Genomic DNA, 60,948 nt, shown 5'->3' with positions numbered 1-60,948 from the left:
GGTCGGGGAATCGTACAAGAAAATGGAAAGAGAGAATTTTAAAGAAGAGGAGGGGAGAAAATACAAAAAGTGTCAGCTGTGGTTCAATGATGGACTGCAGGAATGAGCGGAAAACGAGACATACACACCAGCTTTTATTTGACTTTCCTTTCTGATATCTGGTCAATTGCAGAATCTTCGTTGTGTCCGCGCGAATTCGAGGACCATCTTCGGCTCCACTGGAATAGACATAAGAGAACGATAAAATGTACGGAGCATCGACGGGCCCCCAGACGGGCATCAACACGCCACGCTCCTCACAGTCACTGCGGCCACTTATTCTGACTCATGGGTCACTCGAGTTTTCCTTCCTCGTGCCTACATCCCTCCATTTCTATGCTTCACAATTAAAAGATACGTTTACGGCATCCCTCCCACAACCGACGGATGAGCTTGCTCAGGACGATGAGCCCTCCTCGGTGGCCGAGCTTGTAGCACGGTATATCGGCCACGTTGCTTGCGAGGTCGAAGAGGGCGAGGACGATGCACAGGGAACCTGTCTGGAAGTCCTGAAGCTAGCTCTTAACGAGTTCGAAAGAGCCTTCATGCGCGGAAATGATGTCCATGCCGTTGCAGCCGCTCTCCCGGGTATTACTGCCAAGAAAGTCTTGGTTGTTGAGGCCTATTATGCCGGAAGGGCCGCTGCTGGACGGCCCACCAAGCCTTATGAATCTGCGCTATTCCGAGCCGCCTCCGAAGAAAAAGCCAGTATTTACTCAGTCTTCGGTGGTCAGGGCAACATTGAAGAGTACTTCGATGAGCTGAGAGAAATCTACACGACTTACTCGTCTTTTGTGGAGGATTTGATCTCATCGTCCGCTGACCTGTTGCAACAACTTTCGCGCGAACCGGAGGCCAGCAAGCTCTATCCCAAAGGACTGGACGTCATCCAGTGGCTCCAGGATCGCGACTCCCAGCCCGACACCGACTACCTTGTGGCAGCTCCTGTGAGTTTGCCATTAATTGGATTAGTCCAATTGGCCCATTTTGTGGTTACCTGCAAGGTTCTAGGTCGCCAGCCTGGTGAGATTCTAGAGCGGTTCAGCGGCACTACAGGTCACTCTCAAGGTGTGGTCACCGCCGCAGCGATTGCCTCGGCAACGACATGGGAGAGTTTCGAGAAAGCGGCCAAAGATGCCTTGACGATGCTCTTCTGGATTGGTCTTCGCAGTCAGCAGGCTTACCCTCGGACTTCTATTGCCCCGTCGGTGCTGCAGGATTCGATTGAGAACGGGGAAGGAGCCCCAACCCCTATGTTGTCCATTCGAGATCTGCCGAGATCTGCTGTCCAGGAACACATTGATACCACCAATCAACATCTTCCTGCCGATCGTCATATCTCTATCTCCTTGGTTAACAGCGCTCGTAATTTTGTGGTCACTGGACCCCCTCTGTCCCTCTACGGTCTCAACCTTCGCCTACGCAAAGTCAAGGCGCCCACTGGCCTGGATCAAAACCGGGTTCCGTTTACGCAGCGCAAGGTTCGCTTCGTCAACAGATTCTTGCCAATAACAGCGCCATTCCACAGCCAGTACCTCTACGCAGCGTACGACCGTATCCTCGAGGACTTGGAAGACATTGAAATCTCAGCTCAGTCGCTTGCGATCCCTGTTTACGACACTAAGACGGGCGATGATCTCCGGCAAAGTGGCGACGCCAATATTGTTCCATCTCTGGTTCGCATGATCACCCACGATGCAGTCAACTGGGAGAAGGCAACTGTCTTCCAAGCGGCCACTCACATCGTCGATTTCGGTCCTGGCGGTATCTCAGGTCTTGGTGTTCTTACGAACCGCAATAAGGATGGTACTGGAGTCCGAGTGATCCTCGCTGGGGCTATGGATGGCACCAACGTCGAGGTCGGATATAAACCTGAGCTGTTTGACCGCGACGAGCACTCTGTGAAATATGCCATTGATTGGGTCAAAGAGCACGGCCCCCGTCTTGTGAAGAACGCAACGGGCCAGACATTCGTCGATACCAAGATGAGCCGTCTTCTGGGCATCCCTCCCATCATGGTAGCCGGTATGACACCGACTACAGTACCCTGGGACTTCGTTGCCGCAACAATGAATGCGGGATACCACGTTGAACTTGCTGGTGGTGGTTACTATAACGGAAAGAGCATGACAGAGGCCGTCTCCAAGATCGAAAAGTCCATTCCTCCTGGACGTGGTATTACTGTCAACTTGATCTACGTCAACCCTCGAGCTATGGCTTGGCAAATTCCCCTCATCGGAAAATTGAGGGCCGACGGTGTACCCATTGAAGGCCTCACAATCGGCGCTGGTGTTCCTTCCATTGAAGTTGCCAATGAATATATTGAAACCCTGGGAATCAAGCATATAGCCTTCAAGCCAGGCTCAGTGGATGCTATTCAGCAGGTCATCAATATCGCTAAAGCCAACCCGAAGTTTCCTGTCATCCTTCAGTGGACCGGTGGTCGCGGCGGTGGTCATCACTCCTTTGAAGACTTTCACCAGCCCATTCTACAAATGTATAGCCGCATCAGACGGTGTGAGAACATTGTCCTTGTCGCTGGCAGTGGCTTCGGTGGTGCTGAGGACACTTACCCTTATCTCTCTGGAGCATGGTCTTCGAGCTTCGGATATCCCCCGATGCCATTCGACGGGTGCCTGTTTGGTAGTCGTCTGATGATTGCCAAAGAAGCGCACACATCTAAAAATGCTAAGAAGGCAATTGCTGACGCCCCTGGTCTTGATGACAAAGATTGGGAGAAGACTTACAAGGGTCCTGCTGGCGGTGTGGTCACCGTTCTTTCCGAGATGGGCGAACCCATTCATAAGTTGGCGACAAGGGGTGTTCTATTCTGGCACGAGATGGATCAGAAAATCTTCAAACTTGACAAGGCGAAGCGCGTGCCAGAACTCAAGAAGCAGCGTGATTATATAATCAAGAAACTCAACGACGACTTTCAAAAAGTATGGTTCGGTCGTAATGCCGCTGGTGACGCGGTCGATCTTGAAGACATGACGTACGCCGAGGTGGTTCATCGCATGGTAGAACTCATGTATGTCAAGCATGAATCGCGCTGGATTGATGCCTCTTTGAAGAAGTTGACTGGCGATTTCGTCCGTCGCGTCGAGGAACGATTCACAACCGAGGAAGGGCAGGCTTCTCTGCTGCAGAACTATTCCGAGCTCGATACTCCTTATCCGGCGATTGACAACATTTTAGCAGCCTATCCTGAAGCGGCTACTCAATTAATCAATGCGCAGGATGTTCATCATTTCCTTTTACTTTGTCAGCGGCGCGGACAGAAGCCTGTTCCATTTGTGCCGGCACTGGACGAGAACTTTGAGTATTGGTTCAAGAAGGACTCTCTTTGGCAGAGTGAGGATTTAGAGGCCGTGGTTGGGCAAGATGTCGGAAGGACCTGTATTTTGCAAGGTCCAATGGCAGCCAAATTTTCCAACACCATAGACGAGCCTGTCCAACAAATCCTGGATGGTATCCATCAGGGTCACATTAAGGGTCTTCTCCAGGATGTCTATGGCGGTGACGAGTCCAAGATCCCTGTCATTGAGTACTTCGGAGGCCGGCTTCATGAAGCCGTCAGTGAGCTAGACATCGACGGGCTCACAATATCTGAAGATACGAACAAAATCAGCTATCGCCTATCATCCTCTCCTTCAGGCGATCTTCCTGATCTTGGCCTGTGGTTGCGCCTCCTTGCTGGCAAATCATACTCTTGGAGGCACGCTCTCTTCTTGGCAGACGTCTTTGTTCAAGGTCACCGTTTCCAGACAAACCCGATGAGGCGGATCGTCGCACCCACTCCGGGGATGTACGTGGAGGTCTCGTATCCAGAGGAACCATCCAAGACCACCATCTGTGTGAGAGAGCCTTATCAATCCGGCAAACTCGTGAAGACTGTGGAGGTGAAGGTCAACGACCAAGGTCAAATCAGTCTCACACTCTTCGAAGGCAGAACTGCAGAGGGTGGTGTTGTGCCTTTGAGCTTCTTGTTCACGTACCATCCCGAGGCCGGCTATGCACCCATCAGGGAAGTCATGGATGGTCGCAACGATCGCATTAAGGAGTTCTATTATCGGGTCTGGTTTGGTAACAAGGATGTCCCTTTCGACACCCCTACCACGGCAACATTTAGTGGTGGTCGAGAGACTATCACTGCCCAAGCTGTCGCTGACTTTGTGCACGCTGTTGGCAATACTGGGGAGGCCTTCGTTGATAGGCCCGGAAAGGAAGTCTTCGCTCCCATGGACTTTGCCATTGTCGTTGGCTGGCAGGCCATCACCAAGCCCATCTTCCCTCGGACGATCGACGGGGATCTTTTGAAACTGGTCCATCTTTCGAACGGATTCAAAATGGTCCCTGGTGCTCAACCCTTGAAGGTTGGAGACGTGTTGGACACAACAGCCCAAATCAATGCTGTGATCAACCAAGATTCCGGGAAAATGGTTGAAGTATGCGGTACAATTCACAGAGACGGTCAACCTATCATGCATGTCACCAGTCAATTCCTATACCGAGGATCGTACCTGGATTTTGAGAACACCTTCCAGCGCAAGGACGAGGTTCCCATGCAAGTTCACCTTGCTTCAAGCAGGGACGTTGCAATTCTACGGTCAAAAGAGTGGTTCCGTCTAGACGAACCCGACGTCGAATTGTTAGGTCAAACTCTCACTTTCCGTCTCCAGAGCTTGATCCGGTTCAAGAACAAATCCGTATTCAGCCACGTCCAGACAGTCGGCCAGGTGCTGCTTGAACTTCCCACAAAGGAAGTCATTCAGGTTGCAACAGTGGACTACGAGACCGGAACTTCTCATGGTAATCCAGTCATTGACTATCTTCAACGCAATGGTACGTCCATAGAACAACCGGTCTATTTCGAAAACCCTATTCCGTTGAGCGGAAAGACACCCCTTGTTCTGCGAGCACCGGCATCCAATGAAACATATGCTCGAGTTTCAGGCGATTACAATCCAATTCACGTCTCTCGTGTTTTCTCTAGCTATGCCAATCTTCCGGGGACCATCACACATGGCATGTATACCAGCGCCGCTGTTCGCAGTTTCGTCGAGACCTGGGCCGCTGAAAACAATATCGGCCGTGTTCGAGGCTTCCATGTGTCCCTCGTCGGTATGGTCCTCCCCAATGATATGATCACCGTGAAGTTACAGCATGTCGGTATGGTGGCCGGCCGTAAAATCATTAAGGTTGAGGCCAGCAACAAGGAAACAGAAGACAAGGTTCTCCTGGGCGAAGCCGAAGTCGAGCAACCAGTAACCTCCTACGTCTTCACCGGACAGGGCTCTCAGGAGCAGGGAATGGGTATGGAGCTGTACAGCAGCAGCCCTGTCGCCAGGGAAGTGTGGGATCGGGCAGATCGTCATTTTATCGAGAACTACGGCTTGTCCATCATTGATATCGTCAAAAACAATCCCAAGGAGCTCACTGTCTACTTTGGTGGTCCCCGTGGAAAAGCCATTCGCCAGAACTACATGTCGATGACTTTCGAGACAGTGAACGCGGATGGCACGATTAAGTCTGAGAAGATCTTCAAAGAAATCAATGAGGACACGACATCATACACATATCGGTCGCCGTCTGGATTGCTCTCCGCAACTCAGTTCACGCAGCCGGCACTGACGCTGATGGAAAAGGCAAGTTTCGAGGATATGCGCTCCAAGGGTCTCGTCCAGAGAGATAGCAGCTTCGCTGGGCATTCCCTGGGTGAATACTCCGCTCTCGCCGCTCTTGCGGATGTCATGCCTATTGAGAGTCTGGTTTCCGTCGTGTTCTATCGTGGTTTGACTATGCAGGTTGCTGTCGAAAGAGATGAACAAGGACGTTCGAACTACTCTATGTGCGCCGTCAACCCAAGTCGCATCTCAAAGACATTCAATGAACAAGCCTTGCAGTACGTCGTTGAGAACATTGCTGAGCAAACAGGTTGGCTATTGGAAATTGTCAACTACAATGTCGCAAATATGCAGTATGTTGCTGCTGGAGATGTAAGTGTTCTCCCTTTCTTCCTCCTCAATATCTCAACATGCTAACTTCGACAGCTCCGCGCTCTTGATTGCCTTACAAATCTGCTCAACTATCTCAAGGCTCAAAACATCGACATTCCAGCATTAATGCAGAGCATGTCCTTGGATGACTTGAAGGCTCACCTTGTCAAGATCATTCATGAATGTGTCAAACAAACCGAATCGAAATCCAGGCCTATTACCTTGGAGCGAGGCTTCGCCACTATTCCGCTGAAAGGAATCGACGTGCCTTTCCACAGCACCTTCCTTCGCTCCGGTGTCAAGCCTTTCCGGTCCTTCCTGCTGAAGAAGATCAACAAAACTACCATTGATCCGAGCAAGTTGATTGGCAAATATATTCCAAATGTCACTGCTCGCCCATTCGAGATCACAAAGGAGTATTTCGAGGATGTGTACCGACTCACAAACTCTCCTCGGATTGCCCATATCCTGGCAAATTGGGACAAGTATGAAGAGGGAGGAGAGAACACCTCACGCACCACAGGCACCACCACCACCGCCTGAAAAGTTGAAAGGAGATGCTATTAAAGAGTCCTGGCCTTTTCATACTATGCTTCCTTAGCGTTAGGTTCTGCTTCTTGGTGCCCTCGTCTACGCATCTCGTATGATAGCCCAACATAATAGATTTCTGTATTTAGGTTTAATGACATTATATTTTGTTCTTCATACCACGGTCTGTAAAGCTTGGTTTTATCGCATTGCTCCTCATTGGCCACAGTGTGAGCTGCGTTCGCAGGAGCAAACTGAAAACCTGAGAGTCATCGCTATACGGAGTAGTTTGGCCGAGTATGGCAACGCTCTGCAATGTTATATCGCCATATCGACACATTAAGTACCAACTCAACACTAAGCGTTATCAGATCTTATGCAAGCGGTGGCGAATTTGCTCACTCTATGTCAACACATGTAGGTAAGAAAGGAAAAACTAAGAATAGCCTTGCAAGCGCTCGACACTCATGTTGAAGACTGCATAAGTGTGCATTGGGCGTGACTGGGCCATAAAGGTCCTGGAGAATAAATGCGTCTCAGCGTCGTCAGAGTCTCATTTATCTTTGGCCATCCTTCAGTACACCTGGTCGCAATAGCCGATCCTCTTTTCCGTACACCCCGACATCCTTGACTATTGCAATGAACTTGCGGTGATTCTCCTTCGACTCGCCTATGCGAGGCCGAAAAATTTTCAGAAGATCACTGCTTAGTATACCAGTTTGAGGTATGGCGGCATGGATTTCTGCTGGAGTTGGGAAGCTTAGAGTCCCGGAAGGTACTGGTGTAGAAATGCGATTTTGCCCTGCATGCACAAGTTAGTTCTATAGACGGACACGTAGCAGTGAAAATATGAACATCGAGTGAGATCTTACCTCTCAGTGACTCGGGACTGCTAGCACGACTTGCGGCGAGACCCTTGTTGCCTATAGGAGTTGGACTGCCTGCCCTGGATCCTTGAGGGGTTCCGCCTTGTGATGTTGCTGCAGGTGGGTTAAGCTTCAACTTCTTGATCTTTCCGCTTTCACTCATCTCCCCTCCAGAGCCGGCTCCCCCATCAGCATCGCTAACCGATCCCGCGCCACTTGCGACGTTCCGGATGCGTTTCTTACCAACCTGTACAGATGAAAAATGAGTGCAATGAACAGACAGTTACGGCTGGAGTGACTCACTTGTCCTGGAGGCGCAGTTGGCGACAGGGCACGAGAAGTTGGCTGGGGCGTAGGTTGAGAAGAAGGATGCTTGCTCTTTGCCTTTTTGCGAGAGGTATCTGTGCCACTTGCATCTGATACATTTGGAGAGCCAAGCCGTTTCCGCGACGCTGCACCTGGGGCCTTCTTCAAGGGTTCAGTGTGCTTCGGACGGCCAGATGGGGTAACATTTCCCCTTGTCGAGGGAGCTGAATCCTTCTTGTTTTTGTCCTCTTCAGCTTTTCGCTCCTCTTCCCGTAATCGTTCAGCTTCGCTATCATCAGAGCTCTAAGTTGAACGTAACTTCGTTAGCATAATTGTATAATCAGATAAAATCCGAACGAACACACCTCTTCATCAGAGTAGGGGTTGACATCAGAGCCACTGCTATAGTCGTAATTCTTCTCTCGTTTTTTGAGCGCTTTGCGGACCTTCTTGCCCAGTATACGGCGAGCTTCCCGTTCTCTCTTTTCCCTGAGCTCCTCTTCTTCGTAGTCTTTTTCATCCTTCAAATCAAAGACGTTTGCCTTCAGCTGATCCTGTTTAATCCGCTTCTCCGCTGCCTTGGTCTCCTCGTCTTCGTTGAAGAGATCATCGTGCTCTTCATCATCCGCAAACCGATCTTCTTCGAAATCCATTTCATCGGCTTCCAGGCCGTCAGTACCTGCTGGGGTGCCTTGTTTACCAGCGTAAACCTTCCGTTGTTTTGCGAATTGTTCCAATTCCTTACGCTGTGCTTGTTCTTGTTGCTTTTCCATAAACCACCTCGGATCTTTGATTTTCTTTGCCATAAATCTTTCCGCTTCTTCAATGGTTAGAGCTCTGAATTGGCTCTTGGCACCGAATTTATACCATTTCTCTACTGGTATCATCCTCATCCTGCCATTCTCGGGTATGAATACAGCGTGTGTTTCGGAAAGAGCGGCTTCGTAGTTTCCCACCCAGGTATTCTTGTTGTCAAAGTCCTCGAGATGCCAAGGTAAAGCCTCTTCGTATTTAATCCGTGCTCTGGCCACCTCTTCAGGTGTCATGTCTGTTTTCGACACTTGCTGCGTCTTTTGTTTCGGACCATTGGCCCGCTTGGGTGCTGACCCCATGGAAGGGGCTATTTGCGCCAAATTTTCGGCACGCTCTTTTTCTCTCGCGGCCTTTCTAGCTTCAAGCTCCTCCCTCTCGGCATCGCCTAACTGGTGATTAGATTGAGGCGTCAACTTCTGGGTTTGGTCTTTGTCCTGATTCATCTCTTGCGTCTTTGCTCTAGGGTCTCGACGTTGAAGTCTGACAGGTCGAGTAAATTGAGACTCATCACGAGGATCGATAGTCTTCTTGGATGCGAAGCGAGCGATGTGATGTTTCAAGCCTTCTCGCAACGATCGCTTTGTGATTACTATGGGATAATCCACATAAGTCTCGGACAATAAAGGACCGCTGAAACCATTCACTGAGAAATCATTTTGGGAGGGGCCGGGGACAGCTTTCTCGACTTGGGTCGCGGGCGTGATATTGGAAATTACTGGACGAGCTGTCGTTGGTTTTGTAGGTATACCAACAGAGGGAACAGAAGTGGCTGCCGGTCTTGCTGTAACCCTCTTTTTTGGCCTGACTAAAGGGTCTGCAACTTTAGGACGACGAAATCGCATTGGTGGAGCTTTGTGAGCGCTTGTGTGAGTTTGTGAGTTTGCATCACTGGAAGGTAAAGGCATAGTGATCTATAATTCCACTGCAGCCTGCTGAGATGATATTTAGGTTATGAGAGAGGTCAGTAGTGCTATTAATGAATAAGCAGGAACAACTGGGATTCTGTTTGTACGTAGGTAATAAGTGTGAGGCTAATAAGCTACCTTTCACCAGAGGCAACAGGAGGCGATGTGATGTATGGTCATTATGATTACATAATCATATCTTATCGGGTTACCATTCACATGACCGGCTCTGTAGATAGGGAAGGACTAAAGAAGACCAGGGCTGACTACCTTAGCAGGGAGTACTAAATAGATTTGTACATATCCAGAAATTACATGACTAAAGGGAGAAAATACTCCATACTTATGGTTGTAAGACCTGGTATAGCTCACACCAGGTACCTATCGGTATCTCCTCGAAAGTCGGCAACCATAAGAGAACTCCATGATATGCAGACTTTGTGGCCTGTAAATTGGGAGTACTCCGTACAGAATAATACATGGACCTAATCATTACAGAATAGACAGTGGTTCATTGGTGCATATAAAGTACTATAACTCATAATAACTAAATTAGAAACAGAACCTACCTATTTACCCTGTTCGTACTGTTGTAAACTTGTAATGATCTTTATGTAGATCAGCTCCGTGGCGAAGAGGCTAAATCACTCTGGTCTGCCCCTAGTTTCTCAGGGTACCTCTCTACTTCTTACATATTTGAATAATGCCATAATCTATCAATCTCAAACCATTGCTTTTACAATATCCTTGAAGATTAAGAACTGTGGTCAACACTATAACAGAGATGATTCCGTCTAAATCCAGATGTTCATCACGCCTCGATTGTATCTTACCTCCCAAAGCCCAGATCAGGAAATAGCTTCTTCCTTACAATTCAAGTCCCTGAGATTTCATTCAATTACTGGGTGGCAAGCAGACACAGTACAGACCAAAAGAGCTACTGATATGTTGTTGGTGCATCAAGCTGGCAGTGTCCGTGTAGGAGAAGCAATCAGGTTCGTCTTCTTGTATCACTTTATACGTCTCCTCGGTCCCACCAGGGGTAGTTCCTATATACTCTACTCATGATACTAATCTGTTGTTCTCAAACAGATACACAGTGACTTACACACCAGTAGCTGACAATGTCCATCCTCTACCAGATGCGCTACATGTCAAGGTCAGAAACACATCTGCCATCGCACTGCGGGCTGCGTACCTGCATGGGCCATATACTCTTTATGCCTCCTGTTATCCTTCCACATTCGACCCTCATGCCCATTCCCAGGATGAGGAAAACGAGGGGAACCCTCAGTTCGAACCCTACCTTAAGGCAGGAGGGAGCTGGAAAGCAATGATCCCTATACCGAAACGCCTGCATCGAATTCCAGAGACTCCCGCATCACCCGACAGCACTCGAAAAGTGACATGGATTATCGAGATAATATCGCAGGTCATTTTCTCCACCACAGCTATTGTCAATTATGAGCTACTCATCGGCCGTGATGAGGAGTCAGTTGATCTCCCCTACAGTGGTGGGTTATCGGTCAGCAGGCTTCACCGTGCAGCTCACCTGCAGGATCATATAACGCCCACAACGAAAGGCAGGCAAGTGGTTGCTACTAAGGGTGTTTTTTCGAAATCGGTTTGTCTGCGTATAGATGACACCGCCAGTCTCTGGAATAAGCCTCCTTTTCCATCTGAACACGATGCCGTTGACGGCACTGGATCACTGTCGAATGAACCACCAACGAACGGGGAATCAGTGGAAAGAGCCAACAGACTCGACACCACTCGGCAAAACTGTGCGCGTCGAAAAAAAGTTCACCTTGTCGTACTTACACATGGTCTACACAGCAACCTTGGAGCAGACATGCTTTACTTGAAAGAAAGCATTGACGCTGCAACTAAGAAGACACAGAAAGGGGCATCTTGCAAGTTGAGACAACATGTGGATCCACAGGCACCGCATGGCGTCTCTTCTCTAGATCGGTAAGCTTTGAAATTGCTTGCATTGAGACAACTATTTGTTATCCGCTATCCGTTTGACCCTTCTGACTCAATGTTTGCTGAAGTTCCATTCGCGATGATGATTCGGTTGATCAAGACGATATCGATGACGAACAAGTCATAGTTAGGGGTTTTGCCGGTAATGCAGTGCGTACTGAACGCGGAATACAGTATCTCGGCAAGCGACTTGCGAAATACGTCTTGTTCATGACACACCCAGATCAACCCTACAGACCACTCAAACAATCTAGAACGAAAACGTTCACTGAATCACTCGGTGCATGGAAGAGTGCGAAGGAAAATGTTTTTAACGACCCTTCTGAGCCTCGAACTCGTGCAGATGAGGAAGAAGACGAGCATCGTTCCTACCAGATTACGAGTATTAGCTTTATCGGGCATTCTCTTGGAGGTTTGGTTCAGACGTATGCCATTGCATATATTCAGAAACACTCGCCTGAATTCTTTAATCTGATTCGCCCTGTCAACTTCATCACTCTGGCGACACCTTTCCTTGGGCTCAGCAATGAGAACCCTATGTATGTCCGCTTTGCTCTCGATCTCGGCCTTGTCGGCCGGACAGGCCAGGATCTAGGGTTAAGCTGGACTGCTCCCAAAGTGCGAAGCGGGTGGGAGGCGGTAATCGGCGGCAGGGGTACTTCTACAAAGCCACGGGAACATGTCGATCATGGACCTAAGCCTTTGCTAAGAGTACTTCCCTGTGGTCCAGCTCATGAGGCGCTCTGTAAGTTTGACCGTCGCACTATCTATTCAAACGTGGTTAATGATGGAATCGTGCCCTTGCGAACTTCGTGCCTATTATTTCTTGATTGGAAAGGATTGGAGCGCGTTGAGAAGGCAAGAAGGCAGAACGGCCTTGTTAGCACAATGGCGGAATGGGGATGGGCAGAGTTGACTGGTGCTAATTCGGTCTCACTTCGGTCACCTCATTCTCCTATCGATAGCAATGCGTCGCCCGCCAGGATTGACCAACGCGATAGCGGCAGGATCATTTCTCTGTCAGAGGAGATCAAACGACAAAGACAAGCTGAAACAGTCCAGAATGCTTCCATTGTTGATTCTCCGGTCTTATCTACTGGAGAAAGCGCAAGCCATCCGCCGCAAGTAGAGCTAGGCGGCTCAAGAGAGAATCAGGGACCGAAGATATCTTCGATTCAGCCCTCGCTCAACCCGCTGAGCGCGTTTTTCTCGATTTTTCGGCCAAAAAGAGCAACAACTGTATCACCTAGGCATAAGCATACAAAAGTCTACAAGCGTAGTCAGACTCTGAGTACCACGTCTGACTTCGCTCATGCGTCGACCTCTACACCGTTTCCCCTTGAAGAATCTCTTTCGCGACACTCTTCTTACGAGGAATCTGGGCTTAACGCTCCCCCGAGAACCACCTTTTTCGAATCAGCCGGAGATCTTCTCATGCCACCTCTACCACCGATTCAGTTTATTGTTGATCCTGCTTCCAGGCCAAAGACAATATTTCACGACCGTATATATTACCCCGAGGACATACCTCCTCCTTTGTCTGCCAAGCGCAAGACCTCGCCATTGAGCTCTTTTGAGAGTAAGGCTTCTGATGGTCCGCGGGATTCAGCAGGCTGCGCTGAAAGTCGCTCTACCGATGACGGAAATGCGATGCCCGGTGGTCTGAAAGTTGAGGAGAAAATCGCCAGGGCTTATCACCGTGGAATGTCGTGGCGCAAAGTCCTTGTTCGCCTTGAACCAGATGCTCACAATAACATCATCGTGAGGCGAATGTTCACAAATGCGTACGGCTGGCCCGTAGTTAAGCATCTCGTCGATGGTCACTTTCGACAGGTTTCCCTGAACGAGAGTCAAAAAAGCCCGGGAGAAAACGTCCAGGAAGCACATATACCTGTAGGGACAACTTGCGATACGGATGGTGGGACTCAGGCCCAGGCTGGTTTGTTGGATGAAGAAACGACTTTAACCGGCAGGTCATACGTCGCCGGTCAATTTCTCAGCGATGCATAACCAAGCTACTTAACTGAGAGCATCACCAGTACGCGGTGAGCCCTTCGACCAAGGCCAGAACTCATGAAGGGGTGAATAACACCGTTGGTGGGCACCCAAGCCGTCAATAGCCAGGGTGCGTGAGTCAGACTATCCTTTGATCACGTAGACCAAAATGCCGGTAATAACGAGTCGGATGTAGTCATCTGGACTACAAGGCACATACATGCCGGAGAGTACCTTAGGTATGCTGAGTTTTTATATATTGCCAAGCCGATGTGTCATCGCGTCTGTGATGTACATTGTAACATGATGATGGGACTCTTTCTCCCTCACCAGACTACTCAGTATTGTCAACCCATTTCCTCGTTTGGTGTTGAGAAAGGCTTGCGGCAGCTGGAAGCTGGCAGTTTCGCGGGCGTGCTTGATTGAATGCGCTCGACTCACGATTCAATTCAATACTCGAGATGGCCTTGTATATGTCCCCAAAACTCCTCAATGAGCTCCTTCTGTCCTGCTTGATTTGGCGATCCTCGGACTGCGAGATACTTTCGCCCATCAACGCTGGCTTCCCAGTTGCCAGGGTTCCCGTCCACAATTATACCGCCAGCTTCTGTCAGAATGACCCAGCCAGCGCAAACATCCCAGGCCCAGCAACCGCCTTCCCAATACAAATCGAGATTCCCACATGCGACGGCGCAAAGATTTAATGCAGCTGAGCCCATGCTACGCATTGAGCGTACCATTGCACCACCATCGTCCTTGGTTTTACCGAGCTTTTCAAATGTCCGTACCTTCGTCGCCCAATTCTTGCCTGCTCTCTCCGAACCCCACTCAACGCCGATGAGAGCATTCTCTAAGCCATTCAATGGCTCAAGACTCCTAGCGTCGAGCGGAAGTTTAGTGTTGCGATTTAAATACGCCCCTTCTCCACGAATGGCAGAGTAGAGGGTATTGTTGAACGGATTGTAAACAACACCAACGACTGGTTTCATGTCGATCGTAAAGCCGAGAGAGATGCATGCATATGGAAATCCGTGCACAAAATTGACTGTACCGTCGATGGGATCGACGACGAAGGTGGGGGCAGCAGTTAATGGATTTGCAGGGTCATATGTCTCCTCGCCATGAAATCTATAGTGGTGGACTGTTAGCTCTTCTCATCGCTAATTGAGTAAGAGAGTGGGCTGAAATAAATATCCAGATCCGTAATCATCGGTTTGGCCTGTTGGCGAACATTATCTGATAGAAGGGGTCGTATATGACTTAACTGATACTGCGGATATCTCCCTGCTAACGCTGTAGATATCATTTTCTCAACCGCACGATCATATTCAGTGACGAGATCTGCGGCTATGGAAGAGGTCAATACCTTAAGCCCAGCTGGGCACAGACTGCACACTCACTGTTCTTCTTTGACCCTGTACTTCCCGTGTTTGGCAAGGCATTGGTAATGATTTCTCCAGCCTTGGAAGCTAGTTCTACCAGAAAATCATGAATATCCTTGAGGTCAATTGTTTCTGCGCCCATGTTTCTATTCGTTCCTCCTTTGTAATCTTCGAAGAGATGACTTGTTTGGCTCTGCCCCCTCGGAAGGAATATAACTGAGTGTTCTTTGATGATTTCGAGCCCCGCCATTAAAGTTGGTCTGCCAGAATGGTCGACTTTAGCGCGATGAGCCATCCATACATAGCGGAGTTATTGACAGTACTATTCCGGCCCACTTCTACCTACTTACCTAGACTACCGAGTGACTAGCCCCCAAGCGCTTCTATTTGCTAAGGGAACATGAAGTACTCCATACTGTTTCATCAGTTTGATGATCCTGGAAGTTACTGGCATACATTCACTACGCTACCCAGAGTTGTTTTCTTGTACTTGCTTTTATGAGGAAAGGGGATAAGATTCGTTGGATGTAGGATTCATGTAAGTCTTGAATTCCGGAAGAATTAAGGGTGATTGCAAAGCTGTCGAGCATTTATGGTAGATTTTGAAAATTTAAACTATATTTAAGGGAAACAGAGTGAGGCAATCTGTATACTGGCTACGTACCTGATAACCAGAGGAGGGGTAAGTTATAAGTTGATAACCCCACACCAGTGCACTACGTTGGAGAAAAGTCCCCGCACCAAAAATTTTCCCGTAGATGGATCTAATCACTTCACTTACCTGTAATAACAGCCAACGAAAGAGGAAAAAGAGAGGAAAGGGGGAAACATAAAGTCTTATCTTCAATTTATAGACTCTATTTGTCTGTTATTCCTTTTCCCGGTCCCTGAAATTCCCCCTCAATATGCCAACAGTCTTAGAAGAGGTGAGTCTGCGAGGTCCCTAACTGTTAGCTGGAGATATGGGAACAAAGAAATCTGAGATGGAGGAGAAGGAGGAGAAACTCTGTAGCAAGGAAAGCAAGAGAAATTGGGGACCCCTTTAATGGAAGGATCAGGGAAGCTAATCAATCTTTATCTCACCATGCATACAGCTTGTTGAGTTCCTTCACCATGGAAATACTCAGATAAGACAAATTGGTAGAAAAGTCCCTCTCGATCAGGCAGCCTGAACACTCAAACATCAGTTGAATGGACTAACGCCTGTGTCCAATTTAGCATGCGAAAATCTCGTTGGCTTCTCGACCGCTCAGCCGGACCTCTTCAAACGTCATCAGCTTCTTCCAGTGCGCGATCTCAAGCTTCTGGTTCGAGATTATACTGTTAGTAATAAGCTTCTAACATATCGAATTCGGGAACGGTCTTGCTGAAACTAACTAGCAAATCGCGAAAAATGCGCTTACAATTCTCATCAATATCTCTTCTGACAAGGAAGTATTGGCAAATCTTGCGGAAGATGATGCGTTTATAGAGACTCTCATGGTGAAGATAACGGTGAGTATACCAACTCTTCTATTCTGCGACGGTTAGGAGATCGGGGTCTATGCTGACAACTGGGTCAACCTGAAAGGACGTCAAGGAACCAACCGCCGATGACATTGCTATGCTCTTCGCCAATCTCGCCAAGTCGGATAAATTGAGCCGGCTCATTACGTTGAAACGGAGGACTGCCGAATCCGTTTCCACGTCTACTATGGCGATCAATCAACTGATGGATTGTTTTGTGAAAGGTGCTGAGGGTGCTTTAAATAAGAAGGCCAATTTTGATTATCTCTCCTACTTTTTCGCCGATCTCTCCAAATCCGAGGCAGGGCGCGCATATTTTACCACCCGACAGGATTATGATGGTGTTGTCCCTGTCACTAAATTGACTGTCTTCACTGAGCATGAAAGCACAGTTCGGAGAAAGGGGGTGGCGTCAACAATTAAAAATGTCGCTTTCGAAATTCCATTTCATTCGACCCTACTCTCCGCAGACGAAGCCAATCTACTCCCTTATGTGTTGCTGCCGATCACAGGGCCGGAGGAATTCAGCGAGGAAGAGTCAACGGCAATGTTGCCAGACCTGCAGTTGCTACCCCCGGATAAGCAGAGGGATAGTGATAACAGCATCATTGTAACGCACCTGGAGACATTGTTACTGCTGACAACGACACGAGAAGGTCGGGACAAGATGAGGGCTATCAAAGTGTATCCGATCATTCGGGAATGCCACCTCCATGTTGATGATGAAGATGTGCGCGAAGCCTGTGACAGGCTAGTCCAGGTGCTGATGCGTGATGAGGAAGGAGAGGAAGATGCCAGCCAAGTACAAATTGAAGGCACAAATTCTATCTCTTATTCAGATATCCATGAACGGCAAGAGTCTGCACAGAATGACGATGAGAAGGTTGTTGAATTGTTCTGATATAAATGGCATTTCCTGCTGTTGGATTCATTAGGGACATAGCTGCTTGTATTATGAATACAATATTAGCTTAACTACTCTTGCAATCAGCTTTTCCCCTTAAATTTAATGCGGGCTATTTTCTAGCAAGAGAACAGGATTACACCCTAGCTATCAACTAAACATATTTACCTAAAGATATTGCCTTTCCTTTGCACTAATAGTTCACCTCTATGATTGAATGCTTGCTAAGATGTCTTAATCATTAAACTTACAAAGCTGGCAAAGTCAGGAACCTCCATTATTTGGGAAATTAAGAAATCATTGCCTTTGTCACCATAATAGCATCCTGCGCCCCGACTGCATCCTACAATTAGGGACAATTCACTGATCCTAGCCAGAAGAGAAGTAGGCTCTGGTCGCCCTAGTCACCTGGTTTTGGCTTATGTAAAGATGTACAGGTGCACCTGTACTGCAATGGCTGTGCCTAGAATCATTGACTGCCGCTCATTGCTGGAAGTGCGGCTGCGATGCCCAGTGGCCTACTGAAGACTGCATAAGAATGGCTAGTATCCCCGTAGATAGTACAAAGTACGGAGTAGTGATGGGAGCATATCCAGAATTGGTATAAGTACTCCGTGATACAGACTAGTACATGTTCCCATATGCTTCTACTCTCAAGACCAGCCTGGATGTACACGAATACCCAACACCGATGTAGTGAAGACTGCAACCCATGGTCATTTGAATATTGTCTTTGATGGAGATATATCGAGGGCACTCGTCGCCCTCAATGCACCCCCTATTCTTGATCTCGTTGAACACACCTTGTCAGGTCAAGACGGGTATGGGGAAATCACTTTATGAGAACCTGGTGTCCAACCATTAAACCAGTATATTTACCCGACCCGTCGATCCTTTCAGCACTTCCATCCAGCCGTCTTCCTCAACGATGACTATCTTCCCATCTATACAAACTCGCCTCCACTTCTGCTCAGTCTCATGAAAATCGATTCTGAAGCCTTCAACTTCCGTGTAGAGGACGCTGCTTTCGTGTACATGCCGCCCTCCATCATACGCGAGAGACATTAGTTGCATGGCTTTTTCTGTGGAGACTGCGCCGAAATAAATTATTCTCAACCTGCCATCCAATGCAACTGACTCCGGCGAGATAAGAAAGTCTTTCTCGAGCCTTGGAACGAGTGTAGCGAGTACATACATGTGTTCTCCGCAATCTAGAGTCTCCAAGGAGATTTCATTGGTCGCTATGTTAGACCGGAACAATGTGATATTACCTCTATACCTGTGCGTGTCGACGCCGCTAGAAGGGAAAAGGAGCTCCTTGGCTGCCATCTGGAACCTCTCGGCTCCGAACCTTCTATATTCCGAAGTGTCACTGTCAGCAACTAAGGCAGCGTGAAAACCCCAGCTTGCGACAACCACACCGTGAATTGGATTCACTGAGGCCTGGGTCATCGAGCTATCAAGCATAGGAATCAGAGTGTGGCCCTCATCCGTGACGTATTGCGCGCCAGGAGAAAAATTAGCGACTAAGGTGGGTATAGGTTTCGGTGACCCTTTCAGCAGGACAGTCAAGCCTGCTGTCGGGCGAGAGAGCAGCCCTAATGAGCTTGCCATGGCATTACCCGTCCCCATCGGTATCAGAGCGACGATTGGAGAAACAAGTGAAGCACCGACAGCACTGTGGAATGTATCGACAATATCATTCAGGCCACCGTCCCCAGAAAGAAGAATAATTGTTTGGGGAAAACCAAGTTCTGCACGACCAATAAGCCTTGATTGACAGAGTTCGAGTATAGATCGCGCTGATTGTGTCTCATGGACCTCATACTCCGTCAATCCAATATGTGCCAAGAATGGTTGTACAATGTTTTTGAAGAAATTCTTTGCCTTCCCTGTCCCTGAGGGAGCCGAGATAATGACATGCAGATCAATCGCCTGGTTCACCGAAGGCTTGAGATGTTGGGGAAGTTCCGCACAGAAGTATCGTGATAGTAGTGTAGATGGTGGAGAAACCAATTGTATACTCGCCAGAGAAGATCCACAATCTCCCCGCGGAACAGACGTCGCCTGTTTTGGACCATTTCGTAGATAGAGCATGTTGTAGTTCTTTCCATCCTGGCTAGCATGTGGTAGGATGCAGATCACATCATCTATGGCAATTCTAAGCTCCCTCTGCCCCTGAAGTTCACTGCATTGAATGTCGTCATTGGAAAAATTACAAGAGAATTGCGAGGTATCAGCCCAAATAACATCTGGCAATGGTTCCATTTCTCTATTTCAGGGCCTGAATCAGTAGTTTTCCTAGAGGCGACATGATCCAACTTACGTTGTTCAGGAAGGAGGCTTATGATGTGGCTTTGAATAATGGTGGGAAAGACTACTTCTACGAGCCGGCAACAGCATGGCAGGGCGGGGTAAACAATGAATAATAGTAGTATTACACATTTATTACCTCTTATCCACCCAGCAACTTGTTTTATTATTAAAGTAAGCCTTACCTACCTGAAATGACGTTTACCCTGGCCCACAGATACGGTACTAGGTAGACATACCCAAGGGACCCACTATCTGGACTACAGAGTAAGCTTATCATTACCTACCTTAGATCAAGGGTAAAGTAGTGATACAGCGACAACCCCCTTGCCTGACCAGGCAGGTAACAGACTAATAGCCAAGTGTAATACCCATACTAGGATACTAGGATACTACTAAGCCTTGAGCCTTGCTCTAGGATATGTGCAGCGAAACCCCATTTCTGGCAAATCGCATACATGACCGTTACCTATCTAATTTGGTAAAGGGTTTTGCTGGAACCGAGGGGTGTCCCGGTGTCATCAAGTCTGTATCACCAACCGCTTGCTACCTATGTCCTGTTAGTATATTCAAGATAGTCTTGTGGCCTAAACTGCGATCAACTTTAGCAAATGCAAGTGCTCATGAACATGATAACATACATCTCTATTCCTCTACCTAACCACATACACCACACTCCTGCTTTGTGGTCAAGCGAATCGATCTTGTCATTATTTTACATATCTCGTCACATACAGCTGGGCAAACCTATGATTGATAACTGGACACATGCTTATCGCTCAAATTTACGGCAATGAAAGTCTTGGGAAGTTTGACCCTATAGAATTCTCATCAGTCGTTGGCCCTATAAAACGTGGAGGGATGAAGGTGGGTTGTGAAACGCACGTGTCGAATTTCGCTTTGAGGGTTTCAATGACCTCTTTCCAATCCTGATGGGCAGTTAGGCTTCTTCTCGGAGCGCAACCAATCGCATGCCGTGAGTCAAGTTGCACATCCAGCGGATCAAAAGCGTGGCAGCCAGGACTGATAGAGATACGGATTGAATAGGAACTTGTGGATGATTCACGATCCTTAGCCTCGTACAGCTCGAAACAGATTTGTGATAGGTAATCCAATTCAGGTATAGCGCTTCTGGCTATCTTTGTCTGAATTCCGCCCTCGATGATGCAGTTCAGGAGGGTATAGATATGGGACTCCTTAGTGAAGTAGAAAAAGGATTTCGCATCTGGAGACGCCTGGACTTCTTCGAGGTCTCTGACAATCTCCTGAAGTAGGGGTAAGGACGTCAACAAGCCTATCTCCAGTTTCTCAGAGTCGGTAATTCCGTACTCCTGAGGAGTCACGTAGTCAAATAGAACTTTGGCCAATTTGTATAACTCTCGGAGTTTTGACAATCGTCCATCCATTTTAGCTTTCGTAGGACTAGAGCCTGGGTACAGCTTGAAATAGTGATCATACGAGTCATCAAGGGCCCTTAGATGCGGTAATGAGTCGAATGCATATGCTCGCTTCTTGAATCGGAGATGTGATAAGGTCGGATTTTCCACGTTTTCCTCCATTTCTTCGCTTGTTAGACTGTCATGTCCGGGTATTATGTCCCCAACAAGATCGTGATGGTTAGTATTATTAGAATTGGAACTGTGCCGTTCATGCTCGTTGATCCCCTCATCTGGGGGCATGAACACCCACTCAAGAAAGTGTCTGTTGTGGAGTGCATCGAATTTCATGCTGTCGTACAATTCGGAAAGTTTGCTCGGGTCAACCTTCTCCGTGTCGCAAAATTCTGCAAAAAGCTTTTCCCATCGTTCTTTGAAGAGCATGGGATCTTCACCAGTACACCACCGTCCCTGGATAGAGGAAAGGGTTGGGCTATCCGTGTCCGGAATGACATTCTGAGAGGTAGAATCGTCACTAAGGGGAGATGTCGATGAAGGACAATGCGGAGAGTTGTTAATCTTCCCAAAATTGTGTCTCATGACATTTCGGTGAAATTTCATCAACTCAACAACAGTAGCGAGAACAACCGATGGCTCAGGGATGTTATCCTTGGGCCAAGTAAACTGTGAAGGTGCAGACCCTTCGCGCAAAAGGAGTTTCAGCTTCTTTTTCACCTTATCCATAACATCTTTTGCGGCGTTGGAGTCATCCAGAAGGTCCTTTCGCACTTGAATAAAATCATCCGGGAGCTCCTTCTGGTCGAGAAAAGAACATGCCCAAATTTGAGCTACATTAACTCATAAGCTTGGCGCCGGACAAAACCGTGCTTTGGAAAAGACTTACAGCTAGTACTCACTCTTCGCTCTGAGCTTGTAAAGATCCGAACATTATTCAGCGCCTCTTTGTTCATCAATTTCAGATCGTCACGCATATTGAGACCTAGATCCTGTGATTGGTATCTTGCGGCGTGGGTTGGCTCTCCACCCCACTTGATCACAAGTTGCAGCTTGTCTAGAATGAGATCGTTCTCGGCAGCGGCAAATCTTGAGAATGTTGTACCGGATATTGAGTCACTGCGAGTAGACGTTCGAGCAAATTTTTCATTATTCCCGCCAGCATCATTGGCGATTTGGGTACAATTAGTCCGCGCTCCGTCACTGTTCGAGTTCTCTGAACTATGAGTGCTCAATTCCTCCTGCGTTCGCTTGCGAAACATAGGTTTAATTTGAACCTTCGTTCCAGGCCAGCCACCTTTCTTCTCCAGGGATGTTCGAAGCAGTTTGAGCTTTTCCATATCTTCCAGTTTCTGATCCATTGCAAGCCTGACAGCCTCCGAGACGCTAGCCAAGGCTGCCTGTCCTTTGATCACCACTTCTTCTTGATGGCCTTTCAACAAATCAATAAATGGCTGGCTGTGGAAAGTGAACTTGAACTTTTGCTTTGGCGTACGATCCGCATGCCTTATGACTGCAACCATGCCCTTAAGCTTCCAGGAATGTTTAGATGCTGGAGGTGGAGGCGGCGGGACCGTTTCGTCGGGATGGCCGGTCAACTCTGGGGTCTTCGGGTCGAGATCACTTATATCTGAATCGATCTGGCGCGCATCTGGGCTCGTACGGCTTCTTTTGTAGTCCATACTCTCTGCTCCAGACGATGCTGGAGGTAACGCCGCAAGGTCCTGGAAACTATTTTCGAGGCTCTTATGACTGCCGTAGAGTTTGGACGCGGATGGGGATTTCAACAAGGTTTTCAATGTTTGCCTGTGAGATACAGAATGTCTCCCATGATGGGTTGTATCCGGCGAAACCATTTCTAGGGGCCTTTGTATTCCCTCGCGTTTGCGCTTTTCATTCAGAAACATGTCGCTCAGAATACTGGCACATTTGTCGTAATAGTCATTGTTGTCCTTGACGAAACTCCATCCATTAACATCGATCACGTAGCTCCTATCACCGACTCGAAGCATATCGAAGCCGCAGATCCTTTGGCCAAACCCATTCGAGATTTTTGACGCAATTGCTGCCTCGTCCTGGCTCAATTTAGTTATGTACCTGAGTTCTTTCCCGTGCGTGTTCCGGCGAACGACTCCATCAACAACAGGCGACTTGCGTGTCTCTGCATGGCAAAAATCTGGCCCGACTGTATAAGCCTTGACATCTTCAGAATTGTCAACCCTCAGAAACTGTTCGTAAATGTAGCTTGTGTCTTCTTCTGTCACTGATCTAGGTACCACAAGCTGAGGATCGTATTCGGAGCTTTTGTTCCCGACTTTCCGGAAAAGCCTCCTGCCTCCTCCGCCATACTGTTGATCGTTAGGAAAGTATATATGGATGTTGTGGTTTTCACCGTTCACTGGCTTTTCGACAAAGGGTTTTCTGATAGATTTTCCATCCACAATCAGAGCCTCGCCGTCCTCAGACATTGTTACCACCTGAGTTTTCTGAGAGCCTCCTCCAGTCCCATCTTCAGGGCCCTCGAGCTTGACCCCCGTTAACCTGTAAACATGCTGAGCAAGCTCCGGAGATTCCAACCTTGGTCCGCCGTCGCGATTGACCTCTAATCTCTTTGGCGTGGGGACATTCATATGATCCAGAATTCGCAGACACAGTCGTCGGTCCCATAACACTTTCTGCATGGGTAGATCATTCACGCAAAAAGGCTTTCGAAGCCTCGCGTAAGCGATGGCCTTCTCCAGAGGGAAGCCGTCGGAAAAGAATGCAATCAAGAAGTCGCATACAGGCCAATTCTCTACAGCCTCATCGAGAATCACCTTGTCTCCGAAAACAATCACTTCAAAACCACCTTTGGCTTGCAGGCGGGTTAAAATATTCTGACTAGGTTTGCTGCGCGCTTTCACATCCAGAGCGCAGACGCCAATCCTGCCAATGCTTGAGTGGCCGGTTTCAGCTTCACTGACCGAGCTGGTAGCTGTGCTGCCACTAAGTCTCCTAGGCGTTCGGCTGGAGGAACGAGCTGAACGAGCAACTCGCACCCCGCCAGCATGATCTGTCATTACGTCGGAGTTCTGGATTTTGTTCTGGTGTAATTGCCCATTACTCGGACTTGCCCTCAAAGATGGTGAAGCCGGGTCATAAAGAAGGGTGAAAGATGATTTGTCACCAGTCTGATCAAACACCGTGTTTGATAAAGGCGTGGCAATCAGTGCGTTTCGCTCGTCACTGCCTGTAGCACAACCAACATCAGAAGAGCAATTATCCTGGCTTGCGGAAGGTGGGAAATCTTGAATAGAATTGCTCTGTGTCATCTTTGAAGGTTGCTCGGGGAACTTGAATTCAAAAACTGAGGCTGTGCATGAAAGTCCTCACCCCAGATTTCCGTTACTGTTTTCTAATGTGTTCTCCTTTTTGTTGTCTATGTATTCAAGCCAGGTTTTCCAAGGAGAAAATGATGTGTAGTGCCTATGAGTTCATCGTCGGTACAATTGGGACTAGAGGGGTCCCTGAGATCTTGGTTCCAGATGAAAAGTCAAACTTGGTGAAGACCCCATTTCGGAAGGGGACTCCGTTTTTTCTCTCACAAATTTGGATACATGTTTGGCAGACTTCAATTATTTATGAATATAGGACCACCATTGTCGATCTTCTGCTAATTTGTCAAGATCACTCCTGTCGTCATTACTCGGTGTTTTTCTTTTGCTTGGAAAAGAAAAAATAAAAATAAAAGAACCGGGAACATGCTTGACAGTAAGCAAAAGACTGAAAATTCCAAGAATATCTATTGATATACCATTGTATACGTATTCGTATTTTGTTATGTATATTAACATAGAATAACAGAGAGAGGCGTTCCAAACAAAGAGGACAACCCTACCTAAATGTTAAATAATTTTGGAAAACCAACTTTCATCCTCAGAGCTAAGAGCTTTACGGAGTGCGGAGATTAAGTAGGATTTTGCCAAGGCGGTATTCTAGGCGGACCTGCCCGTAAAGACAGAAATTTTCGGGACACCACAAAAGTTCGCAAGTAGAAGAGAGCAATATCGAGAGCTCCTACAATCTGAAACTGGCAATACTACTAAGACCTGACCTGAATTGACATGATGCCTTCAATTGACGAGGATGAATTCAGTGTGCCACTTCCGAAAAGGCAAAAGCGAGTCCCTGAGCATCAGAGCATCTCAAATTCGCGAAAGGCGCTTGAGTCCAGAATATTTTCACCATATCGGGTAAGCCAGAACTGAATCGATCATGATTTCCTTCCTCTAAATGCTCTCCTGACTGATCAGTCTTTAGACGCTTGGGCTCGTCTCCCCCACAGCTGTTCCTTTCACGTATGTGCGCTTGGGAAAAAGTACTTTTCAGATCACGACCTGTGTGGGCCGCGCTTTGCACACCTATGATCTACGCCGAGGGCTGAGTTTGATTTTCATCAGCCGGCCTCAGACGCCAGAAGCCATAACTGCCACCTTTGCATGGCGTGAGAAGGTCTTCGCAGCGTGGGGAAATCTCAGACCTGGGACATGTGGAGGTATGTGGGTTTTCAAACGCGGCAAAAAGGTCGCCGCATTAGAGGCGCCTTCAGGCCGAGCTGGGCCTATTATCAAAATACTTGTTTTTGGCGCTTGGATTGTGGGTTGCACTGGCACCAGCATTGAAGTCTGGAAAAATACGACCTACGAACATTACACGACACTGGTTCCTCGCGGAATTGAAGCGGTATCCGGAGGCCACATTTATGGCGGTCAAATGTGCAGTATGCCAACGTACATCAATAAGGTTTTCGTTGGAAGGTTTGACGGCTGTGTGGAGATTTGGAATGTGAGGACCGGAGAGCTACTCCATACGATTCCTACGGCATGGCCAAGTGTTGGAGCTGTGACTGCTCTGCAGCCGACTCCTGTGCTATCCCTCATTGCTATTGCTCATGCGGATGGCTCTCTATTCATCCGTAACGTCGATACCGAGCAGATTATCTTGTCATTGCGCTCAGGTTCCTCGCACATCACATCACTCGCCTTCCGGACCGATAGTCTAGGCGCTGGCGCAGATGGTCAATCTCCGGGTGTCTTAGCGACAGCTTCTGTGGATAGTGGCGACATCACTTTGTGGGATTTGAACAACGCAGGGCGTATCACAGGCGTCCTTCGGAACGCCCACAGAACACTTCAACATGAAATAGCGTCTGGCATAAATTGTGTGGATTTCTTAGATGGCCAACCTTTGTTGGTATCGACTGGGAAAGATAACTCTCTCAGGACCTGGATATTTGATGAGACGCCATTTTCACCTATTCCGAGACAGCTTCATTTCAGAAGTGGTCATTCTGCTCCTGTCACTGCGTTGAGTTTCTTGCCCTCGTCATCGGATGGCTCAGAAGCCAATGGTAAATGGCTACTGAGTGCGAGCAAGGACTGCAGCTTATGGGGACTTAGTGTACGAAAAGACAGCCAAAACACTGAAATTTCGCAGGGCGCAGTTGAGAAGAAAGCCAAGAAAATGTCTGCTCCAGGTCCTGTGAGCTTAGACTTGCAACGTCGCACACAGGATTTCAGAGCTTCAGAGATAACTTGCATTGCATGCTCACTAAATCGCGATGGTGGCATGGGTGTCACCACATCTGGTCCGACTTGGGCTAATCCGAGAGTAGCAGATGCGGCTGCTTCGAATAAGACTGGATGGGAGAGTATAGTTACTGGTCACCGTGGGGACAAGTTCGCGCGTACTTGGTTTTGGGGTAGGAAAAGAGCTGGACGCTGGACTTTTGAAACAAGCGATGGATCTGTCGTGAAGGTGAATGGGTTGTCGACAATATGTCATGGAGTATCGCTAACACTTTATTCCAGAGCGTCGCTATCACGCAATGTGGGACTTTCGCTCTCATTGGGTCCAGTATGGGAAGAATTGATGTGTTCAATCTGCAGTCCGGCCAGCATCGACAAAGTCTCCCGGCTCGCGGTTTGAAAGGTAAGCGAACTGGCGAGCTTGGCCTAGTCGATGGTTCTCAAGAAAAGAGAATCGGGCATACAAAGGCAGTCACTGGCTTAGTAGTCGATTCCTTGAACCGAACTGCCATAAGCTGTGGGTTGGATGGGAAAGTCAAGGTACGATATTCGACTCCTTTTCATAAGTCACAGTTACTAAGTTGCTTAATTTAGTTCTGGGATTTTCACTCCGGATTACTCCTAGATGAGCTTGATTGGCATCCAATGACAGCAATCACTGGTCTGCGTTACAACAGCAGCAGCGAGTTGGTCGCGTTCAGTTGTGATGATCTCTCGATTCGTGTGGTTGACATTGAAACAAGAAAACTCATACGCGAATTCTGGGGTTGCGTGGGTCAGATCAATGACTTCATTTTCTCCAATGATAGCCGGTGGATAGTGGCTGCTTCTATGGACTCACGTATCCGCGTTTGGGATTTGTCAACAGGACATCTCATTGATATCTTCCGAGTGCCTAGCACCTGTACCTCGCTAGCCATGTCATCAACTGGGGAGTTTCTAGCCACGGCCCATGCGGATAGTGTCGGTATTCGTCTCTGGACAAATCGGAGTCTGTTTATTCCAATTTCGACACAGAATCTGGACGAATCTGGTTTCGCTGATACTCATATCCATATCACATCCGCAGAGGAAAGCGCTGGAGCTCTGGAGGCTGCATTTTCCGAAGAGCATCATCAGGATGAGGCGGAGGGGCCAGTGCTATGTGACGAACAACTGAGTAGGGGGATGGTAACACTCAGTGCCATCCCCAGGAGTAGATGGCAGACTCTACTCCACTTAGATTTGATCAGGGTATCATCCCACGCTTCTTCCACCATCTGCTTTATCATTACTAATTGTTGTTAGGAACGCAACAAGCCAAAAGATCCTCCCAAGGCACCCGAGAAAGCCCCATTTTTCCTGCCATCTGTTTCCGAGAAAACGAGCGTTGAAAGTAGCGACAGAAGTATGTTGTTACGGGTTGAACACGCGCTCGCCGAACGCTCAAGGATAGCCAGACATCAACGATCTCAGACTGTGGACGACTCGGGCTCTTTATTCACAGTCCTTCTGCATTCCGGTCGTCAGTCTAACGATTTTGCATCCTTCACAGATTATTTGAAAACTCTATCTCCAGCAAAGACTGATCTGGAGATTCGATCTCTGGATCTGCGTGTACAAGACGGTCATTCTGAGTTGTCCTTATTCGTCATGGCACTGACTACGCGACTCCGTCTCAGGAAAGATTTCGAACTCGTGAATGCTTGGATGGCGGTATTTCTGAAAATACATGCTGATATTGTGCGGAAGTGCTCCGAGTCGGCGGAGAATGACCACAGAGAACTGAGAAAATCACTTGTTCAGTGGAGTCAAGAACAGCAGCGGGAAGCCAAACGCTTAGCTGACCTAGTTGGATACTGTCGAGGTGTGGTGGGATTTATAAGATCATCACGTTAGGATATGTTGAGCCTGAGGACGACTCAACCCTGTTACGTGTAAGATCATACTTCCTCGTACTCTGGCTATACTAGTCAGTGGGCTTATTACTTGAGCTCTGGTTTGGTAGCGATCGAGGATTTTATAAGTATCCGCGAGCTCACGGGTCAAGGAAACCAATAGTGTTCGTATCACAAAAGTCTCCCGTCTCCTGACATGCATATATATCTAGTGGAATTGTAGGCAATATATGTCATCTCGCTAGCTGTTTGTATCTCTTCAGAAATTCACCAGCAGCATCTTCAGTAAGGTACTCGTTCGCCATCTCGAATCTCGATCTCATCAACACATGAAGTGGGGGAAGGCTCATAAGAGCGTCCTGCATTTTGAGCATGAGATCGTTGGCCGAAGTTGTGAACCCAATCAGTTGTCTCATAATTCTCAAAGAATAGAGCACAGCCTGGACCTGCGCCGTAAGGTGTATGTCTGCCCAGTCTGTCTGATCACCCATATAACCAAAATTGAGGAATCTGCTAAATGGCTTAGCCTTGGGAAGTGGAGAGCCACTGTCCCCCCAACCATATATCTCACACAGTGCAAATATTCTCCATAAGTTTGTGGTTGTGACATTTTCGCCCAGGGCGTCTCGAACTAGACTGAGACGTGCATAGAAAGCCGTCATTTGATCTGCGATCCAGCCTGCATCACGGATTGCTAGAGTATCCCTTGCAATTCTTCCCCCTCGTCGTACAAACTCATCGATGAAGCGAGATCTCCGAGACGGCGGACGCGAAGCATTAAAGATCGAATAGCCTAGAACTCTATATGAGAAGCCGTTCTCCCAAGCGCACCGCCTGGTATGATCTTCGTTTAGAATTGCAAGATAAAACCGAGGGAACTCGTCCCATGAATTGATTTCTTGGGTTTCATATTGCCAGACCAACTCTAAGACTCTGGGGTCAAGGTGATGAGAGTTCGCAAACCCCCATTGTGCATGTTCTGGGACCTTATACTCCTCGGAGAATTCCAAATAGCCTGCAGATCCTTGGGGTCTGAGGGTCTCTTCTGCAAGCCGTATCAGCTCCGTTAATCCCGAATTTGGGTGAAGTTTAAGTTCATATGCCAGGCGCAGTAAATCAGCCAACCCAAAGCGTTGAGCGAGTGATGCTGGATGCAGCTGCACCGCTCGAAGTGGCACGTCTATTGATCGAGCGCTGTACGTATTTTCCAATTCTAATGAATGAAGGAGTACGACGGAACCATGCGGCCCGATATCATGAAGTATAAGATCCGAATCATTAGTGAGTATCGCAGATCCTGTGAGTTTCGCCAGATATGCGCAATGCATATCTGCTTCCCCTGCGACCATGACTGTGACATCCGCCCAAGGAAAATCTTGTAATGCAACTGAGTCGGCTAACAATAGGGAGCCCCGCGCACCTTGAAGGATGTTTTCCTTATTCCATCGATGCTTGAGATCTTCGAAGACAGCCGGTACCATAAAGGGATTGTCAGGGCATTCTCTGTGTTTAGGAGTCAACGTCCGTCCTCGGAGTATCATTTCGAGCTTGGATTCTGTGTCGATAGGCGTGTAGTTGGGTCGCAAAGAGCCATAACTGATTCTTTTACGAGCTATCTCAAGCTTTCGTCTTGCCCTTTCGAGTCGAGATAGTCTTGTCTCTCTTTTTCGGGCCGGCAAAGCTCCATCAAAACATATTGCCTTTCTAGACCATATCAGTCATTATTTGCCTGATCTCCTGCTTGGATGTCCTTACATGTCAACTCCCAGGTTTCTTAACTTCAAGAGATGCAACATCACCGCGCAACTAACTTCGTTGCATGATGGCTGCATATCAGGGAATTCTAGTTGGCTGTCGGACCATCCCAGCAACCTTGAATGGACGTGATAAACCAGACTGGGGCCATCAATCACAACGGATTGAATGTGGATTCTCCCCTCCTCAGTACTTTGACCACCCTTAAGAAGCACTGCTTCCGAATATGGAAGTAAAAGTCGTGTTAGATGCGGTATACCCATAGCTGAAATGTTTCTGACTCAAAACTATCTGCTTGGGTACTCCCATTAGGGATACTGAAATATTCAGTTAGGGGCTAGGTAGAAGTCACTGTTACTGTTGTACCTCTCTACATCACAAATTTGAAGTGGCTGCGTAAATGTCATGTGATAATTACTGGATATAGCTCAAAATTTAACGTACTAAGTGCATTTGTCACTACAAGTCAACCACTTAACACCCATCCACATGCTAATAATAGTGGGCGCCCTCTAGATCCTAAACTACACCAGGTGAAGGGAGAGCGCGAGCATAGAGAGGTAGAGGAACAAGAACCTAATAATCATAATGCAACTATACTGTCACACACACAGTATATAAGGAAAAAATATAAATCATCAGGCAACCTTAGAAATAAATGCAAACATCTCAAATGCCATATTATCTCTACACAAGTGCCAGAACATCACGAGGGAAGTAATCGAAAGGATGCGGAATTTCAACACCGTACAATCCTTATTTCTCTCCACTTAGACAAAGGAAGGAGAGTCTGTAGCTGCACACGCCGCCAGCTATCCAAGATGCTGGTGGGCTAAGTTAGACGGCCATCCAAAAGAAGGTATGTGATCTCTTGTTATCCAGAGAAAAACAATATTGAATTCGAACCAATGATGTTCGATATATTAGGATTCTACTAGCCGTAGCTTACCTTCATGGGCCTCAAGACGTGTAGTCAAAGCAGTGCAGAAATTAGTACTCCTCTCCGAAGGCGCCGTTCAGTCATCAGGATACTCATCTCGAATATTGCTGACAAATGTACGAGAACAGCCATCCCACCGCTTGAATTGCTTTCCTGCTGTTTCCACAAGCATTCGCGGTAGCTCAAATAGGTCGGGAGTGATAATTTCGACATTCTCTTCCGCAACGTAGCGAACCGACTTGTCCTCAGCTCTAAACATAATCAGCAAAGGCAGTGAAATACAGCGCAGGTACCATACAATGCGTGGTAGAAACTTTGGTGCCTGCCGGCTTCCAAATGATCGATTCCCATCCTTCTCATCCACTGTTCGCTCGCATCGCACTCAGTATCCCAACCAGTTATGACAGCTAAGTAACTGTACCGTCGATGGCGGAAGACCTGGCCGATCCTATACCTTACCGCTTTGCACTCAGGTGTCCGCCGTTTGACCTGCTTGGGTATCTCATCCACAGCTCGCACGACACGAAGGCTCTCAAGTACGTCCTCTTGCTGGGGCGTGCCTTGAAAAAGCGGTACAAGATACTGCTCAATCAAATGAACATCCGAAGGAAAGTCCGTAGCGAAGAGTTCCAAGAACCAAGGTAAATAGTGCCTAAGTTCCGCCGGCCGGAGAGAGGTTGAAAATAACAGTGACGACCAAAGGGCGGCATATCTTGCACTAACCGCATCGACCGGAGCCAGATGTGCTCTAGAAGTCTGGGAAAGACGTTGAACGGAGTTCATGATGTTTTTGCCACATCGCAACACAGTGTCAGCAACTCCAGACGCACGAAGGAAAGCCGATTGCTCGGCTGCTGAAGCCCCCAGAAAATTCAACTGATTTTGCAGGTTCTCGACAGGTGTCTCTTCTGCTGAGCGAAATGGATCCATAAAAATCGGCTCAATCCGCGTCGCGGCCGGGATTGCGTTGCCATCAATGTCCTGACCGGTGGGTGGCATGACTATAACATGAACATGGAAAGGAAACCCACAAGGCCGAGCGTCAAGGTTTATTTTTCGGGCAATGTAGCAGTATATAGCTGCTGAAATCAAAGGAAGCGAATTATGATTGGGATCATTTATTGCAAATCCTAGGAAATTGTGCTCCAGGCAATGGTAATCCCGGCCTATCCGAATGCCTGTCAAATTGCTTGCTCTGAGGTATGTTGCGACAGCCCGGGCCTTCTCACGAGTTGTGAGTATGTTTATATTAGGGCAGTATGTGAATATGTGCGAGGCGATTTCATCTAGCCTACTCACAATCTGGCTACTGATTAGTAGATGTTTTGCCTCATTATTCTTTCCAAGGTTAAGTGTTTTACATACTTCATCCAGATTCCCGAAACTACTCTCTGGGATGAAAAGATCAAACGCACCCAAAGCCCTTTCCAGGGACACAGGTTCCCCATTTCTGAGTTTGATCCATTCTTGGACCGCAATGCTCCGATAGAGACAGGTCAGCAGCGCTCCTGCGTAATACCTTTTGTTGAGATAGCGAACGTTAATCACACGGAAAATGACCAGATATTATCAATGGGAGCGCCACCTTCTGGCCAAATAGTCCTCTGTGTCTGATCCTGCGGAAATATGGCGTAGTAGAGTATCCTTGATGTCATATCCAAGACCAATGATGGTTCGAAATTTCTTGATTCGTCCAGTTTGCCCGGCAAGAATACTGTTAAGAAGATAGCATGTCCTGCGATCAATAAGATGTCGAGAAACGTAGAGTCGTTTCCAGTCTACTGCAGTAGCAGAACTCCTGTAGCTTCTTTTCATATCATGTTTGGGATCCCAGAATTTGAAGTGGGTTTGACAATAGAATCTCCATAGTAGAGGCTCATTCGTGATATTTCGAAACTTGCGAGAAGTCTGTCCCAGTGCAGCCGAAGACCGAGGGGGGCAGTTACATAGAATGATGTATAGTAGCTCTTCAGGAAGACAATCAAGAGACAAAACCATACTGGTACATAAGGAGAAAAAGAGGAGGAATAATGAAACATCACTTTATCAGTCTGGATAAAACCTAAGTGATAGAACCTTAGAATATAGATGGTTTGCTAGATATGCCACATATTTCTGTTTGTCAGCTCTGGAGAGGAGAGGTATGCCATAAATTTTAAGGTGATAATTCAAAACCTATGTAATACATGAAAATACTGCCTTGCAAGAAAGGACCCACTGGGGTTGTTGTAATAATCCATGTGTAAGGCTTACTGTAAGCTAGAAGTACCTTACACTGTAGAGAAGGGAATCCCATGGGAATCCCCTAACCTTAAATATAACATAATAATAAAGAATTAACATTATTATAGTAATTAGTTTAAATTATATAACTAGTTAGGATAGTAAAAGTAGTATCTAATATAAAATATGATATATTAGCCTATTTTCTCTATATATATAAGTTTGGCTACTAGATGCAGCTGCCAGCAGGCAAGGCCCGCTGGATGCTTCAGCCTTCAGCTTACTAAGCACTTATTATCTGCCTTAGGGCATTAATAATCCTAGCCCTAACTATTATGTGTGCATAGTCATGCAGGTTACTTTACTGGTTATTCTTGCTTTATAGTCATTGTTATGTTACAACAATCATGTGTTACATATCTTGCTTATCCAGACTTCCTTAGCTTTAGCTTAGAAGAGAATCATCTTCCCCTTAAGATATAGCATCACCTTATAAGACTATACCAAATGGTAGTATGTCCTGGGCATTTAGGACTTAATTAGGGAAATCTAATTAATTAACTTTTATTTATTTTATTAATTTCTAACTATTATATAATAATTAAAGCTGTAGTAGTTTTCCCTATACCTATTTAACTAATTCTACTACTAAGTTATTTTAATATATTTTACCACCTTCTAAAAGGGGAAGTTAGTAATATAGTAACTAGGACTTTAGTTATACTATAATTAATAACCTTATACTTATCTTATAAATATTTTTAAATACTATAACCTTATATTAAAAACCTACTATTTTATTAACTTTCTTTAATCCTATTATATTTCAAGTTTCATCTATTAAATTATTTAAGTATTATTAATCTTTACTATATCTAAGCTAGAAAAGTAAGAAGATAGAGAGATTAATAATAAAGTAAAAGATTAATCTAATTTTATTATATCAATCTCTCCTTGCTTGCTCACACAGCTTATCTCTCTTAATTTAATTCTACCTTAATCATCTCTCCTTACTTACTTATATAGCTTATCTCTCTTAATTTAATTCTATCTTAATTATCTCTTCTTACTTACTTATATAACTTATCTCTCTTAATTTAATTCTATCTTAATTATCTCTCCTTACTTACTTATATAGCTTATCTCTCTTAATTTAATTCTATCTTTATTAAGAGAGATAAGCATATATAGGGGGTTATAAATCTTATAAGCTAAATTAATAGCTAGCTAGCTAGCTAGCTAGCCCTCTTAAATACTAATCTATATAATAATTAATAATAGAGACCTTATTAGACCCTAAAATCTAACCTCTCTACCCCTAAGATTTATTTCTATATAGTTAAATATACTATTATTTTAATTAGTAGCTTATAGCTTCCTAATTAGGATCCTATATATTAATTACTACTACTAATTAAAGGCCCTAGTATCTAGAATCTTTAGGGCCTACCCCTACTAATTAGAGATACTAAACCCTAGACCTCTAAGATTTAGCCTTAAGCTATTTACTAATAATAACTCTTTAGATAGAGTAGTTACTTAACTAGATTAAGGCTCTGCCTCCCTCTTATTAGGCTATCTTTCTATACTAGGTTAGGCTACTTATAGACCTTACTCTAATATTATAGACTTTTATATACTATTTTATATACTATCTTATACTTTCTACTAGGGCCTAGTTATTTTAATATTATAGCTTAGTAGCTAGCCCTAGTAGCTAATAATAACTCTTTTATTATTAATTATTTCTTTTATTTTATAGTATACTATATAGATATTATTAAATTTACTTAGGCTTACCCTAGTAGGTCTGCTAAGGCCCTCTAGATTAAAGATTTTACTTAGTAGGCCTATGCCCTAGTTATAAAACTACTAGAGAGCTAAGTCTATAGTATAGTTACTAGTAATTATAGTATATAGGCCCTAGGTATAAATAATATAGGAGTAGATAAGCATAGCTTAGCTACTTCCTTATTTATAATCTCTAGGGCCTAAGGGGTCTTTAACTAGACCTAGTAGGTACTAAGTAACCTATCTTCTCCCTCTAATTATTATTATCTTTCTCTCTTCTCTTCCCCCCTAGCCACACCCCCCTATAATAATAAGAACTATATCTAGATTTAGTAGTATAGGTATAGAAATAGTCTAGGAGCTAGCCCTTATAAGTAAACTATTATTATAGCTATTATAGATAAGATCTAGGAGATTCTCTACTATAGTAGCCTCCCTAGCCTAGCTAGTATATAGGTAGCAGGGGCCTAGATACTTTATAGTAGTAATCTAGATATATATACCTATTCTATATTAGATTAGGAGTATCTAATCTAGAATAAAAAGATATAGCTCTAGAAGCTCCCTAGAGATAAATATACCTATATTACTAATTATTAGTATACTATTCTAGTCTATTATATTCCTATTACCTTCCTTCCCTCTAGTATCTAGAGTATAGTAGAGGCCCTCTAGAAGAAGATATTATACTATAACCTAGTACTCTATAGTCCTATACTATATATAGACTAGTATAGGAATAATATTATAGTCTAATAATATAAGTAAAAGTCTTCCCTAGTAATCTCCTTCTAAGATATATAGTTAGTAAACTATATTATTTAGAGCTAGATCTTCCTAGATAGTACTCTACTATATATAGAACTATTTAACCTACTCTGCTAGCTCCTATAGTATATCTAATACCTAAATTATAGATATACCTAGCCTATTTATATAGCTAAAAGAGTTATATATCTATATTATACTAACACCTATAATAAGAAGTTTTATAAGATTAAGGAAGTCCCTTTCTAATACTACTATACTATTTATTATAGCTCCTACTAAGCTAATAGTAAGTAGTGCCCTATATACTAATATAAGTACTAACTATCCTAAGATTAACTATAGAACTAACCTCTTTTCTTTACTAGCCTACCCTAGCCTACTAACCCAGCCCCTAATACTAGAATAGCCTTAATATAGCTACCTATATTATTATATAGTATAGCTAGTATAGAGCCCCCTAGGCCTAAAAGGACTAAAATAATTAGCTGGGATATTCATAGTCATTAAGAACATGGAGTCTTCAAAGAGTATAAGGGTAGGGGGTAGGCTAGTGGCCACCCTATATATGTATAGTAGAACATACGGTCCTTACAGTATTGCAATAGATTGATGATCCTGCTTCTAAGATATATATATTAATAGAAGGAGATATGCTCTATGCTCACCTCTATGCTTACATGTATACTACTATATAATAGGGGCCCTCTGAAAGCCAGTGACCCTACTAAAAATATAGAAGGTAAAGTAAGTAAAAAGTAAAAAGTAAAGAAAGTAGGTAGGTATATAGTACTAAAAGTAGATTAAAGTATAAGATATAGTATGATAGAGTATAGTTATAGTAGTCTAGTAAGTCCTTAGTTTAGGATATCTATAAGCTTAGTAGTAAGGTTCTATAGTAGTAGCTATATATTAATTAGCTACTTATTAAAAGATATATCTATTAGGTCTTTATACTACTTTTTAACATCCTATATAAACTATCTTATACTATAGCTAGTATCTTTTAGTTTACTAGCTTAGAGTACTATATTAAGAAGCTAATTTATTAAGGTACTAAATAGTTATTTAGTAGTAGGTATAGTAGTATAGTTAAGTAGGGAGTATATATCCTTTAGCTAAGTAGATAATAATAGTTTAACTTAATTAGATAATATAATATTAAACCTAGTATATATATTATCTATACTTTTAATCTTAATTAATTACTATATAATATAGTATTCCAGGCACCATTCTATATAGTTATAAAGGTTAATATTATGGAATTTATCTTTATTATTAGAGTTATTAAATTTAATTTATGCTAGTTATATAGCAGGTATAGGTATTATCTTTATAACCTAAGGATATACCTTTATATAGAGCTTCTATATTATACTCTAGATTATAGCTATTTTCTTAGGTGTGATATCTTTTACTAGACTATTTCTAAACTTCTAAGTATAGATAATAGCTTCTAGATAGTCTAGGTAAATTAATCTAATTTCCTATAGTAATATCTTCTTAGGGTTATCTTTAGTAATCTTATTCTATAGCTAGTAGTCTAGCTTTTAAAAGTTATCCTTAGTAAGGGGCCCTAGAAAAATTATAATATTATCTTATTTCTAGTTATTATATATAATACTAAATTCTTACTTCTATCTAGTAATATACTATAATACTATATTATAATAGTAATTAGATAGTGCTTCCTCCTAGATACTATATAGCTAAATATATATATCTAGGGTATACTTTATATAGTGCTATTTAGTAGTATAATTTTTATTAAAATAAATATACTCTTCTTTTATAGCACTACCCTATATATTAGTAATATTATAGATCTTATTAGCTAGTGTAATGCAGAGGCTTGTAGATTTAAAGCTAAAGATAATAGTAATATTAGTATTATTATTATATATAATACTAAAATTAGTAGTTATACCTACTTTAACTAGTGGGATCATAGGCTTAGTAAAGTAAGGTATTAGCTTAGGGGTGTTATTAGTATAGTTAGTTATCTTAAAGTTAATAACTATCTTAAACTTATTAGGTAAGAATCTAATAAAGAAGTATAGCCTATTAGGTTATATAATATTAGCTTAAGATTATAGGGTTATCTAGAGAGGTTCTAGTAATACTTAAGTAATAGCTTAAGGTATAGTAGCTATACTAGCTAGGGTTAGTAGTATCTTTATATATAATTATATAATATTTAGTCCCTATAGATTACTAGGTAAGTCTAATTAGGTATATTATTATTATACTTCTATAGTCTATTAGTATAGGTTTACTCTAGTAGCTAGTGCTGCCTACACTATATATATATTAGGTATAGGAAATTTATATTAGAATACTATAAGTACTAGAGGGATTAGTTATACCTTAGCTAGTCTATTAAGTTTATCTTTACTTTTAGTAGTATTTATAGCTTACTTAGTAGTCTATTTTTTTAGTACTAGGGTAGAGGTTTTATCTAGTAATAGTAAATACTTACCCTTAGTTAAGTCTTTAGTAGCTATTCTATAGTATATAAGAATTATAGCTTACTTATTATTATATATTTAGTTATTATTAGTTATTAGGAATACTGGTAGTTTTTCCTTAGTAAATATAGGAGATTATAGTAGTACTTAACTCTTTATTTTCTCATTCACTAGTTAGTTAATAATAAATACTAGTAAGGGTGGGAAAGGCAGTTTATTAAATTTTAGTAGAGAAGGTATAGATTATAGTAATAGATCTAAAATATATACTAGAGCTCTAGAAGGAGTAATATTTATTAAAAAACTTATTTATCTAAGTTTATATAGGCTATTAAATATATTATCTATAATTTATTAGTATTTAAAATTAATATTATAGATTTTTATAGACTGTTTAACTTACTATTTTTATTCTTTTTTAAGATAAATATATATCCACCTCTCTTTAGGTACTCTAACTATATTAGTATTTATCTAAACTAATAGATAGGCTATAACCACTTTTTTAAGCTTACTAGCTATTTTTAATAGACTATATATCTAAATACTATTATTAAGCTTTATTATTATAGAGTTATTTACTATAATTTATAATACTTTAGTAGAGTCCTTAGGTAGTATAACTACTAGGTTATAGATATATTAATTGATTGATTGATTGATTGATTGATTCCTTACTCCGTTTTGGCACTGGGCTGGGCCATGTCGGAGGCTCCTAGTAAGCAGCAACTATCTAACCAGCAGCTGTCCTTGCAGACTGACACTGTTGGCATACAAATATATATATCTTAGGCACCTAGGCTAGGCTGAACCCCTGTAAATTCCCTTATAGATTCCCCTATTTCAGCCCTAGCTAAAATCCATGAGTGCTGCTACCCTAACTCCCTTATAGACCTATCCTAGCCAGGGCTAAAATCAGTAAGTGCTGCTACCTTGATATGCCATAGATCTATCTATTCCAGCTAGGGCTAAAATTACTAGCTACTAAAGCCTTTATACCTACCTAGGTGCCTGTACAGGCCCACTTCCCCCTAAGATAGTTACTAACCTGTTCAGAATACCACAGATTCCTAAGCCTATAAGGGTTCCAGGGGCGTTACCACTAAATAGAGCTAGCCCAGGGGCCCTAGTCTGGCATCCTAATACTATATAAATACATGGGTTAGGGCCATGGGTGGCAGCACTATACTAATAGGAGTAACTAGTAGTATATAATAGTATATAATTATAGTCTGTTAGCTATTATCTACTAAGGCTATTAGAAGCTAGGTACTACTAGGGGTGCTTAGCTTAAGCTATACTAGCTAGGTGGCTTTAGCTAGATATATTAGCTAGTACTTAGTATAAGCTATATAGTCTACTAAATATACTACTTCTCTATTAAGGCCTCTATTAGGTTTTAGGGGTCCCTTCTGTCTATACTATATACTAAAGATTATTATATTAGGTGTAGCTAAATAGTATATAGTAGATCATCTCTAGGGCTCTTTTATATAGGTAGAGAGGGTTATTAGCCTAGTTAATAGTTAAGAGGTAGTAGTTTAGCCTAATCTTCCTAGTATATATCTATACTACTATACTTTACTTCACTAGGCTAAGATTATTATATAGGGAGATTAACTATTTTATAATATTAGGGAGGAGATCTTAGAGATATCTACTATACTTAGACTATTACTAGGCCTCCTCCTATTACTCCTTAGTATATTACTTAATCTAGGTATCTAGGGGGCCCTGTGTAGGGTAATCTAGAAGTATAACTAGTAATAGGGGCCTATACTACCCCTCTATAATATCTTATTACTATCTAGCTACCTTCTTTATCTTCTAGTCTACTAGCTTATTACTAGTGACCCTATGGTGCACTACTAGCTAGTAGAATAATATATTAAATACTAGATCTAGCTAGTTAAGCAGGTCTACTATCTTCTAAACTAGATACTAGCTAGAGCCCTGCTTTAGGGTAAGTAATATATATAGTATACTCTAATTATTAGAATAAATCTTAGCCTACTTCTAAGAGCTATAGTTAGGTGGTGACTACTAGATATTATATAATACTAAATCTTATTTAAGGAGCTACAGGGCTAGTACTAACCCTATAATCTCTATAACTAGTACTATATATTTAATATCTATTCCTAGGTAGTATTATTAGTAGATAGAAGGGTCTAGGTATATTATAGTAGTACTAACCCACCTATAGATACTAGACCTATTAGTATAGATCTAAGTAGCCTTAGGGTAGGTAATATAGTAAATATTATAGTAGATTATTAATTACTTCTTTATTTCCTTAATTACTATCTCTAGTAGCTCCTACTAGGGGGGTACTATCTATAGTAAGTATATCTCTAGCTCCCTAGGGTTAATACTAGTTACTAATTTAACCTCCTTCTCTACAGCTTTTAGCAGCAAGTATAATAGTATATTCTAGTAGTATTAGTAGTAATCTAGAATATATATTTAATAGGCTAGAGTGGTAGTAATTTAGATAAGGGTCTAGATATAGCACTATTAGAGGAGTAATAGTATTAGGGTTAGGTATAATTCTATATTAAATATAGCCCTACTAACTATTTAGAAGGCCCCTATAATTAGCTTTCTAGCCTAATACTAGATTTAGTTTAATATCTTTATCTACTAGCTATAGAGGTACTTCTGGCCCTAGAATAGTAGTATATACTATATAGAGGCAGTATATAGTATAATTAGAATAATATAAGTAGTATATATATGCTAAAGCTCCCAGAGCTATAGGCCCTATTTAGAGCTACCTAGTATACTAATAGCTTAGAGGCACTAGGTAGCCATACTATTAATATACTAGAGGTATATCTTAAAGGTAAGGTTCTAGTTAAGAATAATCCTAAAGAGTTAGGCTATTATACTAGCCTTAATAATCTATCTATTACCTAGATCTAGTAGCTTATTAGGGCTGTCCTAGGCCCCCTGCCCTAGGGGGTAGAAGTAAATAAGCTAGAACTTTAATAGTTTAAATTAGGAGGTATGAGTAGTAGCCTAGTAAAGATATCTATATTAGTAGTACTCCTATAGCTATTAATAGTTAGTATACTTACTATTACTAGTAGTAAGTATTATTATATTATTAATATATCTAATATTATTAGTGCCCTATTTAGGGTCCCCCCACCCTATTAGGCCTATATTATAGAAGATATAGAGAATTAAGGAGAGAGGGGAGCCCTATAGGATACTAGTCTCTATTTATTAGGTTAGTATAGTATATTTAGATAGAACTAGTAAGGTAGATTAGCCCTAGAGGAAGCTGCTAAGCTAGATAATATAGGGCTTTAGGACCCTTTAGGTATAGAGGTTATATAAGAGTTATTTATATAAGGTATTATTAAAGATCCTATAGATATTAAGTAGAAGGGTAGAGATAACCTTACTATTCTTCTAATCTAAGTAAATAACTTCTAGAGCTATATAGAGGGTATTCTCTATTCCCTAGCCCTTACACCCCCTAAAATAGTTATCTAGAAGTAATCTATAGGCCTTAGCTAGATAGCTTAACTAGATAATAATTAGGGCCTTAAGTAGCTTACTTAGAGTATTAAGTAGGGTAATTAATTAGTATATCTTTAGTATAGAGTAGTCTAGCTTACCTAGCTTATAGAGGGTAATAGTAGTAGTATTATAGAAGTACTCTAGATAGTAGCTAAGCTAAATATATTAATTATATAGGCCTATTAGGCTTAGGACTAGTATATAACTAATAGCCTATAATACCTAGTTAGTAATGCTATCTAGGCCAGGGGCCTTATTAGATTTAATAAAGTAGAGGGTGTAGAGGACCTTATACTCCTTAAATTCTAGTATATTAATTAGCTTAGGATAGTTATAGCCCTAGAGATTATTTAGATTAGCCTATAGGGGTAGTAGGAAGAACTAGTAAGCTAGAAGATCTGCTTTCTCCTAGGCCCTATATATTATTAAGCTAGTAGGGTCCTAGAGAGGAGGCATATATACCTAATAAGGGTCTTAGTTCTTTATCTAATAGATAGTATACCAGATATCATCTATATCTATAATATTAGTAATTTACTACTAGAAGGCATTATACTAGTATTACTATATAGCCTATTTATATACCTAGGTAGCCTAAGCTAGCTATATCTATAGGGGTAAGGAGGCCTTATAGTAGTGCTTACTTTAGTATATAAAGATAGTCTACTAGATATACTTCTTCTCCCAGAGAAGGGCATGGTATTCTAGGGTAAAGTTAGGGTAGGAGTATAGAGATAGGTAGAGCTAGAGCACTATAATATTAATTATAGTAGTAAATATATTAACTAGCTTCTCTATAAACTAGTTAATCTCCCTCTAGGCTATATTAGTATCAATATCTATAGCCTAGGCTAGGGTGGGTATATATAAGGTAAGTATTACTACTAGCTTCTAGGTATCTATAGTAGCCTAGTTATAGTATTACCTTAGGGGTTTAGGCTTAAAGGTAGTATCTAGCTTAGTTTTAATAGAGAGATAATCTAAATTACTATCTAGATTAGCTTCCTAAATATAGTAGATATAATCTATAAGCCCCTAGGAAGTAAAGATTAGGTTAATTATTAATTTAGTAATCCTCTCCTCTATAGAAAGGGCCCCAGGGTTAGCTTTATTAGGGGGGTCTAGGCTACTAGGGACAGCAGTGTTATATATAGAGATAGAGGTAGATTAGGTAATTAGGCTAACTAGGATAACTAGCTCTAGTAGTCTTTATTTAATAATTTATTTTAGGGCTTCTATATAGTTACTATTATACTAGGCCTAAGGGAGCTAGCATACCTTACTTGTGGTGATACCATGTGAGTGGGCGCCTATCTCCCTCTGTGGTAGTTTTGTATCTTATGAAGAAGTCATTAATGAATTATAATACTATAAGAGTGATATATCCTACTATAAATTAGTAGTATATCCTAAAGATCTAAGACCTTAAATTAATTCTTCTTCCCTAATCTTTTTTCTACCTAATATAACTATATTACCTTCTTACTTACACACTACCTTACTGCAAGAGACTCTTGCAGGCTAGTAAGGCTAAATATAAATATTATTAGAATTATAGTAATCTCTATCTATTACTTTACCTAATAAAATTATTAAAGCTACCTATCATATTACTAAATATTATAAAAGCTTTCTAAACTAAACTAGATCCCTAGATATTAATACTCACCTACACTATATAACTTTACACTACCCTAATCTACTACTACAGCAGACTACATCAGCTGAATCTAGAAGAATATAGGCTATATTAGAGCCTACTAAAATATACTACCTAGAAGCTTAGCTCTATTCCCTAAGAACCTTCTAGATAGCACTAAGGTATTTCCTTATAAAGATAAATAGTATTACTACTATTAAACCCTAACCTATAGCTAAACCTATATAAACACCTAAGGCACACTAGCTATAATATAATATCCTAAAAGGGAAGGTCCCCACTATAATAGATTTCTAACTAACCTTTAGGGGTAAATATTCCTTTTTCTAGGCAGAACTAAGTACCTTAGTGGTATTACTATCTATACCTAATCTAATTTAGGGCTTATTTACCTCATATTATTTACCTATAGTTAAAACTTAATAATCTAAGGAAGATAATATTACTTTAGATAAATTACCCCTAGCTCCTAATTTACCTTTTAACCTATATAAGACTATCTAACCTAGGTAAATACCACCCTCTATAATAGTAGAATCTACTACAGGGCTATCTAGGTCTAGTAAGCAGTAAGTATATACCACTAAGACTAAGGAAGTTTAGGAAATACTATTCTCACCTACTTAAATATAGGCATTATAATATATTATATAGTAAGCTATATAAACTTCTATAGTATTAATTAGCACACCTATATTATATATTAGACTACTAACTATTAAACACACCACTGTAGAACATATTACTCTAATATCTATAGTAAGTAGTATATTAATAAATAGAAGTCACTAGAGACTAGCTAATATTAGGTATTTCTTTCTAGATATACCTTATTCATAGGGATATAGTAATATAATTAATAAGGATAATAAAACCTACTATAGATCTATATATACCTTTACTAACTAGCTATATATTACAGCCTAATCTAGGGATATTACTAAGCTCTACCAGAATTTAGACACCTGCCTTTATAGTAAAGCAGTGAAATAGTAGAATAATAAAATTAATCTAATTATATAAACTAGTCTTATACATTCCCTTAATATTAAAGACTAGTATAAATAAATTAAGAAATGATTCTGTATATTACCTAGTCAGGTAATGGAATATCTAGCTAACACTAGGTATACTATAATTAATGTAAATCACTGGAAGAGCCTATTATCTTATATATCTACTATTATTATACTTACTAAGTAAGTAGGTAAAGCTAAAGCTAAATATCCTTTAGTCTTATATATATAGAGAAATATAGATATTACACTATAGTCTGACATTAATGAACCCTAAGAAGATACTACTATTATATAATTTATTAATATCCTTAATAGAAAGCAGATAAATTAGTTTAATTACTTTTAGATATAATATCCTACTTATTAGGGCACCCTGGCACCCTAATAATATAGGAAATAGAATAATTAGTAATAACCTTAAGGTAGAACCTAGAATCTTTAAACCTTTTAAAACCTATAGCTATAAGGAAGAATGTGATCCTAAAATCTATATATAGGGTAGCTATAGCCTAGATAGCCCCTATACTAATAATAGTAGAATAGATAGACTTAGCTAAAGTAAGGAACACCCTAGAACTAAGCTAATATTTAACCTTAATAGAAGGCTCTATCAGCCCCTCCTCCTATGCCCCCTATGCCTCTAAAGCATCTTATAATTACCTAAGGTGAAAAAGACAGGTCTAACTTTACCTATATATAGAGATGCTAGCTAGGGTTTGCAAACTATAGTAATAATATAGTAGAACTAGAATATAACTAGGCTGCTAAGCAGGACTTTAATAATCCTAACTTTTACTATAAACCTAGCCCTAAATATAATAAGCAATCTATTAATAACTAATATAATTATATAGATTAAGATAGGGAATAGAGCTAAACTAATGCCTATATAATAGAACTAGAAGTATCTAGCATTAACTATATAAAATACAGCGCCACATTCCCCTTAGGGAATATATTATATGCCTATATACTAGCCTATAATATACCAGAGGCTGAGTTCTACTATCTAGATCTAACTATACTAGTTATATACTTAATAATAAAGGCAGATAAGGATATTCCAGGGCTTAACTTCTAAAGCTAGAAATATATTATAATCTATATATACCTTAAATAGTTAAAAACTGCTACTTTAATTTACCTTAATATAGGCTATACTATAATAATTATTAATAAATAGTTCTTATTGCACCATGCACCCATAGTGAAAATCCTAGATTATCTAATACCTATACTAGTTAAGGGAATATCTAATAGTTTTACTAGTATATACTTTACTAATATCTAGTTATCTTTCCCTGCTATAATTAATAATAAACCTATTATAGCATGCATCTAGTATGAAGCTTATATTATAAAGGGCCTTAAAGCTAATATACTAATTAGTATTAATATACTTACTATAGAAGGTTTTTTAATTAATTTTACTTCCTGCATAGCTATAATAGTATTATATAATAATGCTATCATCCCTATTATAATTACCCCTAAGTAAAACCATTATATGATACTAAGACCTATCTATTCTAATAAGAAGATTATACTTTAACTATAATAAAAAGTATACATCCCTATCTAATATAAAGTATCTAAAGATTACTATTAGACTAAGATTATCTCTTTAAACCACTTTAATACCACACCTTAGTATTCTACGCCCTTGTGGTAGATATAAACTTTTCATATATTATAGCTATTAATCTAATAGAAAATATAGTTATGCTTGATAATAGAGCATGAGTTAGTATGCTTTTAGAGATAGATATTATTAATATATAGTATGTAAGACTAGAAGAAGCTAATATAGCTATGATTTAATTAAGGATTACTAAAGAATATAAAGTACTTAAATTAACAGAACTAGATCCTTATATTATAATATATAATAATGAAATATGCTAGTAGATTATTCCTATAGATATTAATCTATAGAAGCTTACTAAGCTAGAGAATGGCATCACTATATATAGGGATAAGGAAGTTATTAACTAGTTAATACTAATCCTTATAGAATTCCCTAATATCTAGATAAACACAGACTTCATTAACATCCCTAAAGATAAATAGATAAAAATCCTAATAAAGGATGGTTAGAAGAACTACCTAAGAAAGAGCTTAAAGTACTATCTAGTTAGCTAGAGAGATAAGGAAGTAATTAATAAGGTCTTTAATATATTATATAAGTAAAACTATATAGTATTCCTAGATAATTATATACCTTCTAGTCACCCCATTTTTATTATATAGAAAGTAGTCATAGATAATAGTAAAGAGAAGCTTAAATCTAGAGTAGTAGTTAATAACTAAGACCTAAACTAGGAGATAGTACTAGATATTTACTTATTATCTATCTAGGAGGAAATCCTAGCATAGATATATAGTATAAAATATATTACTATTATTAATATTATATAGTTCTTCTATTAATAGTGACTCCATCCCTCCACCTATAAGTATATAGTAGTTATATTATACTATAGCTAAGAATACTTTAAAGTATACCTAATAGGATTCTATAATAGTAGAATATATATCTAATAGAAGATTAATAATATATTCTATAAGTTCTGAGCCTTCCTATATACTTTTATTAATAATTTTACTATATAATTAAGCACACTTAATGACTACTACTATTATTTATATAAGGTTCTATAATAGTACTATAGATATTATATTATACTAAACCTAGTAAAAGCTTTTATTACCTTCCCTTTAGTAAAACTACTTAGCTAAAATATAACCTTACTTAGTATATCTACCCTTACTAAGTATTTAGAAGTACTAGTAAAACTCTTATTCCCTAAAATATTAGTAGATTTATTAACCTACTTAGGTATAACAGGGTTCCTAAGAAATTATATCTCTTTCTACTCTATAAAAGTATAACCTCTTTAGGATTAAAAAACCTTCCTTATAAACTTAGAATTAGTAAAAGGGAGACTATAAAAAACCTATATTACTAAGGTATAACTAATAGAGCCTACTAATAGTAAGAAGAAAGCCTTTACTATAATATAAAGCTATTTTAAAATACTATCTATACTAGTATATTATAATATATAGTATTAGACCTTTATTAATATTAATTCCTTAAAGAAATAGGGATATAGTATAATACTTTTCTATATTAAATATAATAATAATATATTCCCTTAGTATAATCTAGCCTAGGATGCTAGCACTATACCTCCCTCTATAATAATATAACCTATCCTTTTCCTTAGTAGATTACTTAGCAAGGCTAAGAAGAACTATTAGCCTACTAAGCTTAAAGTCTCTAGTATTATATAGGTAATCTAAAAGCTTTACTATATTATCTAATTATACTATAAGATAATTATTATATATATAGACCATGCTATAACTATGTCTATTATAAAATAGTCTTCTATTATAAAGATAGTAAATATTAATAAGCTTAACCTATGCTTAGTTTACATAAGCTAATATATTTAGATATTTAATATAGATATATACTATAAACTAGGACAGACCTACCTGGTGCTAGACACCCTGTTAAGGCTACTAAGCTATATAAAGGATAACCTAGAGGACTTATTAGAAGTAATATAGCATCTAGATACCTGCCTGTAAGGCATTACACCTATAGTATATATAGCTAATATTATTATTATTAAATTATCTAATAAATAGAAATAGAGGCTAAGGGATAGATATAATAAGGACTAAAAGTAGTCTAGGGTCCTATAATCCCTATAAGATAATAAAATATCTATATACCTAGTCAGACTACTATATTAACTATAAGATAGTATCCTCTACTCCCTATCTATTATATAAGGTAATATAGAGAAACTATACATCCTAATTACCTACTTATATAATATACTACACATAGTACATGATTAAGCTGGCCACCCTGGTTTTACTAGAACTATTAAAAATTTACAAGGTACAGCCATCCTAAAGCTTATAAAAATAGTTAGGTAATATATCTAATATTATTCTCCCTACTTAAAAAAGTAAATATAATACTATAAACCCTATAGAGTATTACAGCCTATAATTAAACTACTAATTCTATTCTATACTATTATAATTAATTTCATAGTAGGGCTACCTAACTCAGGGGAATATAATACTCTTATATTAGTAATAGATAAATTTACAAAGTGAAATATAACTATACTAGGATATAATACCTAGACTATACTATAATAGGCTAATATACTACTTATATACCTAGTAGTGGGTAACTAGGGATTACTAAAAAAGATTATATTAGATTAGGACCTAAAATTTATAGCTTAGATATAGAAGGAAGTCTTTAAGTAGTAAAATACTTACTTATAATATACTACTACCTACCACCCACAGGCTAATAGCTAGTTAGAGAGATATAACTAAATAATTAAACTTTACCTCTATATAACTATTAATACTCTTAAAAATTATAAAGACTAGCCTAAAGTACTTCCTTAGCTCTAGACTATATTTAATAGTTACTATAATTCCTTTACTAGCTTCTCTATATACTAACTAATATATAGTATTATATTACTACTACTTAATATACTTAGTCTATAGGGTATAAGCTAGATATAGAGCTTTAAGATATATATTAAAGCTATAGAAGTGCTTAAGCTAGTAGGCCTAATAATAAAGAGATAATATAATAAGTCTTATAAGCCTATAATATTTTAACCTAGTAATAAAGTTCTACTTTACCTCTATAAAGAATATACTATACTAAAAGCATTACCTCCTAAATATAATAACTAGTATACTAGCCCTTTTACTATTAAGTAATATATAGGCTTATTAGCCTATAAACTTAACCTTCTATAGTCCTAGTATATCTATCTAGTAATTTTAATTACCTATCTTAAGTAATACCTACTAGGGTATAACCCTTTCTACTAACCTAAGCTAGAATACCCAGGGCCTATCTAGGTTAAAGAATAAGATAAATATAAAATTAAAAAGATAATTACTAAGCACTATTATTAAACTAAATCTAATAAATATAAGACCTAATATCTTATGAAATAGTTAGGATATAAGGACTATAATAATATATAGTTAGATGAAAAAGATCTTACCTATATATAAGACCTCCTTAAGGAATTTAAAAATTATTACTAAGAGGGCACTGCCCCCCATCTTTAGTAAGATACTATACTATTTATATATATACTATTAATTTTATATCTAATATCTATAGTTTTCTTTATCTACTTTCTATATTACTTATTCTCTCTATGCTAAACCCTTTAATACTATAATTATTACTAAGTTTATACCCTTTATACTATAAGATAAAGAGCTATTTACTATATATAATAAAGAACTATTTACTACACTACCTCCCCCTTCTAATATAAATATACCCTTAACCCCCTAAATCTTCTGCTACTTCTTCCTACTAATATAGAATAATAAGATCTATAAATACTATTATACTATCCCATCTCTCTATACCTGCTACGCATGTTATTACTAGAAGATAAAATATAATTAGAAAGCATTACCTCTAAATATAAGATATAGATATTAAACCTTAGCTAATATATACTATATATTACTACCACTGTGGCTAGTATTAGGGGCATATAATAAAGATTCTTTTATAATTCCCTAGTAAGAGTATACTTTAAAGATAAGACCTTAATAGATAACTTACTACTATAATCCCCTATATTTACTAAGGAAAAACTACCAGCATTCCTAATAACTAATAATAACTAAATATATAATAATAAGCAAGCTATAGTTCTTATATACTATAGAATAGCTACTAAAGACTTAACTAAGGATAAGTATCTATTACTACTAGATAGAACCTCTACCCTAGTGCTAAAAAAGTAGGCCACTAAGTAAGCTATAAATATTACTAAAAGTAAAGATAAACTTAATAAACTAGCTAAGGCATAACTAACCTCTCTAGTACTTATAGTATTTTAATATAAATTTCCTATACCTAATATATATATAGTGCAGGCAGCACTAGCTACTAGAGTAAATCTATATTAATAGACTATAGAGATATAATAGTAATATACCTAACTAGACCTACCTAGTAATCTATAGGGACTAAGTATTATATAACTATATATAAAGATACTACTAACCCTAGCTAGTATAGCTATACTATACCTTAAGCTATTACTTAAGCACTACTAGAACCTCTCTAGGTAATCCTATAACCTTAATCTAATATTATATAATCTAATAGGCTATACTTCTTTATTAGATTCTTACTTAATAAGTTTAAGATAGTTATTAACTTTAAGATAACTAATTATACTAATAATATCCCTAAGCTAATACCTTACTTTACTAAGCCTATAATCCCACTAGTTAAAGTAGGCATGACTACTAATTTTAGTATTATATATAATAATAATACTAATACTATTATTACCTTTAGCTTTAAACCTACAAGCCTCTGCATTACACTAGCTAATAAGATCTATAATATTACTAATATATAGGGTGGCACTATAAAAGAAGAGTATATTTATTTTAATAAGAACTATACTACTAAATAGCACTATATAAAGTATACCCTAGATATATATATTTAGCTATATAGCATCTAGGAGGAAGTACTATCTAATTACTATTATAATATAGTACTATAGTATATTACTAGATAGAAGTAGGAATTTAATATTATATATAATAACTAGAAATAAGATAATACTATAATTTTTCTAGGACCCCTTACTAAGGATAACTTCTAAAAGCTAGACTACTAACTATAGGATAAGATTACTAAAGATAACCCTAAGAAAATATTACTATAGAAAATTAGATTAATCTACCTAGACCACCTAGAAGCTATCACCTATACTTAGAAGTTCAGGAATAGCCTAGTAAAAGATATTATATCTAAGAAAATAACTATAATCTAGAGTATAATATAGAAGCTCTATATAAAGGTATATCCTTAGGTTATAAAGGTAATACCTATACCTACTATATAACTAGTATAAATTAAATTTAATAACTCTAATAATAAAGATAAATTCTATAATATTAATCTTTATAACTATATAGAATGGTGCCTGGAACACCATGTTATATAGTAATTAATTAAGATTAAAAGTATAGATAATATATATACTAGGTTTAATATTATATTACCTAATTAAGTTAAACTACTATTATCTACTTAGCTAAAGGGCATATACTCCCTACTTAACTATACTACTATACTTATTACTAAATAACTATTTAGTACCCTAGTAAATTAGCTTCTTAATATAGTACTCTAAGCTAGTAAACTAAAAGATACTAGCTATAGCATAAGATAGTTTATATAGGATGTTAAAAAGTAGTATAAAGACCTAATAGATATATCTTTTAGTAAGTAGCTAATTAATATGTGGCTACTACTATAGAACCTTACTACTAAGCTTATAGGCATCCTAAACTAAGGTTTTTACTTACTTTACCTTTTATATTTCTAGCAGGGTCCCTTACTAGCTAACTTATAGGAATCCTTAACTAAGTATTTTACCCTTTATATTTTATTATCTGCTCTACCCTCTACCCTCTATATCTTGCTATTATACTACTTTTCTTGCTATTTATTTAGCCTAGCAAGGTCACTGGCTTTCAGAGGGCCCCCTTTATGTGGTGATACCATGTGAGTAGGCGCCTATCTCCCTCTGTGGTAGTTTTATATCTTATGAAGAAGTCATTAATGAATTGCAATACCATAAGAGTGACACGTCCTACCATGTGAGTAGGCGCCTATCTCCCTCTGTGGTAGTTTTATATCTTATGAAGAAGTCATTAATGAATTGCAATACCATAAGAGTGACACGTCCTACCATATTACTAGTCTAGAGGCTATTATAGATATTAAAATTACTAACTATTATATACTCTATAAGCTTACCAGAGGCCTGCTACTACTAGTCTATAGTCTCTAAGGCCTAGATAAGGTCTGCTACCCCCTTATTCACTACTAATTATAGTAGGTTATATATATTATAGACTATAATCTATAGCCAGCCTGGTGCTAGCTAGATGGTGGTAGAGATAATATATATAGAAATAAAGGTAATCTACTAATACAGGGCCTTCTATATATATATATAGATCTAGGGGGCCCTCTAGCCCAGCCTCTACCCTGTAGCTAGCTAGATAATATAGAAGTGATTAGTAACTTCTTAGAGGAAGTATATTAGGGGGTTATCTCTATAGATATTAACCTAGGGCTTCTAGATAGTAATAACTATATAGTCCTAGAGCTAGGGGTCCTAAAGAAGGGGGGCTATACTAATATCTAGTAAATTCTAAATATTATATTATAGTATCTAGATAGTTTAGTTAGCTTAGGGGTCTAGGGTAACTCTAGCTTTAGTTCTAGTACTAGTTTTAGCTCCTAAGCTAGGTTTAGCCTTAGATTTAGCTTTATCTAGTTTAGATTTAGATTTAGATTCAGGGGCCCTTAGGGGTATAAATAGACTACTAGCTATAGCTACTAGGGGCTATATACTAGTAGCCCTTCTCTAGATAAATACTACTATTATATATATTTAAGCTACCCTAAGTACTTCTTATTTTAGTCTTCTAGTATATATAGTGCTTATTATATTTATAAGTATCTTTCTCAGAGTTTAGTAGTAGGTCAGGGTCAGAGGTTAGCAGGAAGTATATAGTTTAGAAGACTAATAGGATTAGTATTTTAGAATTAAATAACAGGAGGGAGATGCTGCTTACTAAGGTAGATACTAAACTAGCTACTAAACTAGATACTAGATTAGATATTAATCTAGATATTAATCTAGATGTGCTAGGCTTGCTAGAGATGCCGGTGCTAGTGATTAATGCCAGGGGTCCTGGCCTTATAAGCTAGGGCTATAGTAGGAGGGGCTTAATAGGGCCCCCTTAGCTTAGTATCTTAGGTATCTAGGCTGGCTTAATAGGTAGGCCTAGGCTAGTAAGTAGTATAGACAGGCTTAGGCTAATAAATAGTATAGATAGGCCTTATAGGGCAGAGGCTTATATAATTCTATGATCTTTAGTATTATATATCTTAGTAAATATCTTTTAATACTTTAGTATGGTAACTAAGGTGTTAAGCAGGACTAGGCTACTTATAGTAGGCTAATAGCCCTAATTATAGCTATATTTATATTTTAGAGGTAGCTTTAGGACCTCCTAGGTAAGGTTACTTAGGAGGGTTAGTATATAGAAGATAACTAAGAGGCTTAATATATTAGATATTCTAGAGGAGAGTCCAGGGATATATTAGGCTGGGTTAGAGAGTAGTAATAGAGATAGAGAGGCTAAATTAACTACTTATTTAGAGATACTAGTGCCTATTAACTATAGTAGTATTAGTATTAGTATATAGAAGTTAGTATTATAGGTAGGTAATAGTAAAGATACTAGCTATATAAGTACTAGCTTTAGTACTATAGCTACTTTCTAGGGCCTTCTTAGTAAGGTGCTTTAGGAGTAAGTTTATATAGAATAGATAGGCTAAAGCTATAGGGAGGGATGGTAACTTATATTAACTATTAGATATATAGATAGATAGATGGATGGGTAGATAGAGGCCTTTATAAGAGGGTATATTTTAAATATATTAACTAGTATTAGTAGTAATTAGCTAGCTAGTTAATATATACCTTCTAAATTTAGTAATAGTTTACTAATTATTTTAGCCTCTTTAGGCCTAGAGCATTCTATGCTAGCTACACTATATAGTAGTACAGGTGGCTAGGCTAGTCTAGTATTTAAGGCTGGTTTAGTATAGGCTGGTTTAGCAGGGTGGGGTTAGGGTAGGCATATAAAGAAAAGGGGTTAATTCTATAGTTATTTATAGGATATTTAGTATTTATATTAGTATTGGGATATTCGTTGTCATTAAGGATGTGGAGTCTTTGAAGAGTATAAGGGTAGGGGGTAGGCCAGTAGCCACCCTATATATATCTTCTTTACTTTAAGGGATTCCAGTTATCTTTTATATTTTAACCTAAGCTAAAAATAAATATAAGGTCTAACTAACTATATAAATAGTAATATTAGTTACTAGATATTATTATATACCTAATATAGCTTCCCTAAAGCTATATACCTGCTATTAATATCATATCCTCCCCTATTTAAATTAAACTTTATTTATAGAGTTCTTAGTCAGCACCTATTAGCATGACTATATAAATATAACTATTACTAAGAGATATTAGTTTCTAAATCTAGTATTTAGATATTATTATTTCTTATTAATAATCTATAGAATTAACTAAATTATTCTTTATGCTATTATTTTAAAATTACTATAGTAGTAGCTAAGTATATTTTTTATTTAATATATAAGAGGTATAATTAGATTACCTTATATAGTAATATTAATAAGTAAGTTATCTAAGTAATTAATAATCCTTAAATACTATATAAAGAATTATAGTAAATATTATTATTTATATATATATATAAATAATTAAATTAATAAAGATAGAATTAACTAATAAGTATAAGTAAATAAGTAAGTATTTACTACTAATATATATAGCCTAGATATAAATACCCTTAACTTTTCTTACTTAATATATAAGATATTTTATAATTAAGCCTTAATATTAGATCCCCTAGCTTAGCTTTTATTTATTTAGATTAATAAACTTTTATAATCTCTCTTCTTTATAAAGTATATTTACCTTCTTTAACTTCTTAATTATTATACTCTTATTCTTAATTTAAAGATACTTATTCCTAATTATTATAGTACTATTAAGTAGGTAATAAAGAAGTGCTATTTCTTATTAATAAAGTAAGATAGATCTTATATTACCCTCCTAAATATAGTATATAATATTAAATAGTCTTATAGTAAGAGTAGTAAACTATTAACTAAGCTAATTATTAATCTATCTTAGTAATTAGCTATTATTCTCTATTAATAAGGTATTACTATAGGTCCTAGTTATAAATAATATATAGACTTTAATATATTTCTTAAATATATTATATCTCTTAAATATAATTTAAATAGTATAACTTAGATATTATTCTAGAGTGCTTATACTAACTACCTATAATATAGAAAAGAGTTAAACTATAAATTCTATTTAGGTTATAGTAAGTAGTAGAATTCTAGAGATAATATATAAGTTTCTTATTTTAAATTTTTTACTAATAGTTACTTATTTATATAGGATAATTCTATAAGCTAGTAATTTATTAAAAATTTAGAATAATAATCCTACCTTATAAGATATACCTCTAAATAAAACTATTAATATATCTATTAAATAATAATTAATTATTTTATATTAGACCTCTCTAAAGCTTATTACTAAATTTAGCCTAAATTATTATAGTTATTCCTTTTTTTTTTCTATAAGTAAAGCTATCCCACCTATATCTAATACTAACCTAAAGTATTAGACTAGATTAAGTTAATTAAGTAGTTCTAAAGAGAATCCTATTTCTATATTAAGTATATATTATTACTATACTACTATAGAGAAAGCTTAGGCTAAGGTAGTATACTCTAATATCTTAATTTTTTTAATATTAAATAATAGTTCTTTAATCTTAGGTACTACTCTAACTTTAAGTACTATAGATTTTTTTATTTCTAGTATAGATCTTATAGTAGAAGCTATTATTACTAATTCTTACTTAAATCTATTTTAGCCTAACTCTATTACTTCTAATCTTAGTAATCTAAAGAGTAAATATTATCTTACTTTAAGTAGAGTATCTCTAACTTTTTTTAAAAAATATTATTTTAACTATCCTCTTAATAGTACTATTCTCCCTTAGCCTATATTAATATCTAACTTTAAAGATCTTATTATACTTTAAATAGTTTAGAAGGATCTTACTTATTTCTCTAAACTTATTAATAGAAAAATTTTAAAGCTTAAGGAAGCTCTTCACCCTAATAAAGTAGATAATAATAATAAAGAACTTAATCTAAAGAATAAGATATATTAAAATAAATAACTTTCTAATCTTACTAGCCTTTAAGATAGAGATAGAGGCTAAGGTAGTTAAATATTACTTTTATTAAGAAAGTTAATAAAGTTAAAAAAGCTTAGAAGATCTCTTTATTTAATTATTTTTTTTTATATTTAGTTATTTTTAAGTAGTTTTAACTTTAATTAAATAGGTCTTTTCTTCTCTATCTAAATATTCTTATAATACTAGATAACTTATCCTTCTCTACTTACTCTTAATAAGTTAGAATTATTACTATAAATAGTTCTTTAAAGTCTATATCTCTCTTATTAGTATCTTATTAGATTTAATTATTCTTTAATAAATTATATAGTGTTTCTCTATTTAATTTATTATCTAAAAAAATTAAATTAATTTTACTCTAGTTACTTCCTAGAGTTAACTTCTTTAGATAGTATATAGGATAGCTAGTTCCTATTAGTATATTATTAATATATTCTTAAATCTTTATTTATTAAATATATTATTTTATTAAGATACTCTCTTTTACCTACTTTAAATATACTTCTAAATATTTAGTAGATTCTTAATCCTTTTAAATTATCTTTAAAAATTTATTATATAAGAATAAGAATTTTTTAACCTCTTTAAGTACCTTATATACTTTAATTAATATATAAATTAATAATCCTATCTTTTATAATTATTATATTAATATAGCTAATATCTATAGTTTCTTTAGCTTACTATTAAAATTAGCTTCTACTAATTATTAGCTATTAATTAAATTCTCTACTATATATCTATTAGGTTCTGAAATAGCATATATACTAAGTAGGTATAATTATTTAATCTTATATAAATTAAACTATTTATATTAGAACTTCTAAGGGGATTTATTCTAAATAAAGACCTATTAATTTTTTATAAGATAAGATTTCTTTATATTACTATCTTAAATTAAGTTCTATTTAATTATATATACTAATAGCTTCTTATTAGCTAGGGATTATGTATGGTTAATATATTATAATTAAGTTTTAATATCTTAGGTAGTTAGTTAATTAGTTTATAGATAATTAGGTAGTAATAGATATATACTATAGAGAAGATAGAATAGTAATAGCTTTATCTAGGTATAGATATATACTTAAATAGTAAAGATAGCTAGAGATAGATATTTATTCTATAGATATATTAATTTATCTATAAGATACTTTATTAATATCTTATCTAGTAAGCTATTTATATTTTTATTCTTACTATTAGTTCTAGGATAGTTTAGAGTTATTATATAATATTTTACCTTAAGAATCTTAAGGTAAGCTACTATAACTTAGAATAAAAGATTTAAACTATTATCTAAGAGTAGTTCCTTAAATACTYTATAATTAATAAAGATATCTTTATAGAGAAAATAGGCTAATATATCCTCTTTTATATTAGGTATAGCTTTTACTATAACCTAACTAGTTATATAATTAATAGCTATAATAATCTATTAATTATTATTTAGTATTACTAGTAGATACCTAATAAGGTTAATTTTCTAATATTTAAATAGATAAATACTCTTTTTTACTAAGTACTATATAGCTTTATATTTAAGATTTAGTCTTAAAGTCTTAGCTATTTAATAATTTAGATAGCTCTTAGTAATATCTTAGATATCTTTTTATATTATAGGCTACTAGACACAGGTATAAATTACTCTAAGTAATACTAGATAGACTAGATAGCTAAACTAGTTATAAAGCTATAATATAAAGTTCTTTTAAAAGGGAATTTTAAGATATAGTATTTTAATATCTTTATTAATATAATATAGTTAATTAGTAGGTTATTAGTTAATAAATTCTATTTTAAGTTAAAAGTTTAGTACTAATATCTTAATTTTTATTTTAATATTATTAGATATATCTAGGTTATTATCTTTTAAGAATAAGACTATTAATAGATACTATTCTAATTTATAGAGATATAATAATATATAAAGGTATTCTTTACTAGTTATCTATTATAACTATATTATAGATAGACTAAAAATAGGTATTTATACTTAATTTACTAGACCTTCTTTAATAAAGTCTAGTTAATAACTTATTATATTAGAGATAACTACCTTGGTTCTCTTATAATACTTAATAACTAGATTATATATTTAAAACTCTTTAATCTAATATATAAGATATTTTAAATATATCTTTATATAGATAAGATATTAAAGGCTTTTATAATTTATTATAATTATAATAGRCTAATTATTATTAATATAGTAGTTCTATTATTAGAGTACTTTCTTAATTATAAGAAGTTCCTTCTTATATATAAAATAGTTTTTTTTTAGTATTATTAAGCTTTTACTTATTAAATACTATAGGATGCTACTATCCCTTTTTATTTTATTATAATAATACTATACTAAGAGCCTATTTAGATGTATTAGTCTTAATTTAATATAGTAGTAAGGGATTAGTAATCTTAAGAATAGATATATAAATTATTATATTCTTTAGTATTATAAATACTTACTAATATTAAGTATTCTAGACTATAGATTAAAACTTCTTCTTATAAAGTAAAGTATCTAATTTCTTTAGAAGCTTATAAAGAGGAGCTATAATCCTTATAAACTTATATATAAATTAGTAATAGTATATAGCTAGTCCTAAAAATTATTAAACTTTATAAATATTTATTAGTTTTAGCTATATCTTTATAACCTCTATTTTTATAGGTATTAGTTAAACTAATCTATTACTAATAATATAATTATAAAACTATATTTCTCTCTTAGCAAACACATACTTAGAGAGTTTTATATATAACTAATATTCTTAGAGTTAGTTAAGTACTTATTAAATATACTTCTAATATTCCTTTTCTAAGTCTAAGAAGATTAAGATATTATTAAGATAAACTACTATAAAGTTAAGGTCTTATATAATACTATTTATTATTATCTAGAATAATATAGGAGTATTATAAAGTCTAAATAATATTACTAACTACTTAAACTTACTAAATAATATATTAAAAGCTATCTTTAGAATTAATAATTTACCTATTTATAACTACTAATATCCTAAGAGGAGATTAAACTTTAAAAAATACTTAGCTTAACCTACTTAATTTAGAAGTTCTTAAATTCTTAGTAATAGATAAATATTCTTTATAATTATCTTATTAAGTAGTAGTTAATATAAAATTACTACTTTCTATCTAGTTTTAGGATAATTATAATAGAAAAGCCCTAAGTATTAGCTAATAGATAAATAACTACTTTCTTTAAAAGCTCTTTAACTTACTTTTTTATCTTATTAAATTTCTCTAGTAACTATAGGTAAGAGTTAATGTTAATTAGTAATAAATCTCTAGTATTAATATAATATTCTAATAATTAAACTAGAGGTATTTCTATAACTAATTCTTCTCTAAATATATCTTTATACTAAGCTAGAAGAGGACTTAATTAATATAGATTAGTTAATACTTCTTTACTTTTTTTCTATTCTTAAATAATATATAACTAAGCTTCCTATTAACCCTTCTAAAGAGTATATTAGAGCTATTTTATAGAGATAAGATTAAGAGATATTTCTTTATTAATCTTAATTTAAGTTCTTAGATTAATAGGATAGATAGTTATATATTTTATTCTATATTCTTTAATAACTATCTATCCCTTAACCTAATTAATATTAGGGTTAAAATATTTTAGCTAGTCTTAACCTAAGATAATATTATACTCTGTTATTTTAAGGACCTAGGGAGTAATAATATAGTACTAATTATCTAACTTAAGTAGAATTTAAATTTAATATAATATATATATAAATCTATTATTTAGTTATTTATTAAAATTAAAATTATAAAGAAGGTAATAAATTAGCTAGATATTTTAAAATAAATATATAACTAGAGCTATAGTTTAATAGTACTTAGAGATAGACTATTATCTAAGAAGCTTTAAGTATAGTAAGGAAATAGAGAATATTAGATCTAAGGATATTTAAATAAGTCTTAATACTATTATAATCTTCTTATTCTAAATTTATTTTTATTATATTAAATAGTCCTTCTTATAGTAGCTAATTTTCCTTATTACTATTCTTATTAGAATTATAATAATCCTTTAGTAGTTTAAAATTATTAAATACTTTATATTCCTTAATTTTAGAAGCCTATAATAGTTAACTAATTAGTACTTTTATATCTAATAGTTTATTACTTTTCCTAACTACTTTTTATAATTTACTTATAGCTAATTTAATATAGTATAAACTTAAATATTATAGCCTTTTTATCTATAATTAAAGTAAGCTTAATTAGTTTAATACTAGGCCTTTTATTTATATATTCCCTTCTTAGGTTAGTTAGGGGATGCTATAATAGTATTTAAATTAATATTTATTAAATTTATTTAATAATTATTAATTTCTCTAAAGAATTAAAGCTAGATCTAAATATATAAAACTACTCCCTACTTATACTTAGTAAAATAATAAACTATAT

At 38.1% G+C, this 60,948-nt stretch overlaps 10 protein-coding genes across 10 annotated transcripts; 4 read left to right on the top strand and 6 right to left on the bottom strand.

Moving 5' to 3' along the window:
• Positions 1 to 245: 245 nt before the first annotated feature.
• On the top strand, positions 246 to 6,581 carry Aspvir_009190 (tetrafunctional fatty acid synthase subunit FAS1; the record flags this gene model as incomplete). Its single annotated transcript, XM_043272342.1, has 2 exons — positions 246 to 6,038; positions 6,093 to 6,581. 2 exons carry the CDS (start codon positions 246 to 248, stop codon positions 6,579 to 6,581), a joined length of 6,282 nt encoding a protein of 2,093 aa, XP_043128277.1.
• Positions 6,582 to 7,123: 542 nt separating this feature from the next.
• On the bottom strand, positions 7,124 to 9,456 carry Aspvir_009189 (transcription factor IIF subunit TFG1; the record flags this gene model as incomplete). The annotated part of the gene is made up of 4 exons (XM_043272341.1): positions 7,124 to 7,368; positions 7,439 to 7,679; positions 7,736 to 8,041; positions 8,104 to 9,456. 4 exons carry the CDS (start codon positions 9,454 to 9,456, stop codon positions 7,124 to 7,126), a joined length of 2,145 nt encoding a protein of 714 aa, XP_043128276.1.
• A 945-nt stretch (positions 9,457 to 10,401) lies between these two features.
• Positions 10,402 to 13,452, top strand: Aspvir_009188 (lipase ROG1 family protein; the record flags this gene model as incomplete). The annotated part of the gene is made up of 3 exons (XM_043272340.1): positions 10,402 to 10,451; positions 10,549 to 11,427; positions 11,511 to 13,452. 3 exons carry the CDS (start codon positions 10,402 to 10,404, stop codon positions 13,450 to 13,452), a joined length of 2,871 nt encoding a protein of 956 aa, XP_043128275.1.
• A 434-nt stretch (positions 13,453 to 13,886) lies between these two features.
• Aspvir_009187 (inositol monophosphatase family protein) lies at positions 13,887 to 14,961 on the bottom strand (the record flags this gene model as incomplete). Its single annotated transcript, XM_043272339.1, has 2 exons — positions 13,887 to 14,565; positions 14,804 to 14,961. 2 exons carry the CDS (start codon positions 14,959 to 14,961, stop codon positions 13,887 to 13,889), a joined length of 837 nt encoding a protein of 278 aa, XP_043128274.1.
• Positions 14,962 to 15,724: 763 nt separating this feature from the next.
• Positions 15,725 to 17,226, top strand: Aspvir_009186 (protein HGH1; the record flags this gene model as incomplete). Its single annotated transcript, XM_043272338.1, has 5 exons — positions 15,725 to 15,745; positions 15,914 to 15,959; positions 16,038 to 16,141; positions 16,200 to 16,313; positions 16,390 to 17,226. 5 exons carry the CDS (start codon positions 15,725 to 15,727, stop codon positions 17,224 to 17,226), a joined length of 1,122 nt encoding a protein of 373 aa, XP_043128273.1.
• Positions 17,227 to 20,289: 3,063 nt separating this feature from the next.
• On the bottom strand, positions 20,290 to 24,244 carry Aspvir_009185 (inositol polyphosphate kinase VIP1; the record flags this gene model as incomplete). The annotated part of the gene is made up of 3 exons (XM_043272337.1): positions 20,290 to 20,359; positions 20,428 to 21,766; positions 21,823 to 24,244. The coding sequence occupies 3 exons, from the start codon at positions 24,242 to 24,244 to the stop codon at positions 20,290 to 20,292; spliced, it is 3,831 nt and encodes a 1,276-aa protein (XP_043128272.1).
• Positions 24,245 to 25,036: 792 nt separating this feature from the next.
• On the top strand, positions 25,037 to 27,787 carry Aspvir_009184 (rRNA-processing protein UTP21; the record flags this gene model as incomplete). The annotated part of the gene is made up of 4 exons (XM_043272336.1): positions 25,037 to 25,165; positions 25,233 to 26,729; positions 26,783 to 27,040; positions 27,095 to 27,787. 4 exons carry the CDS (start codon positions 25,037 to 25,039, stop codon positions 27,785 to 27,787), a joined length of 2,577 nt encoding a protein of 858 aa, XP_043128271.1.
• An 823-nt stretch (positions 27,788 to 28,610) lies between these two features.
• Positions 28,611 to 29,726, bottom strand: Aspvir_009183 (uncharacterized protein; the record flags this gene model as incomplete). Its single annotated transcript, XM_043272335.1, has 1 exon — positions 28,611 to 29,726. The coding sequence occupies one exon, from the start codon at positions 29,724 to 29,726 to the stop codon at positions 28,611 to 28,613; it is 1,116 nt and encodes a 371-aa protein (XP_043128270.1).
• Positions 29,727 to 31,148: 1,422 nt separating this feature from the next.
• On the bottom strand, positions 31,149 to 32,071 carry Aspvir_009182 (YccV family DNA-binding protein; the record flags this gene model as incomplete). Its single annotated transcript, XM_043272334.1, has 2 exons — positions 31,149 to 31,323; positions 31,371 to 32,071. 2 exons carry the CDS (start codon positions 32,069 to 32,071, stop codon positions 31,149 to 31,151), a joined length of 876 nt encoding a protein of 291 aa, XP_043128269.1.
• Positions 32,072 to 32,437: 366 nt separating this feature from the next.
• Positions 32,438 to 32,887, bottom strand: Aspvir_009181 (uncharacterized protein; the record flags this gene model as incomplete). Its single annotated transcript, XM_043272333.1, has 2 exons — positions 32,438 to 32,591; positions 32,658 to 32,887. Coding segments are annotated over 2 exons (384 nt in total), but the record flags the coding sequence as incomplete, so codon positions are not given.
• Between the last annotated feature and the right edge of the window lie 28,061 nt (positions 32,888 to 60,948).

The sequence above is a fragment of the Aspergillus viridinutans genome, assembly GCF_018404265.1.
Source record: "Aspergillus viridinutans IFM 47045 DNA, scaffold_8, whole genome shotgun sequence".
Taxonomy (NCBI): Eukaryota; Fungi; Ascomycota; class Eurotiomycetes; order Eurotiales; family Aspergillaceae; genus Aspergillus; species Aspergillus viridinutans.
Note: the sequence above shows the minus strand (reverse complement) of the source record. Positions and strands in the feature narration are given on the sequence as shown.